Below are 72089 nucleotides of genomic sequence, written 5' to 3'. Positions count from 1 at the left end.
TATTGATATCTTTTCTGTAGGTAGGTGATCAGAACTGCACACAATACTCCAAATTTGGCCTCAACAACATCTTATACAACTCCTGTACTTAATACTTCAATTTATAAAGGCCAATGCACCAAAAACCCTATACACCTGTGAAATCACTTCCAAGGAATTATGGACCTCTATTCCCAGATGGCTTTGTTCTACCGCACTTTTCAGTGCCCTACCGTTCAATGTACAAGTCCTAGCCCATTTTGTCAAGGAACTCTTCTTCTGTAATCCAGATTCAGTCCATGACCTCACTACTGTTTTGCCTCAGTTCTATAGACTCAAGAATCCATCTCCCAAGTAAATACAGATGCAGAAGATCCTTTTAAGATCTTCCTCATCTCTTTCAGCTCCATATATAGATGACCACTCAATTTTGCCCCTTGTTATCCTTTTACTCTAATATCTGTGGAGGCCCTTGGGATTCTGACAATGGAAGCCCAATTTCTCTGCAACGATGTGATTTTATGTGCCATGGTATTGCAGCTTGGGACATTCTGGAATTTGGAGTCAATTCTAGCACCATCCATAAGGAGTTTCTATGTTCTCCCCATCAATCATGTGGGCTTTCTCCAGGAGCTCCAGTTTCCTCCCACAGTCCAAAGACATACTGGTTTGTACGTTTGTAGGTTAATTGATCACTGTAAATTGTCTTGTGATTAGGCTGGTGTTAAATTGGTGTGTTGCTGGGCATTGCGGCTCATTGGCCCATTAGGGATTGTTCTGCGCTGCGTCTCTACGTAAAAATAAAAAGTAAATAAAAAGCAGCTTATTTCAGAGAGTTGCTTGAAGTGAGAGTTTGTTGGAAAAAAAGTTTAAAAGAACTCCAAGCATAAGAAGCTTTCTGATGTCTTTATTTAAATAAAAGGCCTTGAATAAACTTTGAGCTATCAAGGAAAGTAGATCGATCTTCAAAAGGAGCATTGCAACTCTTTTTATCATCAGTGAGTTGTTCACCAAAATTATTTCAGCAATTTAAAACATAAAACAAGTCACATCATTTAAATGGTTAAAGTAAGTACTGTACCTACACAAATTCAAGCCCAACAGTTCTTGCATTCTCAATAGCAAAATCCTTCCAGGCCTCTATATTTGTGGATAGTAAGTGAGGGCGTATTTTCAGCCCCAACAACTCATTCAAGGACAAATGAAAATGTAACAACTAATGCGTAGAAAATGTACGTGTCAGTTTCAAGGTCTGCATTTCTTTGCTTTATAGCCATACTTGTACACCATTTATAATTTTATCATTCCTTTTACTATTTTATTATGCCCCAGTGTAATGATTTGCTGTATTTAAAAAGAACTATTGACCATGCTCCGAATGTCTTGTAATCATGACACACAGAAGAGTTACTACGTTTTTTTCACTAGGTGTTCTTAGATATTTTGGTCAGTCCAATTCACAGCTGCTGAAGTATGAAAACAGAAGTCCATTGTTCTTTTGCAATAAGAATAACTTACATGAAATTTTCCTAAATATTTTGTATATTGTCTGCTTAGCACTACTAAGACATTTTATTGTTTTATTGTGTAGATCTGAATTGTAAAAAATATTTCAGCTCATAAAAATTTATAAATCATTTGCCTTGCAGTACCATACATAACTGTTAGTAAAATTATAAGCCAAGTTCAAAAGAGAAGAATGTGTACCATACATGGGGGTGAAGCAAACCGTATTCCTGCCTTTGGTTAAAGAACATAATTACTATTTGTAATAATAAGTATTTTTAATGTTTTTATGGAAAATTATTGACCAAACACAGGCAAATAATGAAGTTTGGAATCATATGCATCTCGGAGTCAAAGGTTCCAGCAGATAACATTCAGTACATTGTATCTTAATAGCTGAAAGGTAATGCCAAATACTATTTAGGACAATTTTGCAAGCTGGCAATCATTCTGTATTTTTTTCATTTACAGTTTCACCAGGCAGCTATCATCATCAGATTTCATTTTAGATTTATCTGTTTAATGTCACAATTCCTAGAATATTACACAAGAGCAAGAAGCCATTTAGCTCATGATGCTTCTGCTAATCGAAAAAGACATAAGGCAATCCCACTGGCTGCATATTTTTGTCTACATTTAAAAAATTATCAACATTGCTTCTGGTAAGGAATTCCACGTCACACAAGATAATTATCATGAAGGGAGCTACTTGTCACTTCCAGAGAGATCCTAGGTTCTTCTATTGAAAAGGTAGATCACTCTTTATATAAAGTAGTAATTTCCTGCACAAGTCCTAACACTACCTCTTCTAAGGTTGTCCCCATGTACATCTTGCACAGGTTAGTCTCAAATAATATTATATATCAATTTTTCTTACAACCTTAAAATGCTTGTTTACCTTAATCAGTTTGCCTCTAAGATCCCAGACTGAAAAGATCATTTCTCTTTACCACATAAACCCAATCTATGGCTCTTCTCTATTCTAGATTTAGGTCAATGAACTTATAACAGAAAGAAGAAAAGTTAGAGAGGGTAAAAAATATGTGGAGTTGGGGTTGATATAGAGAGGATAAAGAACAGGTGTTTCTTCTGTACTGTTACATATTTGTTGAAACATGCTTCCTTTCATTATTTCTTTGTCTGGTGTACTGTTAAATTTCATAAGACTAAATGGCAACAAATAACCCCATTTTTTTTATATCAGAGCTTCTCAATGTTGAGCTCCTTACATTGCTCAGATGAACTCATCCTTTTTCCAGCAAGGTCAATAATTGCTTTTATGAACTTTCACTACATTAAAGGCTATATATAAATGCAAATTGTTAACATTATTTGTTTATTAGGGACACATTTTGTTAACTGAATCAAGGCTCTCTATTATGTTTTTTTATTTCAGTTGTCATTGTACATAAGCACAGATTGTCCCTACTGCTTCCACTTCTCCTTTTTATCTTCCTTTTTCTGACGTTTTGCTCAAGAGTAGTTTCCTCTGCATTATGTCAGAAAAGATGTTACATGACTGGCTTTTTTTTTCACATAAATGCTTTTGTTTGCTAACTCGCCCAGCCTTCTCTCAGAACACACAAGGCCTGTCCTAAGGCTCTGTTCTCTATCTGTCATTAGTGCTTCTTTCCTAAACATCTCTCTTTTAAACAATTTGCATTAAGCATCAATTTAAATTAACCAAAAATATTTTGAAGCCCACATACGTACTGAGGACAGGTGATCATGACATTAAATGCCTATGTGAGTATTAGCCACGGATTGTACTCACCTTCAGATATAGAGTTATGAACTAATGCTTCAACTATTCAAATATAGACTACGACAGAAGAACCGAAAGAACATAAGGGGAAATAGTGGAAGAAGTTTCTAAAGTGGGCTCAGCAAAACTTACAGCCATCCCTTGGTAACAAACAGGTCTCTTATTTTCTCAAACAGACGATTTGCAATTTTCCAGTTCTCCGGAACTGTGACAGAATTTGATGATTCTTGAAAGATCATCATCAATGCCTCCACAATTTCTTCAGCTACCTCTTTCAGAACCCTGCGGTTCAGTCCACCTCTAGGTGACGTATTGACCTTTAAACCTTCCAACTCCCCGAGAAACTTCTCCTTAGTAATAGCAACTACACTCACTTCTGCCCCCTGATACTGTCGAATTTCTGGCATACTGCTAGTGTCTTCCACAGTGTAGAATGATGAAAAGTACTTAAGTTCATTGACCATTTCTTTGTCCTGCATTAATACATCTCCAGTATCATTTTCCTGCAGTCCAATATCCACTCTGCCCTCTCTTTTGCTTTTCAAATATCTGAAAAAGCTTTGGTAGCCTCTTTTATATTATAATTGACCAGCTTTGCTGCATATTTCATCTTTTCTCTCCTTATGGCTTTTTTGTTGCCTTCTGTTGACTTTTAAAAGCTTCCCAATTCTTTAACTTCCCACTAATTTTTGCTATATTATATACCCTCTCTTTTGATTTTATGCTGTCTTTGTCTTCCCTTGTCATCCTCCCTTTAGAATATTTTTTCATCTTTGGCATATATCTGTCCTGCACCTTCCAAATTGCTCCCAGAAACCACAGCCATTGCTGTTCTGTCATCATCCCTGTTAGTGTCCCCTTCCAATCAACTTCGACCAGCTCCTCTTTCATGCCTGTGTAAATCCTTTTACTCCATTGTAATGATACATCTGACTTTAGATTCCCCCTCTCAAACTGCAAGGTGAATTCTATCATATTATAATTACTGCCTCCGAAGGGTTCCTTTACCTTAAGCTGCCTTAGCAAATTTGGTTCATTACACAATAGCCAATACAGAATTGCAGGTTTTCCCAATCTACCTGCATATTGAAATCCCCCATGACTATTGTAACATTGCCCTTTTTACATGCCTTTTCGAGCTCACATTGTAATTTGTATCCCACATCCTGGCCTGTAAATAACTCCCATTAGCATCATTTTACACTTGCAGTGCCTTAACTCTACCACAAGGATTCTACATCTTCCAATCCTATGTCACCTCTTTCCAAGGATTTGATTTCATTTTCTATCAATGGAGCCATACAACACCCTTAAACTACCTGCCTGTCCTTTTGATACAATGTGTATCCATGGATGTTAATCTCCCAACTATGATCTTCTTTCTGCCATGACTCAGGGGTGCCCACAATGTCATACATGACATCTCTAACTGTGCTACAAGGTCATCTACCTTATTCCATATACTGTGAACATTCAAATATAACACTTCCAATCTTGTATTCATCATCCTCTTTGATTTTGCCCCCATGTTACACTTCAATTCATCCAAATGACTGCAATTTTGCCGTATCATCTACCTATCCTTCCTCACAGTCTTACTACACACTACATCCATTTGTATACCAACTGCCCCATCCTCAGCCCTATCACCCCAAATACATCCCCCTGCCAAACTATTTTAACCTCTCCCCAATAGCTCTAGCAAACCTGCCCACAATGATATTGGAACCCTTGGGTTTAGGTGTAACCCATCCTTCTTGTACATGTCATATCTTACCCAGAAGAGATCCCAATGATCCAGAAATCTGAAATCCTGCCCTCTCTACTAATTCCTCAGCCATGGATTCATTTTAACTTCATTGGATTCTTAACTATACTTTACTTTTAGTTTCTTTATGTTCTCTAAAAATATTTAAAATATTGTAATAGTTTTAATATGGCCTTTGAACATATCAGAATGCTCTTCAAAGTCAGAAACACTTATTCGTTTTTCATCTGGAGCAGCCAGCAAAGCTGGAGGTATGGCATAGCCAGCCCTCAAAGTCTTGCTTTTTTTTGGTGATACATTTTCTGTTTTCCACCACATCTAGCAGCATATTAATCCATCTGATTTTTATTAACTAACTGAAATGCAAAGATTAAACATTTTTGGGTCAATTTGTCTGATTATAAATTCTTGATATTAATAAGTGATTTTGGAAAGATAGAACATATGGGACAAAAACAAAATCGAAGAAAATCAAAACATCAACCATGAGAAGAGCACAGGCAGATTATCCATTTGTTAGGTTTCATTTTTCACAACATGACAGAAATCATTCTTGGAACAAGAAGGTGAGAGAAGCAAAATCTGTGCAAGATGTTAGTTTCCATTTATGGATCATTAATCAACCTCCATAGCAAAAGTGCAGAAATGAAATAATCAACTAATCTATTTCTAAAGTTCTCCGTACATTCACAGATATTTAGTTTTAAGAAGCTAGAATTATAGAATCTGCTGTTTTGAGGAAAACCTGAAATACAGGAAAGTTTGATGCAATTCAAATACTTTATAAGAAGAATCTGGTAATGTTTTCTTAAATAATTTTAATACTTTTCTTTACAACTACTGATCTTTGATTATGTAAATGATAGAAACATGGAAACATGACACACTGATAGACATGACATGGGTAGCAAGTCACCGACAAACCTTCAGAGTGTGTGTTTATTTTGTCACTAAATTTTCACTTGGCAGAGTAAGCCACAATCCTGGTTAGAAATCACTGATCTGATTTCAGCTGTTACATTTATTTTGACTTCAATCATGTTCCTGTATCTCAGTAATATCAGACCCATCTACATCTATTCACACACTTCATTCATACAGTTTATTATGAATCCTTCATGCATCAAGTCCTTCGGCTTTTCTCTTTAAAATTCTTAATTCCTTCAGGGTTATTCTGTTGCTTACTGCTCATGATTTCTCCCCCTTTCACGTTTGCTTTTTCCTTCCTGTTTCCCCTTCCTCTGTCTCTCCCCATAGTATCCCATTCCCCTCCAATGTTAGTTTAAACTCCCCTGTCAATAGCACTAGCTAGAATAGGATATCCTTCTTGTTTAGGGGTTCCCCAGCTGGGGTCCACAGACCTCTCGGTTTATGGTAAGGCTCAATGGCACAAAAAAAGGTTAGGAACCCCTTTTCTAGGACATTGGTCCTGATCCTTCCCATAGACAGCCAAACCACCTCTCAGAACCAGTTCCAATGTCCCAGGAATTTTAATTCCTCCTTTTTGCATTTTAATTCCCCTAGCCACATATTTGTCTGATTTGTTCTCCTATGTCTACTTCAAAACACATGGTAATGGTAGTAAACTTGTAATCTAGTAGGCATTCCAATAATGTCCCAATTAGCAGTCAACAAAAAAAATCATTCCAGTGATTCAAAGTACATTTATTAACAAAGAATGTATGAATTATATAACCTTGAGATTTGTTTACTTATAGGTAGCTTCAAAGCAAGAAACCCAAAAGAAACAAATTTTAAAAATAACAAAAGATCAACACCCAATGTGCAAGAGAATACATTTCCTATTTGCATGTTTACAAACCATGCAAACAGTTGAAGTGAACAACAACATTCCGAACCAATTTGAGTCCTCAGATCCGAACCCCAGAGCAGCTCAAATTAGGCCCAAAGCCTCAGTTATCAGTTCATCATATTAATGGGAACGGAGCACAGCAACCTGGGAAGTCTTCACAGCCTCAGCGCCATGGAGAGAGGAGTAGCCATCATGGAGAGCAAGCAAAATCAGCTCTCACTTCCGATCTGGGCTGGTATATATATTATCTGAACAGCAGATTGTACCTTGCACCAGAACCCGACTACTGCAAAGGGCTCAGGGCCTAGACCAGGCCACCCAGTGACTCATTCCGGACCCAAATTTTGCAGTCTAGCCCTAAGCCTCTCTCAAGCTCTTCAAATCAGCTTGGCACCCAGAGCAATCCAACCTCACACCTGGGCCAGTTATAGAGGCATCAAATTTCCATGCCCTGACTTCTCCTCTCCCTCTGGCTCATTCCATCTACATTGATTCTGCAATACACCACCTTGGCTCATCCCCCAAACCCACCTCACCATCGCTTGCCCCCTCACTGTTTGCAACAATAATTTAACACAATTTACCTCAGAAAAGGTGTTTCAATGATTTTTTTAATGAATTTCTTGCCTTTCTAACTAACAGTGTGCTGTTGCACATGTTTAAGACCATAAGACAATATGATATAGGAGCAAAATTAGGCCATTTCATCATGACTGATCCAATTTTCCTCTCAGACCCAATTTTCTGCCTTCTCCCCATATCGCTTTATGCCCTGACCAATCTAGAATCCATCATCCTCCACCTGAAATATACAGTACATAAAGACCTGGCTTCCATAGCCACCTGTGGCAATGAATTCCACAGATTCACCATTCTCTGGCTAAAGAAATCCTCCTCATCTCCATTCTAAAAGGCTGCCCTTTATTCTGAGGCGGCGCCTTCTAGTCTTAAACCCTCCCACCATAGGAAACATCCTCTCCACATCCACTCTATCAAGGTTTTTCACCTTTCAATAGGTTTCAATGAGGTCACACCTCATTCTTCTAAGTTCCAGTGAATTCAGGCCCAGAGCCATCAAACACTCTACACATGACAAGCCATTCAATCCTGGAATCATTTTTGTAAACCTCCATTGAACCCTCTCCAGTTTCAGAATATCCTTTCTAAAATAAGGGGCCCAAAACTGCTCACGATATTCCAAGTGAAGCCTCACCAGTGATTTTTAAAAGTCTCAACATTACATCATTGCTTTTATATTCTAGTCCTCCTGAAATGAATGCTAACATTACATTTTCCCTCCTCACCACCGACTCAACCTGAAAATTAACCTTTAGGGAATCCTACACAAGGACTCCCAAGTCCCTTGCACCTCAGCTTTTTTTCTATTTTTTCTCCATTCAGAAAACAGTCAGCCCTTTCTTTTCTTCTACCAAAGTGAATGATCATATACATCCAAACACTGTATTCCATCTGCCATTTCTTTGCCCATTCTCCTAATCTGTCTAAGTCCTTCTGTAGCTTCTTTACTTCCTCAAAACCACCTGCCCCTCCACCTAGCTTCATATCATCTGTAAACTTTGCAACAAAGCCACAAATTCCATCATCCAAATCATTGACAGATAATGTCAAAAAAATAGTCCCAACACAGACCCCTGTGGAGCACTGCTAGTCACTGGCAGCTAGCCAGAAAAGGCTCCCTTTATTTCCACTCTTTGCCTCCTGCCAATCAGCCAGTACTCTATCCATGCTAGAATATTTCCTGTAATACCATGGCCATAACTTGTTAAGGCAGCTTGTCAAGACCTTCTGAAAATTCAAGCACACAATGTCAACCAATTCTTCTTTGTCTATCCTGCTTGTTATTTCTTCAAAAACTTCATACTGATTTGTCAGGAAAGAATTTCCTGTGAGGAAACCAAGCCAACTACAGCCTATTTTCTCATGAGCCTCCAAGTGCCCCAAGACCTCAATAATCGACTCCAACATCTTCTCAACCACCGAGATCAGACTAACTATCCGATAGTTACCTTTCTTCTGCCTCTCTCCCTTCTTGAAGAGTAAAGTGATAATTGTAATTTTCCATTCTTCCAGAACCATTCCAGAACCTAGTGATTCTTGAAAGATCATTACTAATGCCTCCACAATTTCTTCAGCCACCTCATTCAGAACGCTGGGGAGTATACCATCTGGTCCAGGTGACTTATGCACATTCAGACTTTTCAGTTTTCAAATAACCTTCTCTCTAGTTATGGTAACTTTCCTCACTTCATGTCCCTTGACACCTGGAACTTCCAAAATGCTGCTAGCCTCTTCCACAGTGAAAACTGATGCAAAATACTTATTCAGTTCATCCACTTATTGTTGTCCTCTATTACTACCTCTCCAGCATTGTTTTGCAGCAGTCCAATATACACTCTCACTTCTCTTTTACACTTTACGTATCTAAAGATACTTCTGGTATCCTCTTTAATACCATTGGTTAGCTTACTTTTGTATTCATTCTTTACCTTCTTAATGACTTTTTTAGTTGTCATCTGTTGGATTTTAAAAGCTTCCCAATCTAACTTTTCACTATTTTTTGCTCTATTATATGCCCTCTCTTTGACTCTGACTTCTCTTGTTAGTCATGGTTGTGTCAACTTGCCTTTAGAATACTTTTACCCCTTTGGAATGTATACAACCTGTGCATTCTGAATTGCTTCCAGAAATTGTAGCTCTGCCATCATCCCTGCCAGTGTTCTTCTCCAATCATTTCTGGACAACTCTTCTCTCATGCCTCTGTAATTCCCTTTAATCCACTGTAATACTGATGCATCTGACTTTAGCTTCTCCTTCTGAATGATGGTTCTTTTGCCTTAAGATCTCTAATCAATTCTGGTTCATTGCACAACACCCAGTTCGTAATATCTGATCCCCGAGTGGGGTCAACCATGAGCTGCTCTAAAAAGCTATTTCATAGGCATGCTAGAAAATTCCCCCTCCTGTAATCCAGCACCAACCCGATTTTCCACACAATAGGTAGGTCACTGCTCCATAGCCTTCTTTGCTTGTGTCTGTAAAGTGGTGTAAGTATGTAGCAGTAACTTCTCCAAAATCCAGGAGTTTCAAACATCTAACAACCTTGAAGTCTTCCAACTGGCAGAATTCTTCCAGCCAGCTTATCCACTCATGAGCAACTAATGTTGGTTTAGTGTCATCCCAGCCATGTCCTTTCTTACATAGATCTTGTAGAATTTTTTTAGCAGATAGCTCCACCAGACTCAAGATTCCTAAAGGATCACAGATGGAACTAACTGTGGAGAGGTCTCTTGTGAGTGCTCTAACTTGGTTCGTGATCTTAAACTTGAAAGTACCAGACTGAACACACCATTGCACACCCAGTACTCTCTCCACCGAAGGTATATTTTGATCCAAATCCAAATCATTCATGTCTTTTGCTCATTGCTCTTCTGCTATCACAGCTAGCACACTATGTCTGTTGTTTATCTACTTCGAGTTAAAAGCTGCCTCTAGCACAAATGGATACAAGGCCATACAAAGCGGGAAGAGGTCCCGCTTCTTCCTCAGAGGACACGGACACAAGGCAATCATCAGCATAGACGCAATGCAAAACCTTACCCACCGTCTCGCAGCTGAATTGTTTTACACTGACCTCTGCGCATTTCCCAAGAGTGAAGTTGGCACAGCTCAATGATGAAGCTGCTCCAAAGAGAAGGTCCACCATATCTTGGCTGAGGCCACCATCAGGCTACCAGAGAAACCTCAGCAGATCTGCATCTTCCATTGGTATTTTAATCTGATGAAACATTGATATCGTATATGCCATGATTATCATTGGTTCTTTTCAGAATCTGGTTATGACTCCAATCAGTGAGCTGGTAAGATCTGGTTCTTGTAAAAGCAGAGCACTAAGCTATATTCTCTGAAAAGTCACTCCACAGTCAAACACAGCACAAGGTTTCCCTTTTCTGGGGTGGTAAACACGATGATATTGAATATACCAGACTTTCACATCACTTTACCACACACAGACACCCTCCTCCTGCAGCAGTGAACAAGAGGCTGGTAGATGACACTGAACACTTGCTTGCCCTCCACACCTGCATCAATGATCTCAATTTCCTGGGCGCTTTAATTGGCGAGCGTTGGAATCCCCAGGCTTCCTGGCCTCCACACCGTACACTTTGCTCACAGCCTCGTGGAACCCTATCGGAGGCAACAAAGCAGATCACCGATCAGCCCAAAAATACACCACCATAATGTAGATCACAGGCTCCAACAGTAGCAGAACCACATCAGGAATAAAAAAAGAAAATGTGAAAGAAATGAAGGGAGTTGCTTTGTGAACTGTCTTGAGGATGTTACCCTTGATAGCATTGTTCACTGGCATCATCCTCTTCCAGTTAATGTCCCCATCAGCACCTTGAGCTGTTTGATATGACATAGGTTCAGAGTGACTCACCAGTGCAGCCTGAGAGTAAACGCCCTGAACTACCCCTTGGTGGTTTTGCTCATGTATCTCAAACACTTAAGGAACAAATGAATCAAAACTGGTATTGGGTGTTTTGGTTTTTCTTTGTGCCTTTTCAATATAAGAATTCACACCATAGAACTGTCCTGCTGGACCACTTTTCTTTCTTTTTCAATATTTTTATTAATTACTTGCATAGACGAATACAAAATACATTATGGAAACAGAAACAAGATTGAATTTCCCCATAACTATGTATTGTAAATTAACCATAATATTGAAAAGGTATATTTTATTCTAATCTAAGGCAAAAACAAAACCGCACAACAAAATAAGAAAAAAAAGGAAAAAAAAACAGAAAAAAAGCTGTTTGTTTAAAAGAAAAGAAAAAAAAACCTCTAACATATAGTCGTATATTCAAACATATAATAGCCTTCGTCATTGCTGACCAAATTGAAAATTGTGAAAGTAGTTCCAAAAAGGTCCCCATAATGTGAAAAAATCTTGTCCAGGTATAGAAATAGAACACCTAATCTTCTCTAGATTTAAACATGACATAACATCAATCAACCAATGGGCATGAGTAGGTGGAGCGGCATCTTTTAACACTTGCCACACTTAGCACACTAATTTTAGCTATACTGTATGTGCAGTAATTTCTTCCTCCAACTTCAGCTGTTCCTTCCGTTTCCATAGCTGTTCCTCTTGCTCTTCCAGTGTACGTCTGTCCTTCAATAATCGTTGAGGTCCTACTAATGCCGCTAAATCAGCCTCTGTTTTAAAGTGTTCAGAGGAGGTAGCAGATACAGGAGATATTCTTCCTGCAACAGATCTTTGAGTGCTGACATCAACCAAACCAAACAAACAGCCTTCAATTCAAATGGAATATTTCAGCACTTCAGTGAAATGAAGTGACGAACCTCAGGTAAACACCACACAATCGAGCAACAGTCCCCAATGGATGGGCAGCACTGACCATTCAAAACAGGTTTCAAACCACAAATCTTAGCGTTCAAATCAGTGTAACTACGCTTTCTAATTAGCAATATCAGAATTAGTGCTCCATACATATTTAAACAAAGTTAGCAGCCTAGTTAACCTTCCAATAACATCCCAATTAGTGGTCAACAAAAAATATATCATTCCCCAGCTGCCCCCAACTACCAGCTAAGACAACGCATGAATACGCAACTATACTCATTTGATTCTACCATGCCTCAACCCACGTGACAGGTTACCATGATAAACATACCGCAAGATACAAGACAGACAGAAAATAGATACATGGCTCCAACAGAAAGGAAATAGATACATGGCTCCTGTAGTGGTTAAATGATAAAAGTCACAGAATGGATATAAGTGGAAGGAGGACATTTAGCCAAGTCCTGTCAAGGCGATGCAGCTGTAATCAGCTGGTCTCATTCAACCTTCCTGTGTAAATTACCCTGCAAATGCTTTCCTTTTGTATACTTAGTTTGGTTTTGGGTTCGATGATTCAATTTTCCTCCGCCACTACTGCCATCAGAGCATTCCTGACCTTAACCACTGTGCAAAATATTTTTCCACCTTTCTCTTTGGGATATGAATGACAAGGAAGGAAATAGGAAGGCTCTGTGATGGAAGGCTCATTGGTGCCAAATGCCACTTTGATGCCAAGGGCAGTCATTCACTTTGCTCTTGGAGAGCAGTTCTTTAATCCATCTTATATCCGACTGTAATATGCAGAATGGCATTGGCAGCTGCAAAAATGAATAAGCTATTTAGAAAATGCCACAATAACACTATCGACAACAATTTCTATCACTTTGTTGACAGTCAGTAGTAATGCTACCAGGTCACTTCTGTGATAGATATTAAATTAACTTTAATTTGGCTCTTCTCAAAATTCTGTTACCAATCTCTGTCTACCTCTTGATGACAAATAATTTGTGATCTTCACTGGCAGACCCACCACAGACATAGAAACATAGAAACATAGAAAATAGGTGCAGGAGTAGGCCATTCGGCCCTTCGAGCCTGCACCGCCATTTATTATGATCATGGCTGATCATCCAACTCAGAACCCAGCCTTCCCTCCATACCCCCTGACCCCTGTAGCCACAAGGGCCATATCTAACTTCCTTTTAAACATAGCTAATGAACTGGCCTCAACAGTTTGCTGTGGCAGAGAATTCCACAGATTCACCACTCTCTGTGTGAAGAAGTTTTTCCTAACCTCGGTCCTAAAAGGCTTCCCCTCTATCCTCAAACTGTGACCCCTCGTTCTAGACCTCCCCAACATCGGGAACAATCTTCCCGCATCTAGCCTGTCCAATCCCTTTAGGATCTTATACGTTTCAATCAGATCCCCCCTCAATCTTCTAAATTCCAACGAGTACAAGCCCAGTTCATCCAGTCTTTCTTCATATGAAAGACCTGCCATCCCAGGAATCAATCTGGTGAACCTTCTTTGTACTCCCTCTATGGCAAAGATGTCTTTCCTCAGATTAGGGGACCAAAACTGCAGACCTAATTCCAATGCAAATTACTTTTTACTTTATTGTCGCCAAACTATTAATACTAGAGCGTACAATCATCACAGCGATATTTGATTCAAATTGGGGTCAAAACTATATCTTTGCACCAAACCTCTTCTCAATCTTCCTCATGGCAATGCTGAACCTCAGCACCAACAAACCACCTACTGAATGGAATTTATCATCAGTACAAGCAGGGTGGCTGGGTAGCCCTTGATCAGGATTACGTGAAGCCACGGGAGTAGGTGGTGGATGGTCATATGAGCACCTGGTACATATCACGTCCTGGTTATGTGACCACTGCCACCAGGCAGACAATCTCTGAAGAGTATTGATAATGGCTGGGGTCACCTATCTTGTAAAAATATTGCCCAGAAGAAGGCAACGGCAAACCACTTCTATAGAAATTTGCCAAGAACAATCACAGTCATGAGACCATGATCGCCCACGTCGTATGACATGGCACAGAATGATGATGATAACAATGACGACAAGCAGGAAGCTCTTCAGCCAAAAATCACTCCACTCTTTCTCACCATGCATGCAAATGACACTCACTTACGTACAGATTCAAAGGATGAACACAAAACCATTATTGATTTCTTTACTGAAGCACACAAAATTAAACATCCAATGACAAAAGATCCTTTAGTAATGCATTCTCATTATACAAGAGCATCCTAAACCACACTATAAAGAGACTCTGGTCAGCATACACCATTTCTGGACCTTAGGAGCTGCATCTTAGTGAGAACAGGTACAGTATTAATGACAAGATCCAACAGTCCCTCTGTAATGCCAGCACAGCCATGGGACCCCTGAGTGACAAGACCTCAAACCCAGCACTAAACTTCATTTACCTAACAAAATGAGCCCCACTCTCTTAGACACATCCGAAAATAATGGAAACGAGTATTCCATTCAATACTTCATCGTAACAGTGAATTCCAGGACAGTGAATACATTTCAAAGATATTCTTAAAGCCCGCTTTAACAAATGGCACCAACTTACAGGAAACTCTGGCCCGAGATAATTTAAACTGGGCCAAATGCTTGAATATTCCTCAGCGACAGCAGCCGAAGGCCAAAAACGAAACACAAAAGAAACACACAACATTCCAAACAAACCACCCAACTGTTCACAATATGAATTTGATCCACCTGTGACAGGATCTAAGATTGTGTGTAGAGCTCATTAATGATCTCAGAACCCAGTAACCACAGAACATATCACCAAAGCAAGGGAACTGTCTGACCGACTGGGCATTTCCAGCAGTTAAAGTTTTTAAAAATGTTTCCAGATTATTTTAGACACCTAACAGAGTAATGTTACTATTCTCAATGCTTTGCCTAATTAGTGTTCAGTAGAGAAGGGTTCATTAGTTGAAGGAAAATGGTTCATGGTGTCTTGCTAGTGTTTGACCCAATTCTGAGAGATGTCAGTCTTTTTCGAAGATTCCCTGAGCTTTTCCTTGCTGACGACATGCCACTAACTCTGGTGACCTGTGGACATCATACATTAACAGATGGAGATTAACGGATCAGAGACATTATGTGACCCACACAAATCATAGCTTTCATCCAATGTATAATGACAAGTTCTCTAATAACTAAGGGTTATTTGGCCCAGCTATTCACATTAAGCTAACACTTACAGACCATGCAAGGGATAAAGGACACTCAGTTGATATTTTGTATTATACATACACATAATTGTGGAATCATAACATAGAAAGTCATTCAATCCCTGTTAGAACATTACAGGAACAATTAATTAATCATTTAATTGAGGTTCACACAGCAAGTTAGAATTGTATACTCACTGTTCATTCAACTCCCTTCATCAGAAAATGTAGTCCCGACAGAAAGTGGCATATTTTAAAGTTCCATCACAATAATCCTGCAACACAAAACCGTTTTCCACTATGCATTATAACAACTATCCCACTAAAACAACCAATATTCAGGATCCAAAAGAGGCTAAAATAAAGACAGTGTTGAAAATATTCAGTCAATTTCTTCAAATTGAAAAGCTTCAGATCAAATACCAATCTCTCGTCGTGCCAGTCATGGTAGGGAGTGGGAGAGGCCGGATGTTCTTTTTGGAGAGCGTCAAAGGTGCATTGCGATGACTATTTGTGCAAACAAGTGAGATTTTTCTGAAGGCTATTTTAAACCCAATATCACCATTTTGAACATTTTCTTCCTCCTCCCCCAATTTAATTGACAGACATGGAGATACATTGAAACTTACATTTAGACTGGTATGAACATTTCAGAATCAGATTTATTAATCACTGTCATACAGTATGATCTGAAAAGTTGCCATTTTGTGGCAGCAGTACAGTGCAAAGAAATGACGTTACTATTACAAAATAAATAAATAGAGCAAAATAAAAGAATGAGGCAGTGTTCCTGGACTGTTCAGAAATCTGATAACAGAAGGAATGAAGCAGTTACAGAATGGCTGAGTGTGGGTCTTCAGGTTCCTGTACCTCCTCCCTGATGCTAGTAATGAGTAGGGGACATGTCCTGGATGATAAGGGTCATTAAAGATGGATGCCTTTCTTGAGCCACCACCTCTAGAAGATGCCCTCAGTAGTAGAGAGGGTTGTGCTTGTGATGGAGCTGGTTAAGTCTCTTCAGCTAAGTTTCTCTTGCGATCCTGTGCATTGGAGCCTCCATCCTAGGGCTACGATGCAACCAATCAGAATGCTGTCCACCATGCATCTATTGAAACTTGCAGAGTTTTTGGTGACATATCAAATCTCCTCAAACTCCTAATGAAGTACAGCGGGTGACTTGTCTTCTTTGTGATTACATCAATGTGTTAGATCCAAGGAAAATCCTTGGAGATGTTGATGCCCAGAAATGTAAAACTGCTTACACTTACCACCACTGTCCCTCAATGAGGACTGGAGTATTTTCTTGATTTCCTCTGTGGATCCAGGCAATCAATACATTGGTCTTGCAGACATCGAATAAAAGATTGTTGTTACGACACCACTCAACCACCTGATCTCACTCCTGTTGCCTCCTTGTTGCCATCTGAGTTTTTACTAACAGTGGCACCATCTGCAAATTTATGTAGAGCGTTTGAACTCTGTTGAGCCACACAACCATAAGTGTAGAGAGGGGAGAGTAGTGGGCCATGCACGCATCCTGGAGCAGATCTGTGTTGTTTGTCAGCAAGGAGGTGATGTTATTACTGACTCATACTGACTGGCATCTCCCACTGAGGAAGTCAAGGATCCAATTGCCGAGGAAGATACAGAAGCACAGATTTAGAGGCTTGATGATTATTATTGAGGGAATGAATATGTTGAATGCTAGGCTGCAGTCAGTAATTTTACTGTGGTCTAGATACAGTATTCCAAAGAGAGGAAGGAGGCAATAAGATTGCATCTACCGTAGACTTGTGTTTTCAACTTTTGTCAACACAATTACATTTATCTGTTAACAAAATTTAAGCCTTACAGTATTAGTTTTAAGTGGATTGATGCAGTTTTATTATAGTTGATACATCTCAGTTTAACTTGAATTAACACAGCAGATAGATAAAAAGATACTTTACTGATCCCAAACGAAATTAGTGTCACAGTGGTATTACAAATGTGCAGATACACAAATATAAGTAAAAAAGAATTTAAAAATGATGTGGAATTGGATAAAAATATATAAAATGGAGATGAACAGAGCTGGTTTTCTACAGTCTCCCCATAGTATGTTTCTAGGCAGACTTCCCATGAAAGACTTTTTATTATTATCGATACCAATTGGTGTACTAGATTAATCTACTAAGGAACTCTGTGCTGTCCCTTTAGATTCCTTGAATTAACATTAGCACTTAGAGAGTGAAGATGCAAGTGTAATAACAACAATACTCACAACCTTCTAAGATGTGCAGTAGAGAGCATCCAAATGTGCTGCATCACTGCATGGTACGGAAACTGCACTGCACAGGACAGAAAAGTTCTACAATGGGAGTCGAAACTGCCCAACACATTACTGGCAACAGCCTACACACCATCAAGGACATACACTGTGTACTGAGAAGTACTGGAAAAAGGCCTGCAGTATGATGAAGGATCACACCCACTTTGCTCATGGACTGTTGGTCCACTCCCATGTAGGCTATGTAGAACCACCAGACTCAAAAACAGTTCATTTCCCCCCAGCAGCACCACTACTACTTCATTTCCTGTCAGAATGTCCTTATGTGCAGACACTGCTGTATCTTGCATCACTTTATGGGCATATTATATATAGAAACTTTTTTATTTATTTATATTTGTTGTAATTTTAATTACTGTCCATTTTCTTGTATGATTTTGTGCTGCATCGGATCTGGAGTAACAATTGTTTTGTTCTCCTTTACACTTGTGTACTGGAAGTGACATCAAGCCATCTTGAAATCTTGAACATTTCGCGTTTAGCCGGAAACGGGCTTTTTGCAGAAGGTTGGTTGGTTTTATTGGTTGGCTGCCAGTGACTAGTGGTGTTCCACAGGGGTCAGTATAGGGTCCACTACTTTTCACATTATGTGTTAATGATCTAGATAACAGAATTGATGGCATTATGACCAAGTATGTGAATGATACAAGCATAGGTATAGGGGCAGGTAGTGTTGAGGAAGCAGTGAGTTTGTGCATGGACTTGGACAGATTAGGAGAATGGACAAGGTAGCAAGTAGAATACAGTTTCGGAAAGTGTATGGTCATGGTATGAAATACCTTCTAGCAATGATTTAGACTGTTTTCTAAATGGAGAGCAAATTCAGATATCAGAGTTGCAAAGGGTCATGGGAATCCTCATACAGGATTCCTTAAAGATTAACTTACATGTTGAGTTGATGGTAAAAGTGGCAAATGCCATATTAGCATTGAGAGGACTAGAATATAAAAGCAAGGATGTAATGTTGAGGTTTTATAAGACGTTGGTCAGACCACATTTGGAGTACTGAGAGTAGTTTTGGGCCAATGGCCGAATTCTGCTCTTGGGTCTTTACAGTCTTAAAAAACAAAAAACATCTGCACAGTAGCTGGATAAGAAAGGCGTAGGTGGGATATAGGTCAAATGGGACTAGCTCACATAAATATGTTAGTTAGCATGAACAAGTTGGGCCATAGGACCTGCTTCCATGCTCTCTGACTGTCATATGGTTTTACTGGAGCAGAAATCTAGACACCAGTCTGAAGTCTAGAATCTTGAATGTCCACCAAGTGGATAAGTACAAGTGGAAGAATTAGTATTCCCTTTATATCGGCAGAATGGGTAACAATAGCTGTCTCACCATCTTTTCTTCATACTTAAAATTCCACCTGCCCTACTATCTCCCCCTCCCACACACTTTTCGTACCTCAAATTTGCTTCTTTAATTATTCTTCCTTGCGATTTCAGATACTGGCTTAAAAATTGTAGCAGAAGTCCTCAAAAACCTTAGTCACATTATTGCTCCTCACATATTGACCAAGGGTGAGTTATATTAATGACTTAAGCAAATTCTGTTCTCACCAACATAATACAGAGTTACCGGTTTGCAACTCAAGTCTGGAGTCTTGGACATGTTTTCCTCCCAAGGATACTTGTTCCACTGCTAACTCCACGTAAGCAAGCAAAGCAGACTTCTTTGGTAAGAGTCCATTACCCACCACCTCACTCATCCAATCATGGAAACCAGAATCACTTTAACACCTTATATATGCAGTGAACTCTGTTTCAGAGTAATGTGTACTAAAGTGCATGAGCTTTGATCGCTCTTATCTCTACTTGACCCAGAAGTAATTGTGCGTTTTAGAATTAAAACTAAGTGCTAGCCTTCCATCAGAAATCTATTTGAGTACAGAAAGGTAATTTTGCACAGCCAAATGTCATGCCTACCCCCTCATGATTCATGTTTGTGCCTTTTTGCACTATTCAAGTTTGTTTGCCATTGAAATTTAGTCATCATAACGTAATTTGTTTTATTGTGACAATATACAACTTAATTATACAGCACAAAAATGAAATAGAGTGGATTACAGACATTTCCTGCCAGTGAAGATCAAGCTCCAGTTGCCCACTGTTACAAATCATACCCCTTTATACTTTTATTCAAAACCTTCAGACTCCTGAATTGTTCAATACTTAACCCTAGTATAGGTTTTTGAAAGATATCCGAATACAGTGGATTCCGGTTAATTGGGGTAGCCGCTTATTTGGAACAACACTTAAAGAACGAAAACTAATTAAGAAAATAGCCAAGATTCCCTTTTATTTGGGACACAGTGCTGCTTAATCATGACAGAGGACTGTTGCCAAACATTTACATGGTCATTGGACTTTGCTTAGAGCAAGCAGGTTTAAAATAGCATCACTTGTATTGCTTTGTTGCAAAGTTTGCAGACAAAACGAAGATAGATGGAGGGGTAGATAGTTTTGAGGGAGTAGATAGGCTACAGAAAGATTAGGAGAATGGGCAAAGAAGTGGCAGATGGAATAGTGTCAAAAAGTGTATAGTCATGCTCCTTGGTAGAAGAAATGAAAGAGTTGACTATTTTCTAAATGAAGAGAAAATACAAAAAAAAAGAGGCGCAAGGGGACTTGGAATTCCTTGTGAAGGATTCCCCAAAGGTTAATTTTCAGGTTGAGTCTGTGGTGAGGAGGGCAAAAGTGATGTTAGCATTCATTTCAAGAGGACTAAAATATAAAAGCAATGATGTAATGTTGAGACTTTATAAGGCACTGGTAAGGCCTCACTTGGGAGTATTGTGAGCAGGTTTAGGCCCCTTAGAAAGGATGTACTGAAACTGGCCAGGATTCAAAAGAATTTCACAAAAATTATTCCAGGATTGAATAGCTTGTCATATGAAGAACATTTGATGGCTCTAGGCCCGTATTCACCAGAACTCAGAAGAACGAGGGGTGGCCTCATTGAAACCTATCAAATGGTGAAAGGCCTTGATAGAATGGATGTGGAGAGGATGTTTCCTATGATGGGATAGTCTAAGACCAAAGGACATAGCCTCAGAATACAGAGGTGTCCTTTTAGAATGGAGATGGGGAGGAATTACTTCAGCCAGAGAGTGATGAATCTGTGGAATTCTTTGCCACAGGCAGCTGTGAAACAAGTCTTCATGTATATTTAAGGCAGAGGTTATTAAGCTCTTGGCTGGTCAGTACATGTGAGAAGACAAGAGGTTGGGACTGAGAGGAAAATTGGATCAGCCATGAGGAAAGGTTGAGGCAGACTCAATGAGCCTAATTCTCCTCCTGTATTTTATAGTCATTTTTTCATTTAGTCAAAAAGAACATGTCAGCATATACCGAATGAATTCCTCTATTGATAACCATTAGGAACTAATAGCTTATAGTGAAGAGAAGAAAGCCCTTAACTCAGAGTGGAGTCATTGGGACACTGTCATGACAGCATTTTTTTTTTTTAAGCAGACTTTCTTATTTTTATGAGTCCAAGTTGCTAGCTTGACGCTCAACCCAGCACAGCCGAAAAGCATGCAAGGGAGCCGGCTGGATTCGACCTCGGGAGCCAAGAAGTCCGGCACTGATGCCACTACACCACCAGCCAGCAGAATAGCTTATAGTACTGTAGTAATAGTAGAAGTGTTCTAATTTATTCTGTACTTTATTTAAATACATATTTGTTACTTAAACAGTAGTTCCTTTTTTAAAAAAAACACCCTTTTATCTATTTCCATGAAACTTCAGCCAACTGGAGCAGCCACTTAATTGAGTCAAAATTGTTCCAATTAATAGGAATCCACTGTATATAGAAAATTACAAAAACTAAGCTGCATTTTCTTAAATGTTAAGGTCAACAGGTGATCTTACAGAATTTCATGCTCTTAAATATAGAAGGTGGTGAGAAATAGCTTTTAGCCATTTGGGTTGGTTAGGATCAGGGTCAGTTTCAAAATAAGAGACATGAGTGAAGCTAGCACATTTGCAAATGATGGAAGTCTGAATTTTTCAGCAAAATTATCATTGGGTCAACTGCTATATTAAAGCCTGGCTTTCTACATTTATTTTTAATTAAAAATTCTTAAGGAGCAGAGCTGTATGTTGAAGTCACAAGCCAACCATAATTGGCAGAGCAGCTTTGTGCTCTACTCACATTTCCATCTTCTCATTTTGTAGCCCCACAGCCACAAAACAAATGGCCAATGAACGCTTGACTAGCCAGTGACGTCTACATTTTTTTTTACAAATAAAGAAATATCTAGGTTAAAATGAATTCTAATTATTTGTTTATTTTCATCACTTTACTATGTTTCATAAGTGAAAAGATATCTTAAGATGCATCTTTGTTCAGTTTGTAAAAGTCCATTTGAAATTACCAACTAAAAGTTAAAGACCAATCTTTAATGTATTTAGAAAAATTATGCTTTGATGGAAATAACAGGGTCTATGTTGCCTGCCTTTCCCTTTCTGCTAGCAGTCCAGTCTTCTTGGCTAAAATCATTTAATCACAAAGTCACAAAATACAACAACCATGGCTTACAAAGGAAGTCAAAGCTACTGTAAAAACAAAAGAGAAGCCATACTACAAAGCAAACACTATTGGAAAGATAGAGGATTGGGAAGCTTTTTTAAAAACCTACAGAGAATAACTAAAAGAATCATTAGAAGGGAAAAGTTGAAATATGAAAGAAAGCTGGCAAACAATATCATAGTGGATAGTAAAAGCTTTTTCAAGTATGTGAAGAAAAAAAAGAAACGAGAGTTGATATAGGACCACTAGAAAATGAGGCTGGTGAAATAATAGGGTACAAGGAGATGGCAGATGAACTAAATGAGTATTTTGCTTGTCTTCACTGTGGACGTCACTAGCAGTGTGCCAGATGTAGTATGTGAAGGAAGAGAAGTGAGTGCAGATACTATTACAAGGGAGAAGGTGCTCAAAAAGCTGAAAGACCTGAGGGTACACAAGTCATCCAGACCAGATGAATTGCACCCTACAGTTCTGAAAGAGGTAGTGGTGGAGTTTGTGGAGGCATTAGCAATGACCTTTCAAAAACTGTGCCAGAGGACTGGAAAATAGCAAATGTCAGTCCACTTTTTAGGAAAGGAGGAAAGCAGCAGAAAGGAAATTATAGACCAGTTAGCCTGACCCCAGTGATTGGGACAACGTTGGAGTCAATTGTTAAGGATGAGGTTATGGTGACACAGGACAAGATAGGACAAAGTCAGCATGGTTTCCTCAATGGAAAATCTTTCCTGACAAACCTTTTGGGAGTTTTTTTGAGCTTACAAGTAGGATAGATAAACAGGATGCAGTGGATGTTGGATATTTGGACTTTCAGAAGGCCTTTGACAAGATGCCACACATGAGGCTACTCACCAAGTTAACAGCCCATGGTTACCAACATGGTTAGAGCATTGGGCGATTGGTAGGAGGCAGCGAGTGGGAATAAAAGGATCCTTGTCTGGTTGGCTGAGAGTGACTCTAGCGATGTTCTGCAGGGATCGGTGTTGGGATTGCTTTTTTTATGCTGTACATCAATGATTTAGAATAGATGGCTTTGTTGCCTTACTTGAGAATGATACAAAGATTAGCGGCGGGGCAGATAGTGTTGAGGAAACAGATAGGCTGCAGAAGGACTTGGACAGATTAGTAGAATGGGCAAGGAAGTGGCAAATGAAATACAATGTTGGAAAATGCATGGTCATGCACTTTGGTAGTAGAAATAAATGTGCAGACTTTTTTTAATCAGGGAGAAAATCCAAAAATCTGAGATAAAAAGGGACTTGGGAGTCTTTGTGCAGAGCACCCTAAAGGTCAACTTGCAGGTAGTCAGTGGTGAGGAAGGCAAACTGGAGAGAGCCCAGAGGCAGTTCAGAAGGATGATTCAGTAATGAAAGGATTATCATATGAGGAACTGAGTCTATACACACTGGAATTTGGAAGGATGGGGTGGGGGGGGGTAATCTTATTGAAACCTTTCGAATGTTAAAAGGCCAAAGCAGAGTAAATGTGGAAAGGATGTTTCCCATGGCGGGGTGAGTCTAGAACAAGAGGGCATAGCCTCAGGATAGAGGGGTGTCTAGTTAAAAACAGATGCAGAGTAGTTTCTTCAGCCAGAGGGTCGTGAATTTGTGGAATTTGTTATCACAGCCGACTGTGGAGGCCAGGTCATTGGGTGTATTTAAGGCAGAGATTGATAGGTTCTTGATTGGACATGACATCAAAGGTTACACGGAGAAGGCCGGGGAAGTGGGGTTGAAGAGGGGAAAAAAGGATCAGCCATGATTGAATGGTGGCCTAATTCTGCTCCTATGTCATTTACAGATTAAGCCTAGCTCAACTCCATCCCATTTAAATCAGTTATTCCAATAAATTGAGCAGCAGTAGATATCACCTGATTCCACAAATTAATATACCTCAAAGTCCATAAGACTATAAGACAAAGGAGCAGAAGTCGGCCATTCGGCCCATCAAGTCTGCTCCGCCATTTTATCATGAGCTGATCCATTCTCCCATTTAGTCCCACTCCCCCACCTCCTCACCATATTCTTTGACGCCCTGGCTACTCAGATACCCATCAATCTCTGCCTTAAATACACCCAATGACTTGGCCCCCACTGCCGCCCGTGGCAACAAATTCCATAGATTCACCACCCTCTGGCTACAAAAATTTCTTCGCATCTCTGTTCTGAATGAGCGCCCTTCAATCCTCAAGTCATGCCCTCTCATATTAGACTCCCCCATCATGGGAAACAACTTCGTCACATCCACTCTGTCCATGCCTTTCAACATTCGAAATGTTTCTATGAGGTCTCCCCTCGTTCTTCTAAACTCCAAGGAATACGGTCCAAGAGCGGACAAACGTTCCTCATATGTTAACCCTCTCATTCCCAGAATCATTCTAGTGAATCTTCTCTGTACCCTCTCCAACGTCAGCACATCCTTTCTTAAAAAAGACCAAAACTGCCCACAGTACTCCGTGAGGTCTCACCAGCGCCTTATAGAGCCTCAACATCACATCCCTGCTCCTATACTCTATTCCTCTAGAAGTGAATGCGAACATTGCATTCGCCTTCTTCACCACCGACTCAACCTGGAGGTTAACCTTAAGGGTATCCTGCACGAGGACTCCCAAGTCCTGTTGCATCTCAGAACTTTGAATTCTCTCCCCATTTCAATAATAGTCTGCCTGTTTATTTCTTCTGCCAAAGTGCATAACCATACACTTTCCAACTTTGTATTTCATTTGCCACTTCTTTGCCTATTCTTCCAATCTATCTAAGTCTCTCTGCAGACTGTTTCCTCAGCACTACCGGCCCCTCCACCTATCTTCATATCATCAGCAAACTTAGACACAAAGCCATCTATTCCATAATCCAAATCGTTGATGTACAACGTAAAAAGAAGCAGCCCCAACACGGACCCCTGCAGTAACCGGCAGCCAACCAGAATAGAATCCCTTTATTCCCACTCTCTGTTTCCTGCCAATCAACCAACGCTCTATCCACACATGTAACTTTCCCGTAATTCCATGGGTTCTTATCTTGTTAAGTAAACTCATGTGTGGCACCTTGTCAAAGGCATTCTGAAAATCCAAATATACAACATCCACTGCATCTCCCTTGTCTAGCCTACCTGCAATTTCCTCAAAAAATTGTACTAGGTTTGTCAGGCAGGATTTTCCTTTAAGTCTCATCAAACCAAATTTTTGATTTGTATTTACACTCTTTCCTGATTGGTTTGATACACATTTTATGAATTCTATACCTTGGAGTGATCTCCGTACTGCTCAGATAATACTTCAAAAAGGCACTGAAACATTAAAATAATGGATTGGAAGAATTCACACACCCTCTTCCATCTATTCCACCCTATCGTTCCTAATGATTAGAGTTTTAAACAAATAGCGGTATTGCCAATCCACACCCAGTCAACATATCCACATTGAACTTTGGGCTTTTAATTTTTTTTTACATCTGGAGATAAATTATCTACCAAGTAATTTAATTAAATTCACACTTTAACCTCCATAATAATCAATATTAACATTTCTAAATATCAAATTGTAACAGTAGAAAGTTGAAAAGTCTTCTGGTAATTTAAAGTGAAATGATTTATTTGGTTTTGTCTCCAAAATTTTAAAAGGCAGTAAACATGAACTGCAGTTTTCCAAAAAAAAATTACATAGATCAGTTTTTGACAAGAGGTAAGTTTATAATGAAGTTGGGAGTTCATTTTGAAAAATTACAAAAACAGATAAAAACAGCAAAATTCTCCAGTTTTCAGGAATACGTCGTAATTGCAGGCAAGATAGGTACATTGAACTGTACCAGAATCACTGTTAGAATTAGGCTAGCAACAGCTCGAGATAAAACTATATTAATATTCAAACACAAATTGTGCTCAGTGATTTTTGTTTAAAGTAATGTGAAATTTGCACAAAGATAGAGTTGCAGATGAAAATATTTTATATATGATTATGTTCACCTATATTATTAGTCCATGCACACGTTTTACAATTTCATTTTCCAAATTTCCCAATTTTACTTACCTGAAATGCATCAAGCTCTGCAATCACAGCACAGATATCATATTAAAGACACGTGGAATGTAAAAGATCAAGCTTGTAATATTTGACTGTGGAACACTAACTCTAATACTTATGAGAAATTTTGTATTATTGATAGTTTATTGTAGAACAGAGAAAAAAGCATTCCCTTATCTTTTAATCCAAACCCCATGTCATTTGGCCCTTGGGTACAATCTGATTCCAAGGTGAACAATCCTAGTTGTCTTATTCCTGTTTGCCTGCAACATTCTCTAACATACATCTGTCAACTTCAATCAGTTTTTTTTAACATTACCTTTTACCAAGGAATTAAATCCATAGTAGCCTATTATCTTGCCAGCAAATCTTTAGGATGCTTGAGGAAACTTGCCTTGATCAAACATGGCATGAAAGCTGCACAGACATCAGCTCAATTTCAAACCAGGGTCCTTGGAGCTGTGAAGCGGTGACGTTAACTGCTGCAAAACCATGCAACACAAAGTAGCAACCTGGCATAATGCATCCCTTCTTGAAATTAATTTCAGCCAAACTTCAGTTCATAGAGGAAATTCATTTTTCAGAGTTCCAGAAGATTTATGCAAACACATAGCATTTCAACAGCAACTCTAAACTGTCTATCTAAATAATTTCAGCTCAAAATTTAGCTAAATTGATCATTTGTTATAAGAACACAAACATGCCATTGTCTCGACAAATAATGAAATTCCCCATGTATATGGCCTTTGCATGTATTTTGGAGTTTAAGTAACTATGAGTATTATGTTGGGGATACAAGTATCAATCTTTGACTACCACAAGAGCCATCAGCTTACAAACAGGATTACCACAATGTTACGAGTGGATTGAAAGATTATTGTTTATTATGGTTCTCATGGTCAGTTTCTTCAAAGCAACTCACGTATCCAAATCTAAAAATTGTGGGGCATATTTTTGGCAATTCAATTCCATAATCAGTGCAAATCTAGTAAATGTAATCACACATGATTAATCCCTTTTGTCAGTGACAAACCAAATCAGAACTGAAATGGCACTTGACTCACTTCTAAAGATCAGAAATTAATTATTTTTGTCAACTTGACAGCAAACTTCACTGCTGTCATTTAAATCCAGCTGTACCTTACCACAAGTCCCTATTTAAATATTACTTTTACATGAAGCTTCATACACATTTAAAATGGTTAAAATCAGATGAAACGAGAAATTCTGCTGATGCTGAAAATCCAATACACACACACACAAAATGCAGGTGGAACTCAGCAGGTCAGGCAGCATCAATGGAAATGAATAAACAGTTGACTCCTCAGGCCCCCTCAGTTTAGTGCAAAGTCTCAGTGATTTCAATATCAACAAGAACTAAAAAAGTTCCTTGAATTCTCGTTTTCCTCAAATGCAATGCTAAGAATGTGAATTAACCCTCTCACTTATAAACCCTTTCACAAATACCCCATAAATATTAATGTTGCTTAGATCCAGTATACTCTAACTCAGCAAACAAAAAGAACATTACCTCTGAAACCAGAACCTGCAATGGCTTCCTAATCAGGTTGTGTTTAGTAACTACAAACCATCTAGCATTATAACTAGATAACAATTGTGTAATCAATGAATAAAATTAATATTGTCATAGCAAAGTAAGTGGTCAGGTAGGAAACAAAAGTAATTTCCAGAGATGCATGTTAGTTTGAACTCATCCATAAAGATGATTGTATAATATGTAGATTATGCACAGAATATGAACAAAGCAAAACAAATTGAAGGACAAAGTATGGTAATACATTTAATAATGCAAAATAACTCCGTAAACCATTTGAAGATTTGAATGCAGTTGGTTCTTTGTATTCTATATGTTACATACCTTATGAAATTTTTTTTAGCTGCTTCCCTCCACATCAGGATTTTGGATCAACTTTTTAATTCATTACCACCAAAAGATTTGTACTAAACAGATACAATCAAAACTCAAGTCTGAACATATTTCCCCAACCCAAACACCCCCTTAGGTTGAAAAACAATGAATAGGATTGCTCCCCTCCAAAATATTAGCAGAAAATTCAAGCCAAAGTTTGTATTCAAGGAATACACTTCACTTGTCATCTGAAAACTCTCACCCTGTCACAAATCAGTAATGCACTTGTAAATTACCAGTACCTTACTTCAGTCCTGGTGTAATTAAACCTAGACACAACACATTTCAAACAATAGGTATTTTCCCCCAGCTGTAATCTTATTAGTATTAAACATGCGTATGCTCATTTGGCTTTGCTGAAAACCTAGTGAAAATTTACACACCTCTTCAATCTAGCCTCACTGCTTCATGGCAGTTAGCTTTTAGAACCTTAGTTTGAACATTTTCATGTGGACTAAAGCTCTTAAGTTACACATTACAAATGTTACTTCTGTAGGTGGCATTGTATTAAAATCCAAATGTACCATTACACAAAAAAAAACAGAAAAGGATGATCAAGAAACCACTACAAAAGTAATGAAACCAATTTAAAATGGCTGGGATTAGAATATCATTTACAACATTAAACTCAACAGGAGTTGTCATTAGCTCTCAAAATTCAGAGCAATCTTCAGAAAACAAAAATAGTAAAATTCAGTTTTTTTGTACTGCGTTTCATATTTAGGCTGACTCACTTGAATGTGTTGGTTTAAATCTACCACTGAAATTTCAATGCCAGATTAACAAAACTGCAGAGTTAAAGAGATTTTTTTACTAGCAAATGTTATATTTTCCTCATTTTTAAGGCAAAATATGATCCTCTTGTATGTAGAATTCTCATGTAGAAAATAACCCTTTTACAGACATTACACCCATTTCTGATGGCAATTGATATTATAAAAATATATCTGTATGACCAAAACTTAATAGCAGTTCCTCTACTTAGTCCTTCGAAAAGGGGACTAAGCAACCTAAGCAGAGTTGTGCATGGAACATAACAGTGGATTGTGTCCAAAGTTCCATTCAACAGAATCACTGGTAGGAAACAATTCCAAAAGTGAAACTAAAAGTTGACCACAGGGCACCAAGCTCAACAATGTTACAGTCCCCAAACTGTTTGCAAAGCACAGATGAACACACTAGTTTAGAAGTTTGACTCACAGGTTTGGTTTTCATTTTTCTGAAGAAAATCCACAGCATTTATTTGCATATATTTTTGTATATTTGCACAAGATGCTGGTCGAGAAGAAAGCAATTGCACACCATCCCAGACAAGCATTTGTACCATGAGATAAAATTACATAAGAGCATTAAAAACATTACCTACAATTATTAACTATAATCAACAGGATAGAAACAAGAATTAATAAAGATCATTCTGTATCGGAAACATTTGTGTTCTAATAATTTAAAGAAATACAGTAAATGCATTCTTGGAGTTTGCAAGGAGAAAATGTCACTATTTTGTAGCACACAAACTACCCATGCATAATACTAATTATTATGTTTAATACTCTGGCTTCATTTGGAGAATTTCCACAATATGACCTTCCCACCCACCCAAATCAAACCCAGTTTTATACACCAGCAGCTCTTTTGGTGAGAGCAGTGGATTTTGTAAATTGATGCAAAGTTTTTACATCAACCTATACAAAACTGCTTATATAAAAACATCTTAATTTCCCAAAATGCTACTGGCTTTATTAATAATTAAATACAATTTTTTGCTGACACAGTCAGTGATGGACTATCCACAATGCTTCTCAAAAAGCTGTGATAACAAGTTCAAGTAGTTTCTAGACAACGGTCCACAGTTTTGCTTTGGAATGTGCGATAAACAAATCAGAGCCGTGGAACAAGTTCAATATAGTTGCATTACCCACAGTTATTTCAGTTTAGTGCCAATTCCAGTTGACAATCCCAAAATTTGAAGTCAGTAAAGTACATCACTTTTCAAAATTAGAATGGCTAAGTTTACACAGCTGATTCATATTGTGTATCTTTGCTTTTTACTGCATTATTCCCCATCTCATTTTTTTCAGTCCTTGTAATGGGGTGTTCAGGAGATTCCCTAATAACCTCAAGAGAATGGGTAGATGGAGTTTCCAACTTTAAATCACCAGATGACTTTTCTCCATTGCCACAGCATTGTTTTAAGGCACACTGAGTCTTGCACGGCAGTTCACAAAGAGAAATACGTGATTCAGAGTTCACTGAAGCAAATTCTGGTTGGATGGTTGTAGCATGGATACCTTCATCATGGAAGAAGTCTTTAATACGTTTAGCTACATCCATATAAGCAGTCGGATCACGACATTTGATGTGAGCTGTTGCAATGATTCTGCTACCAGCTAACTGCCAAACGTGCAACTCATGTACAGCAAGGACACCTTCCAGGTTGCGCAGTTTTTCGTTTATCAACTCCATATCTATTTGCTTAGGAACCGTCTGCAGCAGAATAAGAGCAGATTCCTTCAAGAGTGGATAGGTTGTATAGAGCAAGATACAAACCATAATACAGCACAAAGTGGGATCCAAGAAAAGCACCCAGCAGGGTCCAGCTTCTGGAATGCCTTTGAGATTTTCAGAGATGTTTGACTGTGTGCCATTTAGAAGTCGATTTGCACATTGTTCATTGTGACATGTATTAATGCATGGACCATTTTCAGGACATGGGTTCCAAATAAAGTAAAATATCAGTGCATTAACAACAACTATGACTGAACCCAGGGCATCTCCCAACACATGGAGAAAAACACCACGCATGTTCAGCTGTGACGCAGAATCTTCTACAAATTCATCATGATGGTCATCAAGGACAGAAATCCCATTCATCTGCAGGCCTGTCATATTATTCTCCCTCAGTAAATCTATTTAAAGAAAAACAAAGATTAAAAAAATTAAAAGATTAAATTACAATTTTTTAAAAAGTTCATTTTGTTCCTTCTCCCCCACCCCAATTTTTAAAAATATTTCAGTAAACCATACCAGTAAAATATCAGATGAAAAGATGGACTACTTGCTGTAATGTTCACTGGCAGGAATATTCACCCCCACCTCCCGGATGTTTTCATTTTTTATTGTTTTACAACACTCAATCATAGTCGATTTAATTTAACTCTTTTTGACATTGATAAACAGAAAAAGACTCGTGTCAGAGTGGAATCTGATCTCTACAAAGTGCTCTCAATTCATTACAAATATAAAACACAAAATAATTGATTGCACAGTATTTATCCCCTTTAACATGTCACACCAAATCATCACTGGTGCAGCCAACTGGTTTTAAAAGTCACATAATTAGTTAAATGGAGATCACCATATGAAGTCAAAATTTTTCAATTAATTGTAGTAAAAATTCACTTGTCTCTGAAAGGTCCAACTGCTGATGAGTCAGTATCCTGGCAAAAACTACACCATGACGGCAAAAGAACACTCCAAGCAGCTCCATGAAAGGGTTATTGAAAAGCACAAGTCAGGAGATGGATACGAGAAAATTTCCAAGTCAGTGAATATCCCTTAATGTACAGTTAAGTCAATTATCAAGAAATAGAAAGAATATGGCACAGCTGTAAATCTGCCTAGAGCAGAAAGTCCTCAAAAACTGAGTGGCTGTGCAAGAAGGGGACTAGTGAGGGAGGCCACCAAGGGACCTATGACAACTCTGGAGAAGTTACAAACTTCAGTGGCTGAGATGGGACAGACTATGCATACTACCGTTGCCCGGGTCCTACAGTAGTCGCAGCTTTATGGGAGAGCGGCAAAAAGAAAGCCACTGTTGAAAAAACTCACATGAAATCTTGGCTAGAATTTGCAAGAAGGCATGTGGGAGATATCTATCCTCTATCCATATTTCACTCTACCCCTCCCCCTCCCCCAGCTCCCTCATGGTTCCACCTCCTTCTTCTACCACCCATTGTTTTCAGGGCTATGACGTCAATGCTTCCCCTCCCCCACCCCTTCGTCTTTCAAATTACTGGTCTATCAACTGACGCTACAAGCATTCTTCAAATCCTTCCCCATCTTTCATTCTTCAGTACTGATGAAGGGTTCTGGCCCGAAACGTTTCTGACTGATGCTGCCTGACCTGCTGAGTTCATCCAGCGTACTGAAAGTGTTGCGTAGTTCTATGGCCTGATGAAACCAAAATAGAGCTTTTTGACTATCAGACTAAACGTTATGTTTGGTGTAAGCCAAACACCGCACATCAAAAACACCATCCGTAGCATGAAGCATGGTGGTGGCTGCATCATATTGTGGGGATGCTTCACTACAGCAGGTATTGGAAGGTTTGTGAAGGTAGAGGGTAAAATGAATGCAGCAAAACACAAGGAAATCCTGGAGGAAAACCTGATGCAGTCTGCAAGGGAACTGTGCACAGATTTGATTTCCAGCAAGACAAAATATAAAGCCAAAGCTACACAGGAATGGCTTAAAAAAAAAACAAAGTTAGTGTCCTGGAGTGGCCAAGTCAGAGTCCAGACCTCAATCCAATTGAGAATTTGAGGCTGGACCTGTAAAGGGTTGTTCACTCATGATCCCCATGTAATCTGACAGAGCTTGAGCAGTTTTGTTAAGTATAGGGGAAAGTTGCAGTGTCCAGATGTACAGAGCTAATAAGAGACCCATTCCCACTGACTCAAAGCTGCAATTGCTGCCAAAGGTGAATCTAATAAATACTGATTTGAAGGAGGTGAGTAGTTATGCAATCAATTATTTTGTGTTTTATATTTGCAATTGATTTAGATCACTTTGTAGATTATCTGTTTTCACTTGGACACAAGTCTTTTTCTGTTTATCAGTGTCAAAAAAGCCAAATGAAATCCACTGTGATTCAATATTGTTAAACAATAAAACATGAAAACTTCTGGGGGGGGGAGGGGGGAGGGGATTGCTTTTTATCTGTTACTGAGTGTTCAACATCGGGATGATCACTTTGAGCAATATATCTTAAGAGGAAGTCAAAACCACAGTACAGAAAAGACTAGTTTAGTTTAGGAACTATAGACTGTTCTAAGATAATTGCTGGACCGTATACTTCATCAGAAAGCTGTATAACAATGCTCTCAAAATATTCATACGCAAAGCAAACCATTAACATGCTGGAAAGCTAAAACAGACAGCCAGTAAAAGAATGTGACAAAAGTAACTCAGGAGGTTCTACCACAGTGGGAGCAAGAGCTTCAACTTTTCTTTCAGATACCTCTGTAGACAGAACACAGAAGGAATTCCATTTTTCCTTCAAATTACATACTTGCACCTCAAGTATCATGATAACCCAATTAAAAGCAAAATGCAATACTTCCTCAATTTTACAAAATATTGCTCAAATAATCACATTGTTAACTTAAACAATCCTGTTATTACCATTAACCTCAAAATGAAGTTAGAAAAGAATTTAAACATATCTAAGGCTACGTCCACACTACACTGGATAATTTTGAAAAAGCCAGTTTCGAGTAAAAATGACAGGCGTCCACACTAAGCGTTTTGCAAAATATCTCCGTCCACATTAGGCGGATATTTGGGCAAATCTCCTCCTACTGAGGCACGCGCAGGACACACAGAAAACAAGCGAAGAGGAAACGATATACTTAGTGCGCGTTTGTCCAGTTACAGAGTAGAAAAACTTCAAAGGAATTGCTCTTGGCTCTCGCGCAGGAGGACTTAAAACTTAAAAAAAATACTGGAGCATATGGAGGCAACCGACAGGGAGTTCATGGACAGTATGACCCAGTTGACGACGAACAGTGAAAAACTGACTAACTCTGTTGCATTAATAAAGCACCTTGTTAAATGTATAAAACGTCTGCATCAGCGTTATCTTGTATTTCCATACAATGTTACATTAGGCTGTTACACATCTATTGTCAGAGAAGAACTTGCATAAATAGGTAAACCACCTTCGTACAAGCAAGGACAGAAAACAGGACAAAGTGAGTATACTTATTTATTCAGTAAGCTATGGGTCAAAGTATTTGGTGAGCACATTTCTACCCCTTCTGGCTTCAGTCTCGTCCGTCTGTTCTGAAATTGTTAGATAGTGGCGTTCAAGAAAACAACAAACATCTGTTCCGGCACGTCATGACAGCATTTTTAAATAGTCGAAAAAGCTCACTTTACAATTTAACTCTCACGCCATTCACACCAACTGCGCGTTCTAACAGCTTGCGCAGTTCCAAGCGGAAGCAGAAAAAAGCTTTGTTGTTGTGGTGTTGTCATGACAACGTTTTTAATCTCTCCGTTTACCCCGTACACATTACGCCGGATATTAAGCGTTTTCAGATTTATTCACTCTGGAGAGTTTTCGAAAATCTCCGTTTTCAGGGGCTGAAAACGCCGGCTCAGTGTGGACGGGAGGGCAAAACGAAGAGATAAAGCTTTATTTTCAAAATTATCCAGCGTAGTGTGGACGTACCCTTAAGCTTTAGGACCCCAAATTTCATTACTCAGGTCACCCAGTTCAGAAAAGTGGGAGCGACAGCAAGAAGAATGCAACAGTACTGCACACAAGGTGACGAAGGAAGCACATAGAGGGATCGGCTCATGAACAGAGAATGGGAAAAGTAGTGGGTATACAAAACTCAGGGGGCTGACCTAGCCTGCTGATAATGTGCTCCAAAACTGCATCTGTCTCACTACTATCCCAGGTGCAAAGGGAAAGATGGTAACACCCATGCAGTCCCATTGGCCATCCACATTGCATGCTCCCCAGTTGACCATCTCATTGTCAGAGCAATGCAAGGTGATGGCTGATAATGGGCATCTGTTAGAGCTGAACAGGAAATCTTTTTTAAAAACGGCAACTATAAATGAATGTAAAAGTATACAAGCATTTACAGAAATTAAGCTGTTCCCACACCAGAAAAAGAATCTCATCTTATACACACTGGATTTATAATTCTCAAGTTGAAATAAAAAAAAGAAACAAACATTTCTCAAGATTAGTAGTCAGGGCTTCTGGATTCTTCATATGTAATGAGCTTCCCAATCGCAAAGGTACTCTTTCCCATTGAACAGTGATGAAAGTTAATTCTGTGGACAGCAGAGGAAATATGTTCATTTCAAATGGCTACACCAAAGAGATGCTGTAGCATAGTGGTCGCCAACTGATCTTTGAGACTTCCCCAGTAGATCCCAAAAAAAATGAAAAATAAATACACAAATACTGTTGTAATGTGAGCATTATAAAAATAAGCAATACTAATTAGGATCATGGTAATATAGCAATACTTCCGCTACTGAAAGCTGTTTGTAAAGAGAGATTGTTTCCGGGTTGTGGGATTTTAGTTCCGTTCTTTCTGCCCAGTGCGCATGCGTGTAGCCCCCCCCACCATGCACCGTGGTTTCAGCGGAGCCTGTGCTGCATAAAGTGACCAATTAGATTAGATAAGAGTACAGACTGTCGCAAACATCAATATACGCCACTCGCTCAGGATATCCTGATAGCATGGCGGAGGCGCCACAAAGGAAGGCGAAAACGTACAAATTCTATCCAGAATGGGAAGAGGAATTTCTGTTTACCTTAGTGAAAGACAAGTGAGTATGTATGCTGTGCCACCAAACACAAGCACTGACTAAAAGAGGGAACCTAGAGCGGCACCACGACACCAACCACCAGAAATTTAAAGACACCTACCCCCCCCCCCACCACAATACATAATATACTGCTTGGCCCTGCAACAGTGACAAGGAGGGTAGAGTCACTGTCAGAGGACGTGGATCAACAAGTGTTAAAGGACTTGTCACTATGTGAATATTTTTCACTACAGTTCGATGAATCCCTGGATGTAATGCAAACAGCTCAGCTTGTTGTATTTGTCAGAATGGCTTTCCAGGATTTCACAACAAAGGAGGACTTCCTCACTCTTTTGCAATTAAAGGAGAGAACGAGAGGTGAGGACATTTACAATGAGTTTAAAAAATGCCTGTGAAAATGACATCCTCATTCATAAACTGGTGGCAATTACTACTGATGGGGCCCCAGCAATGCACGATGTGCACGTTGGTTTTATAGCACTGTGCCGTAATGACCCTGATTTTCCCAACTCCCTGGATTATCACTGTGTGATTCATCAGCAGGCCTTGGCTGGGAAGGTCGTGGACTCTTCTCATGTAATGACACTGGTGGTCAGACTGATAAACTTGATTCGAGCAAAAGCACTTCAGCACCACTTATTGAAGGTATTATTGGATGAGCTCGATACCGCTTACATACTTCTTCATGCTGATGTTCGGTGGTTGAGTCGCGGCAAAGTGCTGCAACAATTTGTTGAGTTGCTGCCTGAGGTAAAGACTTTCCTGTCGACAAGAAACAAGAAGCCCGAGGAACTGTCAGATGATGCGTGGCTACTGGATTTAGGGTTTCTGACAGACATAATGGCTAAATTAAACGCACTTAACAACAAGCTCATGGGAAAAGACCGACACCTAACCCACATGATAAGCGCAGTAAATGTGTTTAAGGCCAAGCTCGGTGCTTGGATTTCAAATTTCAAGAATGGGAGGCTGACACACTTTCCCAACTTGGAATAATTGTTACAGGCCATCAAGGAAAAAAAAATGCTTTTCGCCCTGAGAAGTACTGTGCTTACCTAGACAAACTGGCAATAGAGTTCAATCGGCGTTTTGGGGAGTTAAACATCATGAAAGATATTGTTACATTTATTTCAAACCCACTTCTGCCGATCGATATAGAACAGATAGCAGCCAAATTCCAGCAAGTACTTGGTGTGCCAAGTGATACTGAAATGGAAATAATTGATTTGCAAAATGACATCGAGCTTAAAGCAAGATCAAGGGACGGTGACTTTTGGGGGCTTGTCAGCAGGGAGAAGTTTCCTCATCTCACCGCATGTGCACTAAAAGTTAGTGCCTACTTCGGGTCAACCTATCTATGTGAAATTGCATTTTCACATATGAAAATTACGAAATCTAAGTACAAGAGCTGTCTTACTGACAGACACCTCACAGACTGTCTCAGACTGGCTGGCTGTAGTTATGAGCCAAATTTCAGGGAACTAGGAGAAAGTATTCGGCCCCAGTCATCACACTGAGTGTATGTCAATTTTTATTCATTTATTTTTCATGTTGAAATAAAATTAAATAATGAAACTTAGAATTAAAGGTGTGAAGTATTGTAATATTCTTAGAGAAAGACAGCTGTGGCCTGTTTGATATGCTAGTTACAGTGTTTTCTTGTTTGAATTAATTTGAAAGTTTGACAAAAGTATTGCGCAATTCAAATACAATTAGCCCAAATAAAAGGCCTCAAATTGGAAGTACAATCTGAGCTGTTTTTTCTCTAATTGATTTAGTAGGTAGATCTTGTCTTTCACTAAGGTCGAGGTAGGGGATCTTGGGCTTAAAAAAGTTGGCGACCACTACTGTAGCGGCTTTGCAATTTTAAAAAAAAACCCATGATCCTCTACTATCATGGGTGTAATGGAAACATGCCACTTTCTTGAATAAACATGCAGAGAAATTCATGTACAATTCAAATAAACAACAGAATCACTCAACAATACAGCTTAGTATCAATTAACTATAAAGTAAGAATATGACATTCAGCAGACAAAAAGTAAAAAAGAATTCTAAAGGATTGTACTGGTAATTCTATTTCTGCACGAAAGCGAGTTCATTGAGAAAAGCAACGCATCCAAAGAGCTCTTTGTGGAAACCTGAGAATGATAGGCACAAAATAGGGCATTTTCTCACAACATGCCTGAATCAACACTTGAAATAACTGTTCAACTACTCATGCCACTACCTTCGCAATGGATCTGTGCACAATTATATGTCTGGAATTATTTTTAAAAGTATCAATTGAAGTCACAATTACAACATTTACAAGCCAGGAAATCCAAAAACAAATCTGGAAATGTTTGCGAGGTGTTGCAAAACAGAATACAATGCTTTGTTACTCAGTTACTTCAGGATCTTTTTCAACTCAGTTTAAATTATTCAATATAAATAATGAGTAAACTCATTTTTAAAAATCTATAAATTTGTCTTGCACTTTATTGTACAGATGTCCCCCACTTTTCGAATGTTCGCTTTACGAAACCTCACTGTTACAAAAGACCGTTTAGATCCGTTTTCGCTTTCAGAAGGTGTTTTCACTGTTACGAAAAAAGTCAGTGTGCGATAAAAGGCAGCACGCCCCGAGCAGCCACTCTCCCCCGGATTCGGAACAGCATTCTCGCTGGCATTTTGCTTTAACACATGCCTGTGAGCAGGCGTTTGCAAGATGAGTTCTAAGGTGTTGGAAAAGCCTGAAAGAGCTCGTAGGAGTGTTACACTTAGCGTAAAACTAGACATAATTAAGCGTTTCGATCGTGGTGAATGAAGTAAGGACAGCATGAGTTTGGCTTGTGGAAGTTGACAAAGATGATATTGAAGAGGTTTTGGCATCCCATGACCAAGAACTGATAGATGAAGAGCTGATGCAATTGGAAGAGGAAAGGATAACAATTGAAACCGAATCCAGTAGCGAAATGAACGTGAAGCAACTGCGTGAGATTTTTACTGCAATGATAAAGTACGACTTTAATTTTGAAAGGGTACGTAGGTCTAGGGGATATTTGCAGGATGGTTTGAGTGCTTACAAAGAGATGTATGGTAGAAAAATGCGCGAGGCTCAGCAATCAAGCAAGCGTTCCACATCAGCCACAGCAGACGACGAACCTCGACCTTCAACATCGTGGCAGGCAGTCATAGACGATGAGCCGCCTGCTCTAATGGAAACAGAGGATGACGAGATGACACCCCAGTGTCCCACCACCCCAACACCCAAGGCCCGGACAGATACCGATTCGCGGAGAATGCAGCGGTAGCCAGGACGCACCCAGCGCACCTTTAAGAAAAAAGCCGAAATAAACAAGTTAATTAATTAGGTGCTGCCCGACACATAAATGTCGGCCCAGATCAGAGGCGATGCAACTGGCAATCGGCACTGATCTGGACTGACAATTACATGTCGGGCGGCACCTAATTAATTAGCATGTTTATTTCGGCTTTTTTCTTGAAGATGTGCTGTGTGCCTTCTGGCTATCGCTGTATGCTTCGCGACAATGTATTGGTCAGCGGCCTGGAGGGTGGGGGCCACTGCACCACCCCAACCTGCGACGACTCAGTCTAACACACCATCATCAGTGTGCTCTGCACTGTCTTCCCAATTCCAGTAAGTGATACTAGACTGTCCATACATTATTTCAACTTTATATAGGCTGTGTATTTTTACGTGTTATTTGGTATGATTTGGCAGCTTCATAGCTTAAAGGTTACTGGAGAGAGTGTTTTTGCCAAGAGCGCTTGCGTAAGATTTTCTGCCGAGAGCGCATGCGTGAGATTTTCGCTACGGAGAACAGTGCCGGCAATGATTGTGGAAAAGTATTTCTACTTTATATAGGCTGTGTAATTATCATATCATTCCTGCTTTTAGTATATGTTACTGTTATTTTAGGTTTTGTGTCATTTGGCATGATTTGGTAGGTTATTTTTGGGTCTGCGAACGCCCACAAAATTTTTCCATATAAATAAATGGTAATTGCCTCTTCACTTTACAACATTCCGGCTTACGAACTGTTTCATAGGAATGCTCTGCCTTCGGATGGCAGGGGAAACCTGTATTTAGAATATCAAGTCACCCATTTTTCATTTGAAGTTTTATCAGACAAATTATCAAAGCAGAGTTACCATATTCTTCAAATAACTACATTAATACTAGATACACACAGCTCATTAAGAGGTGGATAAATAGTAGACAATACAAGTAAATGGACTACAAATCTCATTAATTTAGAGCTAACCTGCTCTAGAGAAGGTGAATTCTGGCAGTAATTTGGCAACCTCCACAAATAAGATTCCAAAATAGTAACATAGAAAACCTACAGCACAATACAGGCCCTTCAGCCCACAATGCTGTGCTGAACATGTACTTAATTTAGAAATTACCTAGGGTTACCCACAGTCCTCTATTTTCCTGAGCTCCATGTACCTATCCAGGAGTCCCTTAAAAGACCCTATCCCCGGCAGCCCATCCCACGCACTCACCACTCTGCGTAAAAAACTTACCCAACATCTCCTCTGTACCTGCTTCTACGCACCTTAAAACTGTGTCCTCTCATGTTAGCCACTTCAGCCCTAGGAAAAGGCCTCTGACCAGCCACATGATCAATGCCTCTCATCATCTTATACACTTCTATCAGGTCACCTCTTATCATCTGTCGCTCCAAGGAGAAAAGACACTCAACCTATTCTCATAAGGCATTCTCCCCAATCCAGGAAACATAGTTTTGTTTAAATGTTAAAAAGCACTACGCAGGGTATACACAGATAACTAAAAAAAAGTTAAACATCAGAAGACGTTTTGATTTTACATTCTAGCCTGCCAGAAAATCTTTTCTTACAGAACAACCATCTAGTACAACCAAATTTTTGGTTAACATTTCTGTAAGTATTCAATCACATGTTAAACTACTCAAGCAAATTAAGAGGAATGCCAAGGAATAAATAAATTAATTGCCCTTGTTTTCAAGAAAAAGATATAGCACCTATGAAGTAAAAATACTGTACAGCTATAAAGTGTAAATATTGTGTAGGAGCATTATCAAAAAAGCTTGATAATAAAGCACACAAGGAAATATTAAGGTGAAGAGCCAAAACAAGAGATACAATTTCAAGACTTTTTGGAGAGAATACAATTGATGGTCTTAGCAAATGAAAAAGTCACCAACAACAGAGCAATTAATTTGGGAGATGCTGAGGAAATTAATTAGAGAAGCAAAGGTATCTCAATATTGTAGAAGATTGTCCAAAGCCATGGATGTTAAACACAGAGATGAGTTAGTGACATGAAGACTTGTGCATTGACTGCATTTCGCTGTAAAACAAATGATGTGCTTTTTAAGAAAACATCAATGGATACTATGGATGAGAAACAGAGGGCATTGAGACAAATCTTGGGGGAAATCATTGCAGGTTGTTCTCTGGTTATGACTGGATACACAAAAGGTGAAACCAAGTATACCTATCCAACTGGGCAATAACAGAAAGTCAAAATTTCTTATGCACAGAATCGAGGGGGTTTCAGGGAGTGAATAAAAATACCAATATTAATCCCTCCATTGCTCTTAAGCTACTGGAGATGAGCTGTATTCTTAAAATTTTTTAAAATTCAAGTGGAAGAATATTAACTTTTCCCAGGCACATGACTTGGGGATTAGGGGACTAAGGACAGGGGACAACCGTATAAAAAGCCTTGGAAAGCTGCCCACATTAAGTCTTGCAAATGGTACTTGCATGAGCCAGGAAAGAGTGGATCAAGTTTATTATCACTAACAAACGTCATGAAATTTGTGTGGATAAAATACAGTACCATGCCTTGCTTTGGATGGCACTCAGTATTTCATGAAAAATCAATAGCTTTTGAGGCGTTAGCAAGTGTAGCACTACAACAGCAATTTCCATAACACAAAGTACCAGCCATCTGTTAGGACAGGTCCAACTAAGTTTCTGGTCAATAACTTAAAAAAAAACCTCCCATAAATGTTTTAAAGAATTAGAGCAGGTCTTGTCATTAACCATCACAGGCAGACGGTTAGTCATTGTTTGACATTTCATTACATTTATGCCATAAATTCTCAATATTGCCTAAATCTTGCTATATATGGTAACAAGCTCCTTTATTGCTTGGAGCTGTAAATGGAACTGAACAATCAGCAGCAAACATCCCCATTTCTGATGCTGCAGCTGAACAAAGGTCATTTATGAACTGAAGATTAGATCACAGATTCATGATAGCTCAGGAGGTGGCTGAGTTCCATCGAGTCTGTACTTGCTTTTCCCATGGTCTCCTCTATAGCCCGCTATCAAACAATTTTTCAAGTAGCAGCTTCCAGATCACAACCACAAAAGAATTCCTATACACCCTCTACTTTCCACCTAAACTTCAGCTGAGCTCCTTCGGGCTGAACCATTCACTAGCCAGCAAGAGTTCCTGCTGCAACAAGTCACAACCATTTTTCTTTGTGCTAAGAATCATTCTGCAATTAGATTTGTAAAACTTTCATTTGCACTCCTTGTGTCACATTCAGATGTCAACTTAATGTGAAGGAGAGTCAGTGTTTCAGTGAATTAGAAAAGAGCTGCTGAAGGAATTGAGTGGGTCAGGCAGAACCTGTGCAGGAAAATGGACAGTCGATGCCTTGGACTGAGACCCTTCACTTAGGCTGAGTGAAGTGAGGAGAGATAACTCGTATTAAGAGGTGAGGAGAGGAATGAGGCTGGAACTGACAACCAAGTCCGCAAGATGGCAAAAGGCTGCGGATGTTGAGTGTCCATCTGTCCAACACCAAGAGGGACCGGTCCAGTGGTAGGAGTGTACAGGTGATCTGCAGGTGGAGTAGGTGGGGGGGAAGGTGAAAGAAGCGCGTGTCTGAGGGAGCTTGGTTAGATCGGGAAAGGGATAGAGGAGGAGCAAGTTAGCCTTGCTGCTCTGATCATTTCTGTTTGGCCTTGCGCTGGCAAGGAGGAAAGCAAAGATAGGCCAACGTGGAAATGGGGAGGGGAAATTAAAAAGACTTCCAAACCAGAACCTCTAGATGGCCATGGCAGACAGTACAGTTGTTTGGTAAAGCACTGACCTAGTCTGCATTTGATCACACCAGCAGAGATCACATTAAGAATTCTAAATCCAACAAACAAGTCTGGAGGAGGTGCATGCAAAGCTGTCTCACCTGGAACAACTGTTTTGGTCCCTGAATGAGGAAGATTTAGTGACAGATGTTACATCTATGGATGCGAGGGAAGTGCCAGGGAAGGGAGGAGTGAGTGAATCAGTAAAGCCTAGATTTATAGATACAGTGGTTTCTATAGAAAGCTGTAAGGAAGACGTCTCCAGTCTCAGATGAAAAAGTACCAACTACATGCAAAGAAACTGAATTTACCTGTTCCCTGAATCATTCTATGCTTAAGCTGCTGCTACTCCCAAGCAACAGTTTCTTTAAAAAATAAGTCATAACTGAGAGTCTGTTTTATTGCCAATTCCTGGACAGCTTTAGCCAATAAAAGGAATTCATTTTTATGTAAAGTATGGTGCTCCTATTGATTGAAGAATTGAACAAAGGACCAAATAGTTAAATGAGGACAGAAATGTATGTTCCTGAAAGGAAGCACAAGAGTAGTGCACAATATTGCTGCAGTACAATGGAAAAAAAAGATTTTGAAGACATACTGGCTGGTAGTTTGCACATGACATCTTGCACGTACATTGTCTTTGAACATGTTATCCATCTACAGTGTTTTGTTAGGATCACACTACATAATGTCTTCTCAATTTCCCACTTATTTTGGAATATAACTGGAAAACATGCCAAGTTTCTCTAATCAAGCAAATTCTTGCAAACATCACATGATCAGGGCAGACCATTTCCTACATTCAAAAATATAGTATCAGTAATTCAAAAGGGGAAGGAAAAAACATTTAAAAATACTTAAAACTGAAATTTAACATAAACAAGCCCGTCCACTAAAAAGTTGATAATTTATTATCAGAGTACATATATGTCACCATATACTGCACTGTAATTCTTGTGGGCATTCTTCATTCACAACAAAAAAGAAAAAATAAAAGGAAATAATTCCCCATGAACGCTAATGCGCTACCAGCTATTTATTCCAAAAGGTATGGATAGAAGCAGGTGCTTAATTGGGGTTAAGAAAAAGCACCAGGTTATCCCTGTGGAGGTATAACAGGATTAGAATCCAGACTGGCAGGTACATTCCTAGTTACTTCATTTCTGTGATTTTTCATTTTACTGCAAGTTTTCTACAATAAATCAGAAAATCTTGTACTTTGGGTTCTAAATTGCAAGTAACTTAAAAATAAATTTTCCTCCCCATCCTCAAATGCACCTTTTTAAAAAAAAAGCCTTCATATCTTTAAGTTTCAAATAATAAGTTGTAATCCCCATTGAAGTGCTGATTAAATCAATGTTCTGACACTTCAAAATTTGGTGATCATATGTCATCTTTCTTGTAAAATAACCTTCTAATGCAATGCATGTTTGATCAGTTTAAGTGCATGATGTTCCATTTTAGTGCAAGATGTCAACTTGAATACTGGATTATATTCTGAGTAAAGTGACATAATATTTTTTGATTCAGGTGTGTAAAGGAGGTGAAACAAATGAGAACGTTGATTGAGAGTCAATGAAAAATAAGACATGAAGAAAGATTCTCAAAAAAAACACATACAAGAACAAACAGCAAGAAACACATCAAAGCATACAAGATTTTTAAAGTATCATGATTCAACCATGACCAGTGTTTGTTCAATTTTGGCTCCACTCTATAAGGACTACATCAAGGCCTTAAGGTGCAAAGTCTACCACTAGAGTATACTTTGAATGCAAGAATTCTGTTACATGAAACAATGGAAAAACAAGGATTGTTCTCATAGAGAAAAAAGATGATTAAGAGGAGGCTGCATAGGCTTGTTCGAAATTGAGCTGTTTTCAGATCATAACTAGCAAAGGCAACAAACAAAAATATTTGTTAAAAATGAGTCATAAAATGTCTTGGAGACTCAAGAGAAAGGTGATGCTGGAATTTGAAGCAACAATCTGCTGGTGGGACTCAGTGGATCATCATCTGCGAAAGATAGACAATTGTTAACATTTTCAGGTCAGAACACTGCATCACGATTAAGGACAAGGAGGGAAGATATCCCAGTATAATGAAAGGTGAGGGTGACTGGTGGACTGAGAAGGAATGAAGGATGCCAGGCAGATGGAGCCAGGTAGGATAGCAGAGTGGAGGAGTTGAGAGACAGAGCCAGGTGGTGGCAGGGGAAAAAAAATCAATGACTTTTTTTGAAGGAATGATAAAAATACATTTCTAAACAGGAAAAAACTCAGGTAAACAATTTTGCAGAACTACATAGAAAATGTTTGAGTGCAAGGCTAAATAGGTAACCTCTTTCAAAGAGCTACAGCGGTGCAAGAGTTAGAAATCGTGGCCCTTTGCATTTGGTCTTGTGATACACTGTTAAAAGAAATCATCCACACCTTAATGACATCGAACTGCAAAATTAATTCATACCACCTAGAAAGTTCAATGAGAGATGACAGGACAGTCAAAAATGAAGTTACACAAATTCAAGAATCAGTCAAAAGACTATCTGGACAAGTTTCTTTACTCAAACTGGTGAGAGTTAACTTCAATAGAAGTGATTAAAGTGAGCAGCTTTAACGCATTTAGGGGAAAAGATTAAAAAGTAAAAGGAATAGTAAAATATATTAGGATCAAATGAAAGCCTGTATAGCATAAAGAGCTGGTGTAACATTTACTTAGCTGAGTAACTCTGTAAAAATTATGTACAACCGCTACTAAACCATCTTCTGGCCAGGCATCCTCTGAAATAACACCCATTAATAAATGTTGTACACACAAGCTTTTGTATAAAAATATATATACACACATTATTTAAACTGCACACATCGATTCCCCTTTCGACCAACAGGAACCCACGTCATTTAAACTAGATAATCAATTCAGGACAGAATAAATTTACGCACTATACTTAACGGTTAATATTATATCAACTACCGATTTTTAAGAAAATTTTGATAAAGTTATCGCAACCTAACTGGAAAAAAAACGGAATACACTATTGAACTATTGGAAGTATCTGAAAAATGTGGGTAACGAGTTGCGTTGGTCCAGTCAACTGCTAAAAGCAGACTGCATCACTCAGAACTAGCATTCGCCATCGAATACCGTGCCGCCTACAGCAATACAAAGGGGCATTAATTCAAAACCAGAAACAGCACAAATCTTTGATTAAACCCGAGGACCTACTCGACGCAATGCAGCTTAAAATCTTTTAAGACTTTCAATAGTTTTATGGGGATTCCACAAATTATTATCCATAATATGGAACAGGGCATTATTCCAGTGCTGTAAATAAAGCCCAGTGTTGTCTACGGCAAATATTGGAATTCTCATAATGGCTCGTTATTTCACAGAAACAAGTTCCCCTTTAACGATCATTTTAACTCTAAATATATTTCCTACTGCTAATTAAGACGTAGACGGCTCATTGTATGGGGACATACTGTGAATTTGCCCTGTAATTTTAATATCAGGCGTAGCAGCCAATCGAAAAGATCATAAATTATGAGCGTTTTCCAGTAAAAGAAATCTCAGTGAATAAAGGGACATTAAAAATATAGTTCCTTCGCCCGGCGCTTAACTCGGGCGAATCGGAACCGGGACTCCAGCCCGAAGATTTCCGATCACTGACAGACAATGCCGATTGAAAGGGGGGGGGTCTACCGTTAACAAGCCGGGGGTCGCCGCTTCTGCGAGTGCTCAACACGTCCTGCTTCTCGGGATTCAGGCCGTTGATGGCGCTGCCGCGGTTCACCAGCACGTTGACCTCCTGTTCGCGGAGGCTGTCGCTGTTCCCGGTGTCGCTCCTCTTCTTCCTGCGGAGCCAGTGGCCGTTCTCCGCGGCGGAGGCGTGCGTGTGTGAGTGGCCGTGGGCTGAGCCCGGCCCGGAGCTGGACCCGCCGCCGTGGAACATGCAGAGCCCCAGCAGGTTGACCAGGAGCCCGGCCGTGCCCACCCCGATCACCATCAACGCGTTCTGAATCTCACGCGGCTCGCTGAAACGCTCGATGGCCTCCAACACGATGGTGAAGCAGAGGGCGGTGAGGAAGACAGCGTTGACCAGAGCGCCCATCACCTCGGCCCGGATCCAGCCGAACGTGTTCTTGGCCGTCGACTGGGTCTTGGCAGCGAAGCGCACAGCGATGAGGGCGACCACCAGCGCGATGACATCCGACAGCATGTGGAAGGAGTCGGAGAGCATGGACAGCGAGTTGGTCAGCCGGCTCACCACCACCTCCAACACGAAGAAGCCGAATGTCAGCCACAGCATGCACATCAGGCGCGCCCGGTTCGGCTCGCAATCCATCTTCATTCAAAGGGCTGGTACCAAGGTGGATGTAGAGGGCACCCTCCCCGGGCAGAACAAAGGACCGTTTAACGTCCGCGAGTAACGGCCACGATTCAAAACACAGCCGGACAGCGGGAGACCGACACCGAAAGTTCCAGAGAATCAGGAAACAGCTCTCTCATTCTTTCGCCCGGCCCGTAACTACGCAGATGGTTACGAAAAAAACTTTTGCACCCGGCAAGTTTTTTTCTGCGCACGGTCTTTTTTCAGCACGGGCCCATTTCTTTCCTCTCTCCAATCAAACCCTGTCTCTAGGCCAGGCCGATTGGGTGAGTCGGCAGACAGACGTAATGCTTATTCGTTTATTTGTGTGTCAATCAATCATTTTCAGCCCGCCCTGTGCATCCGCCCTAGTGCCCCCTCTTTTTTTAAAAGGCCAGCTTGTCGGGCAGTTTACTGCGTTTTGCCCTGTCTCGCCGTTCAAGTAATTGTGATGCCATCAGCTGTCCAGTTGTCCCGAAAGCAATCAAGTAGTAGTGAAGTCGTGATTATTGTGGAAATATGTGTAAATAAAACTCATTCCAAAACAAAAAAAGAAAGCAATCAATGACCGCTGCCGGCTGTATGCACACCCTACCTTCAGGCTGGATTGGCCATTATTTTCAACTTTTCTTTTTAATTAGCTGATAGTGATGACAATTCACTTCCGTGAAGTGGAGATCGTACGATTTTATTTCCTTGGCCTTTCTAGTCATGAGAATTGTTCCCTACTCTTGACCGACACAGTTTCGCAATTCTCCAAGTATCTTTTAGATATTGTGTAAGGTGTCTTAGTGTGACTCAGCATTGCAGGTAAGTAATATTCCAATAGTTTAAACCCTGGGGAAAACACTTAAATGAACAATATAAACACAGGAGACTCTGTAAATGCTGGACATCTTGAGCAACCCACAGAAAATGCTGGAGGAACTCAGCAAGTCGGACAGCATCTGTGGAAATGAATGAACAGTCGACCCTTCATCAGGACTGGAAAGGAAAGAAATAGACGCCAGAATAAGAATGGGATGGGGACAATAAAGGAACAGTATGCCTATTCCCAATAACTGTAATTGCTTTTTTTGAAGTTTCTTTTGCTTTATATTACTTATTAAGTTCGGCTTATAGTGAACGAAAGGGGGGTGGGGAACTGTGAAAAACAAATATAAAATAGTTCTCATATAATTCACATGGGCAGATCGGCCACACACATGTCCATTCATCTATGAAATCCAGACGCAAGCGACTGCAGATACCGAAAATCGGAGGCAAAAGACAAGGTGGCAGGGTCGCCACCAAGAATATGACTAGTCCTTTGCCTCCACAGATGTAACTTGACCCGCTGGTTTCTTCCAACAGTATTTAAATATGTATTTGTGACCTCTTGTCCGAAGTAAAATTGCCCATGATCCACCACCAAGTACGGCTGGATAAACAGCAACTAACTTTATTCTGTTTACAACGCGATACGCTAACTTTCTGTATCTTCATTTTTCTCCCTCAGTGACTCAAAATTATGAACTTCAGTCTTGCAGGTTATTCATCGTGTTCCCCTTATAAGTACTGCACGCCTTCAAATTAGTTCAAGCGGACTGTGTACTGTACGTCATTTTCAAACCTCGCTTGTATGGCTGTCTTTGCTATCGTCCATACAGTATAATGTGTTTCTACAGTCGTGGTGGCCACCTCAGTAAACATTTAAAGAATTTGCATTAATGTCATGCCGGTGATAGATTACACCCCAAGAAAACATTATGCCGAGAATCGAAATATACTAAATTTCGAAGTCGCGCAAACGATAAAACAAAGCATTCAAAGTGTAGTCGTTCATATCTGGAAGTTATAGAACAGAATACGCAGCGTAATATCGTTCAGCAATATGATCATATTCATCCATATGTGCTTGGTCCAGTGCCCCAAAGATTGGCTTTGGGTAAATAGTGTATATTGGCATCAAATACAAAATGGATCCTCGCACTGCTGATTATAGTTAGTAGTCAACGAAAAAAAACCTTGCCGACAAATAATGAATTTGTTTTTTTATATGGCGCCTTTGGGTTTACTGTTATTCATACACAAGCTACGGAAATGCAGTATAAGTTTGTAGCATGCAAGATTTAGACGGCTGTCTCGCTCAGGATATTTTCAAATAGGAAACAAATCCCTCCAGGTAGCCTACTCTGCAGTTCATGGCTGATAAACGTCAACTCCGCGATCCCGTCCATTAGTGCCAATCCTTTGTCGCTTACTTTATCAAATCCCTATGTAAATTTTCCTATAAAAGATTCACATATTCTGCTGCCACGGTCATTTGAGTTCCAAGAAAAATCAAGAAGGCTCATGACCTTCCCAAAGGAAAAAAAAATCTGCCTTACATTTGTCTAAATTCAGTGCCCACCCCTTATTTTTAAATGGGCATTCCGTAATTGTGAATTCTCCCACAAAAGGAAAATCCTCTTCAATACACCCTATCAAACTCCTCAGAATCTTTTAAGTTCCAATCAAATCACTTTTCACTCTTCTAACATTCAGCCTAGCACTCTAGCTGTAGAGAAAGCAATGTAACTGAAGCATACCTTTCTATTTTTGTGCTTAATTCTCCTTTCAAAAGCATTCTATTAACTTTGTTAATTGTTGTTGTATTTGCACATTAGCCTTCTGAGATTAGGGCATACAGATCCTCCTGCAATCTCTTCCCCTTTGGATAATATGAATCTTATGTTTTACAATTTCAAGTGAGGTAGAACTTAAAAATAAGAAAACTGCAATCACTCTGAAGAGATTATATCGACCTTCCTCTCCTTAATAATAACCAGGTCATTGAGAAACATATGCAGGCAGATTGGAGAAAGATGCAAAAATATCAGAATTGTCATAGTGGGTGACTTCAACTTCCTCAGTATAAACTGTGACCTCCTTGGTGCAACAGGTTTTGGAGTAGAATTCATTTGGTGCATCCAAAATGGTATGTGGATTGTTTAAACACAAGAGATTCTGCAGATGCTGGAATGCTAGAACAACACACACAAATTGCTGGAGAAACTTAGCAAGTCAGGCAGCATCTATGGAGGAAAATAAACAGTCAACATTTCAGGCTGACACCCTTCATCAGGATTGGAAACCAAGGGGCAGAAGCCAGAATAAGAAGGTGGAGGGAAGGGAAGGAGTAAAAGCTGGAAGGTAATAGGTGAGAACACGTGAGGGGCAAGGTGTGTGAGTGAGCGTAAACCTACTAGAGAAGGGGTTTACCAGAGTGGGGGAACATTCAGGAAACAGTGATCACAACTCATTAAAATCTTAAGATAGTTATGAAAAAGGAACTTGCAGTAAAGTATTACAGTTAGGCAAGTCTATCTACATCTAAGATGTGGAGGGTGCATAAAGACCAACTGCACACAGTACAGGACCGTTTTATTCCAATAAAAAGGTAGAACAGTGATGGCAGCATAAGGATGATGAAAGAGGTAGTGAATTTAGTCAAGAAGAAAGAGGTAGCAGCTGCTTAGCACCCCCATCCCCCTGATCTGAGTCATGTGAAGCCATGGGAGCAGCTGGTGCATATCACAAGTCTTGGCTATGCAACCACTGAGGTGAGGCAGACAATCTCTGGAGCAATTGATAATGGCTGGATAAATCTGTCTTGTAAAGACACTGCCCAGAAGAAAGCAAAGGCAAACCATTTCTGTAGCAAAATTTGCCAAGAACAATCATGGTCAAAGACCATGATCACCCACGTCATATGACATGACTCCCTGTTCATGGATTATTTGTCCCACTCCCATTAGGGAGGAAGCTACATAGCATCCACACCAGGACCACCAAACTCAAAAACAGTTACTTTCCCCAAGCAGTAAGGCTGATCAATACCTCCACCCACTAACCCAATCCTCCTTACCACTAACCACCACAACTTTATCATTTCCTATCAATCATCTTAAGGACAGACACTCCTATGCCTCGTGTCACTTTATGGACAAACGGTCAATCTATGTATATAAACTATTTTATATATTTTACTGTGTTTAATTATGATTGTGGTTTCTATGTTATTGTGTTTTTTGTGCTTCATCAGATCCGGAGTAACAATTATTTTGTTCCGTACTGGAAATGACATTAAATAATATTGAATCCTGAATCTTAACCCACTACTTTACTCTGTCTAGGCCATGACTGTGTGGCTAGGCACAGCTCAAACACCATCTATAAATTTGCCGATGACACAATTATTGATGGCAGGGTTTCAGATGTTAATGAGGAGGCATACAGTAATGAAGTAGATCAGCTGGCTGGGTGGTTTGCAACAACAACCTTGCACTCAACATCAGTAAGAACAAGGAATTGATTGTGGACTTCAGGAAAGGGAAATCGAGGGAACGCACACCAGTCTTCATCAAGGGGTCAGCAGTGGAAAGGGTGAGCAGTTTCAAGTTCCTGGATTTCAACATCTCTGAAGATCTATCCTGGGTCCAACATATTGATATAATTACAAAGGATCATGAAAGCATCTATATTTCATTAGGAGTTTGAGGAGAATGGTATGTCACCAAAGAGTCTCGCAAATTTTGACAATGTACTGTGGAAAGCATTCTAATTTGTTGTGTCACCATTTTGTATGGAGGGGTCACTGCACAGGATTGGAAAAAGCTGCAGACAGTTGTAAACTTAGCCAGCTCCATCATGGGCACTAGACTGCCCAGCATCCAAGAAACCTCCAAAAGGCGAAGCCCCTAAAAGGCATCCAGGACATGCCTTTTTCTCATTGCTACTATCAAGGAGAAGGCACATGAGCCTGAAGGCACACGCTCAATGTTTCAGGGATGACTTCTTCCCCTCCGCCATCACATTTCTGAATTTGACAACGAACCATGTACACTACTTCACTATTTTTTTCCTCTTTTTTGCACTGCTTATTTAATTATATATATCTTATTGTAATTTATAGTTTTTTATTATTATGTATTACAATGTACTGCTACTGCAAAACAACAATATACCAGTGATATTAAACTGGATTCTGATTAATTATTTAGTGAGTCTCACATCAGATATTGGAGAAGATTTTTAGGGATAAGATTTGTGACTATTTGGAAAAGCATCAGCTAATTAGGGGCAGTTAGGGTTTTGTTCAGGGAAAGTTATGTCATACTCTTTGAGTATTTTTTTTAAGGAAATGTACTCATAACAGGCAGGGGCAGAAAATTAAGATGTATGGGATCCATTTTGACTTGTCTGTTTGGATTCAGAAATGGCTTGCTGACAGAAGACAGATGTGTCTTACTCTGGTTAGAGGTATGCGATGGATTGTTTACCATGGGAATCCATATTGGGACCTTTGTTTGTGATGCAGATAAATTACTTGGATGATGGGTGAATTAGTAATCATAAAAATCATACAAAGGTTGTTGGTGTTGTGGATAGTGTTGGAGATTATTGCCAAATGATATAATGGCAGATATGGGGTGGGGGTGTGGGGAGAAATAGTAGATGGAGCTTAGTCCAGGCAAATGTAAGTTATAGCACTTCAGGAGATCAACTGTAATGGGAAGTATGTATTACATTCCATTATACAGTTTCTGTCAAAGCTCTTAACAACATTGATGTCAAAAGCAATCTTAAAGTACAAATCCATACTTCCTGAAAGTAGCTGCACATATTGATGGTAAAGAAGGTACATGGCATGCTTGCTTTCATTAGTTGAAGTACTGAGTTACAGAGTCAGGAGGTTAAAGTCTGGTCAGGCCATAGCCGGAGTACTGTACTGCATTCAATTCTGGTTACCTCATTACAGAAGGATGCAGAGGCTTTGGAAAGGGTGCATCTGAGATTTACCATGATGGCTTAGAGGGCTTGTTCTATAAGGAGAGGTTGAATAGACTAGGGATTGTTTTCTCTGGATGGCAGAGGCCGAAAGGAGACCTAATAGAGGTATATGAAATTACAAAAGGCATAGATAGGGTAGAGAGCTGGTATGTTTTTTTCCCAGGGTCCAAATGTCTAATACTGGAGTGCATAGATTTAAGGTAAGAGAGTTTTTTTTGGCATAGAGAGTGGTTGGTGCCTGGACAATGCTGTCAAGGATAGTGGTGGTGGAAACAGGTATAATAGAGGTGTTTAGGAGGCTCTCAGATAGGCATATGAATATGCAGAGAAAGGGCCATATGCAGACAGATGGAACTAGTGTAGTTAACCATTAACAGCCCAATTTTTGATCAAAATAAACTTAATTCCTAATAAAATATTATTTATAAAAGTAAATTGTACAATGCCTTTTTATTTTTACGTTCATAGTCAATGCTTTCAGTAGTGTTCTATTATATTTCTTAAAACTAATTGGACTGTTACCACACATATGCGCCCCTCGGGTGGTTTGGTACAACGTTGTTGATTAAAGGCCTGGCCCTGTGCTGTTCTATGTTCTACTTCACATCCTACTCCATTTTGCAGATTTTTATCTACTCACCTAAACAATCTATCCTCCTTTGTAGTCTTCCTCTAGCTTCTCCACAAATTATTTTACTACATATCTTTCTTGTCATCCAAGTCATTTAAGTTATTTAGGCCTCTGCACAAATCCCACTGGCCCAACACTCATTGCAACTGCTGTCCAAAGAAGAAAAAAAGCATTTGTGTCCACCTTAAGTGAGTTTGGGGAGGAATATGTTGATAATCTGGAGCGTGTTACTATTAAGAAGGAGTATTAGACATCATCATGGAAAATATAAGGGTTGTTGAATCCATAGGCTGGGGATCTAATTCAGACTGCAGTGGGAAACAAGGGAAAGTATAACTGGACGTCTGACATACCTTTACGTCTTTTTTTTAAGCCGCAGGTGAGGTGCCAGAAAATGTCGTTCTTTTATTTTAAAAAGGCAGCAGGTAACTACAAACTAATGAACCTCACATCAGTGGTAGACAACACGTTGGAAAATATTCTAAAGGACGTAATTTAAGTAATGCACATATGAGAAAGCAGGTGCTAATCAGGCATAGCAAACATGGCTTGTGTGGAAGATGCCATGTCTCACTAATTTAGTTGACGTCTTTGAGAAGGTAACTAAGATAATTGATGAATACGGGGTATTAGACAGCAACAAATATTCAACTGGAGGAACTCTGTGGGAGGAATGGGACTGTCAAGGTTTCAGGTCAAAACCCCGCATAGGGTATGAGTCGAGTTTTTCTTTCTTCACACAGATACTGCTCAACCACCCCCACCCCCCCCCCACCGAGTTTGTTGCTCCAGATTCCAGCATCTGCCATCTCTTGTATCTCCACAGGATATTAAGCATTATATGGGCTTCAGTAAGGCTTTTGACTGGGTCCACATGGTAGGCTTGACCAGAAGGTTAAGGCACAAGGGATCTAATGTGAGCTGACTAATGGATACAAAATTGGCTTGCTGATAGGAGACAATGAGCGATGGTGGAAGATGCTTTATTGATTGGAAGTCTGTGACCAGTGGTATACCACAAGGATCAGTACTAAGTCTTTTGTTAGAGATATAATTAATTACTTGCATTTGAGTGCAGGAGGTATGATTAGTCACTTTGTCAATTAGCTGAAAGGTGGTGTTTGGGGATGGCAAGGGAGGTAATCTAAAGCTAGAGCAGGATGCAGGTCCTCCCCAAGTTATGGCTCAGTTCCATTCCTGAGAAATGCTCAAAACTTGGACAGTTCACAAGTCAGAAATATAGCCCCATTGGTGGAGTTCCCATACTGAAGGATCCTAAAACCCGTAGTTGCTGACAAATCCATTGCACCAGTCTCCCAAACACTAGTTCATATGCATGGATTGTAAAGGTCTGGAATTTATAAGCTGGTGTGGACCTGTATAAATAAGTTGGAAAGATGGACAGAGCATTGGCAGATCTCATTTAACCAACAAGTACTACTTATGCTCTTTTATGAAGTAAAATAAAAATAAGATGTATACAGTTAACAGTAAGGAGTTTTGCTGAACAGAAAGACCTTGTCCAGGTAGATCAAATAGTGAAGAAAGCATATTGCATGCTTGCCTTCATAGCTCAGGGCATAACATTTCTGATGATATGTTTCAACTTTACAAAACAGTGGTTAGATCACACATGGAGTATTGTGTGCAGTTCTAGTCACACACTGTGCTTGTGCTTTCAAGAGTGTAGAGGAAATTCTCCAGAAAGCTGCCTGGATTGGAGGACTTCAGTTATGGGGAGAGATTGGATAGGCTGGACTTGTTTTCATGGAGAGAAGAGGTCAGAGGGGTGACCTGATAAAGGTATAGAAGATTTTAAGATGCAAATATAGGGTAGATAGTCAGAATCTATTCTCCCTGGTAGGAGTATCAAACACAAAAAAAAAACACAGAATTAAAGTGAGAAGGAAGAGTTTTACAAGAAATCTGAGGGTAATATATTTTTCTGCACAGAGTGGTTGATAATTGGAGAAGGAGGTAGAATCAGATAAAATGAGTTATGTTGAAGAGACATTTACATAGATATTTGAATGGGCGAGGCATGGAAGGGTGTGGCTGTAATGCAGGGAAACTGGATTAGTGCAGATGGCGGAAATGGCTGACATAGACATAGCCCATTTCTGTGTTGTTCAGTTCTATGATTGTATGACTCTGTGACTAATCTTATTGACTCTGATTACCTTGCACCCTTCTAAGTACCCTGCTATTATGACTTTAATAATAGTTCTAACATTTTTCCTGATGACAGATGTTAAACTATTTGCCCCACTTTCATGTTTTCTGCTCTCTGTTTCTTTCACCTTCCAACACCACCTACTCCCACACTCTTGAATAAAGGACTTCATTATTTTTAGGAAAGAGTTCCAGCATGAATGAACACAGATCTGAATTCAGCTTTCTCCAGCTTCCTGTCACATTGTGACGATCACCAACTGTTCCAGTTGACGATATTCTACATGGACCGATTGGAGCAGGCGATTGAAGAGGGTGTGGAGGGTCTCAGCCTCGTGTTAGTAGGCGAGGATCACTTCACTGGGCAAGAGTATCACGTGACAGCCAGTTCACCTACATGGATGCTCAGCAGGTTTTATCTGAAGTGCCCACTCACCTGAACGGTAAGCGATGGAACGGAAATCTCAAAGTCTTGATTTCACTCTGAGAGTCTGAATACCTGTCTTTAGAAACTGTCAGAGTTTGGGAGGAGGTCTTTTTTTTTCAGCTGTATCTGGAGGACAGGAAACCATTTGCATTTGTCACAACACCTGGCACCTTCCGGGTCTCGGACTGTGCACCCAGAGGCCTCAATGAGTTTTATAAGCAGACATTTCCGTCAGTCAGAGAGGAAGCCTTGGCGTTCCACTTTTCCTAGCGGCGAATATCCTGAGATTTGACATAACTGAAGCCAAACCATTCCAATTGGAACATCCGCCACTACTATGGGAAGTCTCACACTTCGGATCCACAGATTGATGTTTTCCTTTTATGGAAACTTGTATGGCGTATAGCTCCAGGGTTGTGCTCCCAATGGGTTTTTTTTTCTCATTTTTTTTTGTTAGTCGGGTTTTTTTTGTTTTAGTTAGTAGGGGTTCTTTTTTCCTTCTTTCTTTTTTCCAAAAAAAATAGTTTTAACATTTTATTCTTTTTTATTATCACTGATATATTGTTTAGCTTTGTTAATCAGTTATTTGATAATTTAATTTCTCATTGTACATATTGACATGTTGATTTGATTAATGTGTTTTTTTTGTTGATCTTCAGTAATAATTAATAAAAAAGATTTAAAAATGAAATGAAAACAAATCTCCAGGTAGTGTATAGTGACAGAAGTGTACTTTGATGATAAATTTACTTTGACATTTTGATTTGTTGTCGGGGTGTCGAGGAAGGAGTTGGGGTTGTTCGGGGAGGATGGGGGAAGGGAGGGAGGGGGCCAGCTGTTCTGTGAGTCCTCCAGTGACCCGTGCAAACAGCAGGGCGGTATCTCCTGGGAGGGTGAGTGAGGCAGAGTCGGTGGGAGGGGAGATGTCTGTGAAGGGCAGAGACGAGGGTCTGGAGGGTGAGAGAGTACAGAGAAGATTTACTAGGATGTTACCTGGGTCTCACCACCTAAGTTACAGAGAAAGGTTGAACAAGGTTGAGGGGGGACTTGATAGAGGTATTTAAAATTGTGAGGGGGATAGATAGAGTTGACGTGGATAGGCTTTTTCCATTGAGAGTGGGGGAGATTCGAACACGAGGACATTAGTTGAGAGTTAAAGGGCAAAAGTTTAGAGGTAACATGAGGGGGAACTTCTTTACTCAGAGAGTGGTAGCTGTGTGGAACAAGCTTCCGAGGCAGGTTCGATATTGCAATTTAAAGTTAAATTGGATAGCTATATGGACAGGAAAGGAATGGAGCGTTATGGGCTGAGTGCCAGGTTGGTGGGACTAGGTGAGAGTAAGAGTTCGGCACGGACTAGAAGGGCCGAGATGGCCTGTTTCCGTGCTGTAATTGTTATATGGTTATATGAATTACTGAGGTTTAAATGGGATGTACTGTATTGAAATCAAAGTGGTTGGGGAGGGGCAAGAATAAAATGAAAATGGTAGGCCATTGACATCAGATAACAAGTTAACTCCAAAGACGCCGCAAAAGTGTGAAAGTTGTCTGAATTGCTATAAAATTATTTGATATTAATATGAGTGGACTAATTACCTTGTAATTTTCTAACTCAAGGTATTAACGGAGGAGCACAAAGGGCCAAGGAAAATATGACTTTACATAATAGTCTGCGTTGTTTGCTTCATAATGCACCTTTGCAATAGTATACACTGTCAAAGCTTTCTGGAATTTCTACTACTATATCATGAAATTCTGGTGACAAAAATCAGAAAAATCAGAGCCTGGAAACCTACAGTCAGTGGCCACTTTACACCTGCTTATTGGTGCAAATATCGAACCATCCAATCATGAGGCAGTAACTCAATGCATTAAAGCAAGCAAACATGATCAAGAGGTTCGGTTGTTGTTCAGATCAAACATCAGAGTGGGGAAGAAATATGACCTGGGTGACTTGACCATGGAACGATTGTTGGTGCCAGGCAGAGTGGTTTGAGTATCTCAAAAACAGCTGATTTCCTGGGATCTTCAGATACAATAGTCTCCGGAGCAGGGGTTTCAACCAAGTTCCATGGGCCCCTTGGTTAATGATAAGGGTCCATGGCATAAAAAAGTTGGGAATCCCTGCTCTAGAGTTTATAGAGAATGGTGTGCAAAAGCAAACAAAAACACCTAGTGAGAGGCAGTTCTGTGGGCAAAAACACCTTGTTAATGAGAGAGGTCCGAGGAATGGCCAAACTGGTTCAAGCTAACAGGAAGGTGACAGTAAATCAAATAACGACACATTACGATGGTGGTGTGCAGAAGAACATCTCTGAATGCACAACGAATCAAACCTTGAAGTGTATGGGCAGCAGCCTCAGAAGACCATGAACATTCACTCAGTGGTCACTGTATTAGGTACAGCAGATACATTATAAAGTGCCCACTGAGTTTATGTGGCATTCTTATAGTAGCTCATTTAATTCACAGCACAATGCAAATAATAATGGTCTTGGGAAACATAAATTAGCATTTTTTACTCATTCAAATATAGTTAGAAATGATTGAATGCAATTTTAAACAGTTAACCTCATTTTCTGATCAATACTATTTCAATACCAATCTAACTCTTTTAGTTTAAACATGTATTTGTTAATGTGCATTCAAAATGGAAGGTTGTGAGACTGAATTTAATAAGCCTGGTTATGTATGGGCTGTCAGATAAAATGACTTTGGAAGCAGACAGATTGTCATTTTTTAAAAAAAAATCACTACTTACGCTTCTTTAGGAAAAACAACACACTTGTTTTGATGTAAGATCATTAACTGAAATCTACGTTTGACCCCAGACCCAGTATGGTCAACTTCGTGACCTTAAGTAGATGGAGAATAATTGCAATCTTTTCATATTTCTATACATTACACATATATATCTTCATTTTCAATCATTTACTAATTCTTCCTTTATCAACACCACTTTGATAACGACTGGGTGGTAAAACTATAAACAAGGATTTTAGCTTTGATATTCTGCTGAATAACCCTGATAGGGCCATATGGGAAAACACATGTAATGTCCTGCCTTAGGAGATGATACATTCCTATTTTTGTTAAATTTTGCCTTTTTTCCAAACCTTTAGTCCAAAAATGTTATTTTCATTGTAGATAAAATAAAAAGAATGCTGATGCAATGAGTGGTGCTATGTAATGCATTATCAACGAACAATCCTTAACCCTGCCTGTTTATTACTTGGACATACCCAGGGCTGTTTTCCAGACCTTGTACCTTACTAATATGTTTTGTTAGTGAAAAATACCATGAGAACATGGCTGATATTATGTTCAAGAGAAAATCTGCAGATGCCAAAAATCAAAGTAATAGATACAAAAAGCAGGTCAGGCAGCATCTATGGAAAAAATTAAACAGTCGATGTTTCAGGCAGAGAACCTACATCAGAAATTGTGGTAATATGGTGTTTATTTTATCTTACCCACCCATTACAATTTTGGGCAAAATAACTCATAATCATCCTATCTTGCTTTAAATATTTTCCCATATCAATGGCAGTAACCACATAACTGTTTGCTCTGTTATCAAAGGTAGCATCTCAATGTCAGTAGAGTCAAATTCATTTGATAGGGACATTTTATAAAGGTTTTCTGGTTATTTTGTTCATTTTATGAGAATGGGTATTCCCTAATTGTGATATTAGAGGTAATACAGGCAAAAAAAATTCAATCAATATATATAATTTATTATGTACCTGTTAATAAATGGAGAAGTGCCAATCAATGTTGATCAAAGTCCATGCTAATGACTGTGATTTTAATCTTCATCTATTATTCTTGACCCTTCAGTTCTTGATTAATGGAAGTATCAGCTGTGATTAGTGAATCTGTTCACTTGTGAATAACAGCCTGAGACTTTGCTCAACCCCAAGATAAGGATTAGCAAAATTAAAATGCAAGGTTATATTTATTTAAAAAGCGTAGAGGCAGAAGCCTTATCCAAGTTGGGATGGTTTTGCTCTGAAAAGTCAGAGATATTAGATTCTAATATCAATTTAAAATTTCTGATGCATAAGTTTTTTTTACTGTTATAATGACTGAAGTTACATATTGATAGTCCTATAAAGAACTGGTACAAAGTTGTGAGCCTAAGTCCTTCATAGCAAGCTGAATAAGGGAAAACGTTGCTTCAATTATGGACTGAAAGTGATTTACTGTAAAAAAAAGCCATTAATTGATGTTTGTGTAGGATTGTAATATGAAGTAAATATATCAGAAAATTACATTTTTGACAAGCCTAGAACCACATGATTATAAACATAGAATAAGACCAATAGCCCCATATGGTTCACTTCAGGTTTAATAATCCATATTTCCTGTTTCTCAATTACTTGTAACCGCTATTAGCATAAATACCTATGCTTCTCTTTCTTATTCATTTAACTATTTACCTCTGGACCTAGTTACATCTGCTAAATATGATAACAAAATTCTACATTATAAAAAAAAGTCTCCTGAACTCCTCCTTGTTTGCATTTGCGTCTAAAGTTTATGAGTTTTACTATAAAGGTTTGTGGCAGCAATAAAGTGATAAATGGCCTGCAACCTGACAGGAATGAAATTTTCATACTCTTTGCTGGGGGCTGCACGATAGAACAAATGCTATGTTTAGCACACTGATTCCATCTAGTGGTCATTATGTGTGAAATAATACATTCATATTTCTATCTAAAATGGTGCACTACCTCTGAACACTGCAAAGAAACAGATTAACGGATTAACACAAAGGCTACTGTAAACCTATTAACCTTATCCTAATGTGTTTTTCTTCATGGCATTATCTTTCAGTGTATGTCATTTCTTTATAATGTTGTCACTAAAAACACACGCTGCTCTAATTTTGATCTAACCAATTAAATCTTTGTAAACGATTCTGTGGAGTTGAATACAATCAGTTGTTGATATTTTTGCATACTTCTGACTCTAGTAACCACAGAAGAATTTCGCCATTTACATCTTTTGAAAAAAAGAAGGGGGAGTGCTATGAATAAGGATAAGAATAAATTAGTAATTAAGATCCAATGTTGGATAAAGCTTATTTCAATACAGAGCTAATAATAACCAGGAAGTAATAGCCTGAGAGTAACAGTTAAAACCTATAGATGTCCTATGGCCTCAGTCCATTCCTATGGCCTCCGTCCATACTAACTCTTTAAGCTCGCCATTTTTCCTCTTTTCCGAGGTACCAGACAAGGTTGTCTTCTTAGTCCTTTATTATTTGATATTGCATTAGAACCTCTTGCAATTGCCATTCGAGAATCTCCAAATATTATTGGAATAACTCGGGATTTAAAGTCCCATAAAGTATCACTCTATGCTGATGACTTACTTTTATATATTTCTAATCCTCAAAAATCTATCCCTGCTGCTTTAGATTTATTAGCACAATTTAGTCTTTTTTCAGGTTATAAGTTAAATCTCGGTAAGAGTGAACTTTTTCCGATTAATAAGCAAGTTCCCTTATATCAGAATCTTCGGTTTAAATTGGTTAATAATTATTTTTCATATCTTGGGATTAAAGTTACCTGTAAACATAAAGTTTTATTTAAGACTAATTTTCTACCCTTAATCGATCACATTACTCAACTCTCATTTAAATGGTCTCCATTTTATTTAACTTTGATTGGTCGTATTAATGCTGTTAAGATGTTTATTCTTCCAAAATTTTTATATGTATTTCAGGCACTACCAATTTTTGTTCCCAAATCCATTTTTGATAAAGTTGACTCTAAAATCTCTTCATTTATTTGGCAAAATAAAAACCCGAGATTGGGTAAAATACATCTACAGAAAACTAAGAGAGATGGAGGTTTCGCATTACCTAACTTTAGATTCTATTATTGGGTAATTAATATTCAACATATGAAATTTTGGTTACTTGACCAAGATGCACTATCCATTCCTAAATGGGTAGTATTGGAATTACAATCTGCTCAAGGTTATGCACTTGGCTCCATTTTAGGCTCTTCTCTTCCTTGATTTGAAACGCTGTAAACTGGTTTGTAACCCGATAGTTAAATATACCTTACGTATTTGGTTTCAATTCCGAAAATTTTTTGATCTTAATCAATTTGGGCTTGCGATTCCTATTTTAGGTAATATATTCTTCCCTCCCTCTCCCACTGACCGTGTGTTTCAAATTTGGAAGACTAATGGTATTTCACGGTTTTTGGATTTATTTTTTAGATGGTTCCCTTATGTCTTTCGAGCAATTATCTAACAAACATAACTTACCAAGAATACATTTTTTTAGATATCTCCAAGTTAGAAATTTCCTAAGTACTATACTCTCTTCCTTTCCAACGCTACCTCCTACATAAATTTTAGACATTATAATTAACCTTAATCCATGTCAGAAAGGTGTAACGGCTATTATTTATAAAACTATTATGAAACTTAGGAAAGCTCCATTTGATAAGATTAGGTCAGATTGGGAAAAGGAATTGGGTCTTATTATTCCGGTGGAGGACTGGGTGCATATTTTACAACTAGTTAATACTTCCTCTATCTGTTCTAAACATTCCCTAATTCAATTTAAAGTTGTCCATAGAGCACATATGTCTAAAGATAAATTAGCTCGTTTTTACTCTCATATTAACCCTTTGTGTGACAGATGTCATGGGGAGATAGCTTCCTTAACTCATATGTTTTGGGCCTGTCCTACTCTGGAAACTCTTTGGAAAGATATTTTTAATATTATTTCAAAGGTATTGAGTATAGATATTTCTCCCCATCCTATTACTGCTATCTTCGGATTGCCTAAAATTTCCAGTAATCTTTCCTCTTCAGCCCGTAGATTGATTGCATTTCTTACCTTAATGGCAAAAAGATGTATTTTACAACATTGGAAGGAGATTAATGCTCCAACTACATTCTTTTGGTTTTCCCAGATGATACTATGTTTAAATCTGGAGAAAATTAGAAGTAATCTTTATGATTCTTCAGTTAAATTTGAACAGACTTGGAGATCTTTTATTCAACATTTTCATTTAATGTAACTTTTTTTCTTTCTCTGGCCATATCTACATTCCGTTCTTGTTTTTTAACGGTTTTTAATGGAGGTCGGGTTTGAGGATGTGATTGTTTTAAATCGTTTAACTCTACTTGATACCTAGTTAGCCCATTGCTTTGCTTTGCTTTTTAGTTTAGTTGCACGGTGGGGGTTTTTTTCCTTATTGACATGTTTGAAAATTAGTATACTATTATATTACCTGGTTATTTTATATCTAAACTGCACTGTTTGTACTAACTTTTTTTTTGTGTATTAATATCTCTTGTAAAGTTATATTGCAACTGTGTATCAGTGCTTATATGGTTTACCCTTTGTGTACTAATTCAATAAAAAGATTTAAAAAGAAAGAAAGAAAACCTACAGATGACCAATGGGAGGCATTCATAAATAAAATACGAGTTCAGGAGCAAAGTTGTTCCCACCATGGTGAAAGATACAATTAGGGAACCACTGATATGTATGGGCTCTGAGGGCTGGAACAATAGAGGTGTTTTCTCATAGAATGTTTAAAGGAATGCAGGACAGCTGAGACACCAATTATAGAAAGTGTGGTGAGAGTATTAAAAAAGGCAATTGAAGGCAGAGAGAGGATGTGAAGTGATACTAGCAGGTAAGAGTCTGGTAAATTCCAAAGCTTTTTGTAAGTATATTAAAAGCTAAATGATAAGAAGATAAAGAGCAGGGCCCATGAGGGACAAAAGAGGGAATTTTTGCCTGGGGTGCTAGAATAAGTCAGGTTTATGTCCTCGGATGATCAGAGGATGAGAGGTGGAGGGGGTCAACAACTTTAAATTCCTTGGTGTTATTCTTTCTGAGGACCATTCCTGAGCACAGCATGTAAGTGCAATTATGAAGAAAACACCCTACTTCTTCATGAGAATGCAAAGATTCAGCATGACATCCAAAACCTCGATAAACTTCTGTAGCAGTGTAGTAGAGAGTATATTGACAGGTTACATCACAGCCCTTGAATGGAAACCCTATAAAAAGTAGTAGTAGATACAGCCCAGTCCCTCACGGGTAAAGTCCTCCACACCGTTCAGCACATCCACTTGAAGCATTGTCACAGGAAAGCAGCATCCATCACGAAGGATCCCCACCACCCAGGACATGCTCTCTTCTCATTGCCGCCATCAGGAAGAACATACAGGAGCTTCAGGACTCACATCACCAGATTCAGGAAGTTATTACCCCTCAACCATCAGGTTATTGAACCAAAGGAGATAACTTCACTTGCCCCATCATAGAAATGTTCCCATAATCTAGTTTCCTAATAACCTGTTATTATTCTGTTATGGATTTGTTGAGTATGCCCAGAAGAAAATGAATCTCAGGGTTGTATATCGTGATATATATGTATTTTGATAACAAACTTACTTTGAATTGAATACTATATTTACTACGGGAGGAGACCAGCGCAATTGAAGAGTACAGGAAGAGGGGCAGTTAGATTTGAGATCAAAAGTTTTTCAATACTTAGTACACATATACCAGGTGCCAGATGACTTGTTAACAATGAATTTAGTATCTTTATTCCAGACAAGCAGAAGGGGATTATGCCAGCTAACAAATAAATGAGTCCGTCATTGGTTGGAGAGAAATTATGTACAAACGTAGAATATATAGTGAGGTGCAGGACTAATCAAGTGTACTAATGAATGGCAAGGTCCTAGCAGTGATCTGTGTGGTTCAGCACTCAACACAGTCTTCCAACTGAGAAGCAACATTTTATTTTTACCATCTGCAACCTATCACCAAGGCAATTTCAGATCTATTTTGCCAAAGACCTTATTAAAGTTTGTGTTGCTTACATCAATTGCACTACTTGCATTAACACACTTAGTCACCACCTCAAAAAGATTAAATTAGTCAGACAAGACCTATGTATGGGTATATGGCCACAATGACAATTACTGATCAAATATAATTTGGGAAATGTAATGTCATCTATTTTTAAAGAATAAAATAATATTTTAATTAGTGAGGCAATGTTGTAGTACAACAGGATTTCATCATCAGAGCACATATAAAAATGTTACTATGCAAGTATAACAAGTGGGTAGGCCTTGATTGGAGTATTTAAGGAAGCTTTGATGCTAATTTACAAATGTATTGTGTAAAACATTGAATCTCATTAAAGAGGAATGTGTTTACACTGGAGACAATGCAGAGGTTTACGCCATTGATCCCTGAGATACAGAAGTTGATAAAGGAAAACAAGATTGAGCCTCTTTCATTGGAGTTTCCTATGGCTGAGTATTTCAAAGTAGGGGGATTATTTAAAATAAAGTGTCAACTATTTTAAATGGAAGTCAAGTGGAATTTATTTTCCCAGATGTCCGCAATTCTTTGAAATTACCTTCTTTAAAGAACTGGTGAGGTAGAATTATTGAATATATCCTAGATATTGATAGATACCAGGGTGTCAAGTGATCTGGAGGTAGAGTATGGGAAAGTGATGTTGACAACAATAGTGGGTCAACCATAATTTTATGCAATAGAAGTGCATGCTTCAGAGAGTGATTGGCCTACTTGAGCCTGTTCTTAGAAATTTAAACTGTTGCATTCAAGAACGGAAAGTCAGCTAACAGCTTTTCATTATCCAAAGAAGTGGGCAACTTTCAACTTTGTTGGGTAAATAAGAACCATAATAACTATACTTTATATATCCAGACAAGTATTCTTTTCTCCAGAAAGGAATTGATTACATATCTTCCTGCCCCACTGAAGTGGAGTTACTGTCTCAGATTACAGATACTAATGTTTTAATACAGAAACACAGACAGTGCAATTCGGTCACCAAATAGTTTATACATAAAAATGGTAAAATAATTCCTTAAAAGATATATAAGGTTGAAACAAAACTCTAAACAAAAATTTCTAAAAATATTCTACAACTTATTTGATCACATTAAATGTAACAGTAGTGCTAGTGCAAAGATTTGAAAGATGTAATGTGACGACCATTTCAGTGTGGTTTGTGATTTATGCTGCAAGAGGTTCAAAAGCAAAATTCCAAAAGTGTGAAGAATAATTGTGTAGTAGGGAAATCAGAGGAGAATGAGCATGCCACAAGTCAAAGTGAGCAATGCTGCTAGATAAAGCAAATGGATGTTCTTTCTTACACCTGATAGTCAGATGGTATTTCCAGTTCGGGATATGGGATTAAAACCCTAAAACGTTCAGTCATCAGGCATTTGCAGGTCACTTTCATAAGCCAACGATAGTTAGCTTTATGACAATCTTTCAAAGAATCTGTTCTTCCCCCCCCAATGTCAATGACAAAAATAAGTTAGCGCATCCCCAAAAGTTGTCTGCTCTTTAGCTGATAACTTTTTTCCATTTCATATAATGTTCTAGCTCGGAGGTTGGCAGCTTGCAGTCTTTTCTTCAGATCCAAGTTCTTCGGTTTATTCAGAAGTTGTTTTGTTGCACCAATTTCCTTAAAATGAATGTTCTCTTTACCTTCTCCTGCAAAATGAACTTTCTTCTTCCCTGGAGAGGATTCTGTGCCAAAGCAGTCATCTAATAGAAGAGTCAGGACAAAAAAAAATTGAGATATTTTGTAACATCATTTTGCAGCTTCTAAATATGTTAATTAATTACCTATGCACAGTATGAACTGGGAATGAATTTGTTTATATTTTTCCTGGAATGCGTACAAAGAAAAAAGGTGACTGTGAAGACAGTAATTATAAATTTACAGTAGTCACCAGTGACACTGTTTTATTTGTATTAAAAAATAGCATGAAATGGTCCATGGTTTCAAAGATTACACTGTAACTACAGTAAGTCACCTATCAGAAGTGCAATTTTATTCACAAGTATTAATCTCATGTTTTCATAATTTTAATTTAGCAGCATGACCACATCTACAAATTAATCATTTAAAAAGTTTTTAAAAATTAGCAGCTTCTTAGAAATGCATTGATTTTCCTTATGCAGATTTACGAGATCTAACAAAAAAATTATGCAATTTAAGCACAAATCCATTGTATATTGATTTTAATCTCAAATATCGACTGTGAAATATTGGGGACATATAAGGGAGGGGTTTCTACAGGTAAAACTAATCAGTATATTTTCACTCCAATGGGGAGTGTCATTATGTCACTTGATTCTCAGAATGAGCCAGGTTAAGTAAAATTAAATACTGCTGGTGATATATTACAGAGTTCAAAAGAAATCAAAGCTCAGAGAGCTCTTAAGGTGAATACGTCCCAGATGTACAAATTCCTGAAACCAGAAAGATGGAGGATAAATCAGACCAAAAGAGTAAACGACAGATGCCACTTGAGAGACCGGTTGATACAGGAAGTTCAGAAGATAAGAGCAGAGTGTTTGGATACTTATGGTAAATACAGCTGGTGAAGACCAGAAAACCATAAACTGTCAAAGTAACAGAGGATAGAGTACATCAAAGGTGCCAAGAATTTAAGGCAGCAAATGGAGTAGCTGCAATGAACAAGCCTTCTTCATCCTCTTACAGCCATATGTGTCAATCACCATCTCCACAGGGGCATATTTGTTGGCTCCTTCTTCCCATTTCTAATGAAAGATCATCTATCTGAAACATCAACTTCTTCAGATAACAAACGAGCATTTCTAACATTTTGTTGTTCATTTCAGGGTTCCTGCATCTGCAGTATTTTGCTTTTCAAATCAGTTTTGATTCAGCAAACCTGTTTCCAACAGCTTTTGATAACAAAGTTTAGGGAATAAAATGTTACAGTACACACTTACTTTGGATAAACTTTAGGAAACCCATCTGAAAAAAAGCTACAGCATTTATGTTTCATTAAAAATTAGAATACAAATTTCATGCACATAATTTTTAAAGTTTGACTACCGTGAATGCTGAGAATTTTTGATAATACCACCTACCTAACCTACCAACAGGCATTTTCGGTTTTTCCTGTTGCTTCAAAAAAGTGTAGTTCTTTAGTAAGCTCTCTGCTCTGTTCACAAAAGACAAAAGATTTTTTTTGTTTTACTAGTCATAGAAAAGGAACGCTTGGAAAATAATATTCTGCTTAAGGAAACTTAATAAAACAAACACAGAAAATATACTCAGGTTAAGAAAGCAACAACTAACAGTCTTTGATATGATTTGTCTGTTTAACATTGTGACTTTAAAAAAATGTATAGTTTACAGATACCCCAAAATTGTTTTAATTTGCCTAGTGCACCAATTTACAGTATTGTCCACAATAAACTTAATTGAACAGAATTTAAGCTTAGTTCTACTATAAGTTGGAAATCTTATGCATAGTAAGTTCCAAGTGTGTTTAAAATGCTATAGCAATCCATAAATACTCAAACAAATTTAAATAACGTTTTAATGAATATTCTATATTATAAATTTTACAATTTATAAAACTGCTTTCCAGTTTCACATCAACAAGAATTCTGTGATTCACTATTCATGCAACTAATAATTTCGTAGTTGCTGATCAAGAGATCCCATTGAACCCTCACAAGACAGCAAAATTGTCAGAAAAAGGGAAATTTCTACCAACAGAGAACTTACATTTTTATGACGTTTTGCCCTGCTCCGTCCCACCCACATTACATTGTCAGGAAATACCGTGGCTTCATTAATGACTACAAATTATGGACAAAAAGTCTTTATGAAATTAACACAAACAAAAAAAAGGTAAAATACTTGAATTCTAATTTTACAGTAATATTCTGATATTTCACAATCTTCAAGAAAATGAAAAATGGATTTATATTTGATGCATATAATTGCATCATTGCTGCCTTGCAAGGGGAGGGTGGAAAGGTATGGTTTGTGTTAAAAGGGTTTCATGGCAATGGAATAAGTTTTGCAACAAACTTGATCATTTTGCAGAGGAAGGGAAATGTCAGGCATTATTAAGCAGGCATCCATTACCTAGAAAATTTTTCTTCTACCAGTCTCTCTCGGATGCAAAGCTCTCGTTCACGTTCTGGAAAAAAATATCAATCGAATGCAACATTAACAATATTTGTACAATTGCTACACCTTTTAGCAATTTTATGAATGCATGACAGTAATGTGATGTGATTTTTGTGAACCATTTGTTAGCTTTACTCCTGATAGTCAGTAACGCCAAATATTTACTTTCAATACAGATACTTCCTAACCCAATACTTCCAACATTATATCTCTCTCACTCCCTGCAAATTTCCAGCATCTGTACTACTTTTCTTAATTTAGTGAGAAATAGGAATCAAGGAGAGAATGCATCATACATCATATTGTTTTAGATTGAAACTCACTTGGTCAATATTTCCTGTCTTCCACCAAAAATATACTTACAGATCAGTTAACATGAGTCATAATTAATCTAGGTGGCTATTCCATATTTTCATGCAATGCTATCGAGTAGAGGGAAAAAACCTAAAAGTCTTTAAACAGATATACAGTCAAGAATCATACAGCATGGAACAAGTGCTTTGCTGTACTGAATCCACAATGACAATCAGGCACCCAGTTATATCAATCATACACAATTTTCTTCTCAAATTCTACCACTCAATCACAAAACAGGAGCAATGTAGAAGCTAAATAACCTACCAACCCTGGCTTTGGAATGTGGGAAGAAGGTTGAATACTTGGAAGAAAACACATGAGTTTAGTTAAATACCATGAAAACAATAACAGAGGTCAGTTTTGAACCTGGATTGCGGGAGCTGTGAGACAACAACACCAATAGCTACACCACTATGAGAATTTATGTTTAGCAGAGCATTTGAACCTGCCGAATGCAGGGAACATGCCTCCAACTCATGTTAGCGTACTCTTTCCATTTATTTAATATATTTGAAAAAAAATTGTAATTACGTTCAAGAAGCACTTCTCTTTCTTTCAAAGCCTTCTCCCTATTGTGAAGCTGATCCTCTTTGAGTTTCAACTCAGCCATCAGTGGGTTACTATCCTGGAAATTATCGTTCTCCAGAGATTTACTACTTCTTCTTTCAGCTGAAACTTTGCGCTGTTCTTCAGCCACCAAATTTGCAATCAAGAAATGCTGCATTAGTTCCTCAACAGAAGGTCTCAAATAATCCTGGTTTACAAAAAGATAAGTCAACTTAAATTGAAAGAATAAAATCATAGATCTAAATTATCTGTTAATTTTTCCCAGTTGTAAAACTTTTGAACAAGGCGATGGGATCACAAAATTACATCTTGCATGTAGAATCCAAAAATGTCCCTTAAAATTACTCTATCCCTTTCAAGCAAGACTTAGTACATGGGAACAATTATTAGTTTACTTAGTTATAGGCAGAAGATCCTTCATTACCAGCATATTACATCTCCGCCAATTTGTGAACAGGCAATGGAAAATGAAATTTGTTGATTGAACCCATTAGTTCATCTGCACCTTACAGAAGAGAGACTCAACATCCCTCACACTTCAACCTACCAATAATTTTAGTAGGTTCAAAGTAGCTTCAGAGTGGTAGAAAGTGAAAACTTACTACATGCCAATGTCACCAAAATCTCAACAATTTTTGCAATCCAAATTAATGGACTGGTGTGGCTATGGAAATAACTAATGACCCCATTTTTTTTTTGAAAAAATATTCTTGATAACATTAAATGCAGCATCTGTCAAACAACTGTCAATGAACATCCACTACGCTCAGTGATGCTGCAACTCACCCAAAACATTAGCTGGACTCCCCATAATGTTCCCTGTAGTAACCAGATATGCGAGAAAATGGGCAATATCATGTGTAAACTAGGTCAGACTTTTTGTATTTGCACCTGTGCTCACTAAAATGATTTTCAGACTTCTTTCAAAAAGAGTAGAGGACATGCTGCGTTGAAGTAAGTGAGATTACAGCAGCTGACGTACGAATCACACAGTTTCTGTTCAAGGATCCATAATTCATGATATTGTTTTACCAGCACAGAATAGTACAAAGTACATTCTCATTCCTAATTAACAACAGGCTGGGTTATTGTTATTGGGACACATGCCTTATATATGCCTTCTGCAAGATTTCTTTTTGTTTGTCGGAAAGCTTTGTAACTACTTCCAAATACCTCTGATGATCAGAAATAAACCATACATTCTTAATGAATGTCAGTTACCTTGTTCAAATGCATGGCATTGTCACTTTCTCACAGGTGAAACACAAATACAGGGGTTAAAAAGACTACAGAAGACCTAATTTATTTAATTCCAACTTCATGCGGATTCTCTCAGATTCTGCACTCAAATACAATACTCAAATCTCTTCACCTGAAAACAATGAAGAGATGATCACCTACAAAAAAATCCTATGCCTTTGCCAAATTCTCCTTCAGGCAATATCAGAGTAAGAAACACCTCATTAGAAAACTTCTTGTATTAAACTGACTGGCAGATTATGCTCCCTCTCCCACCTCCTTCATTCCATCTACGCTACATTCATACAAACAATTGTCACTTTTATTGCTGATAGCAACTCCCACCACCTTGGCTGATCTTACCCAGCCTATTCTTTGCAAATCAGACCACAATGGCTGTCAAGGCTAAAGGTTTCACGTTATTGGTTTGGGGTAAATTGCTTAAATGTAATTCAGGGAATATTCAGTTGATGGACAGTTCTCAGGAACAGAGCCTAAAGTAATTCGAGGACCTCCCTGTAAGATACACTGAGATCCCAATTGCACTGACGTATCTGTTGCAGTAAACTGACATTCCAA

At 38.7% G+C, this 72089-nt stretch overlaps 2 protein-coding genes across 3 annotated transcripts in view; both read right to left on the bottom strand.

Moving 5' to 3' along the window:
• Positions 1 to 25908: 25908 nt before the first annotated feature.
• Positions 25909 to 48443, bottom strand: slc30a1a (solute carrier family 30 member 1a). The gene is made up of 2 exons (XM_063055829.1): positions 46633 to 48443; positions 25909 to 31163 (listed from the first exon to the last, which is right to left on the bottom strand). Exons 1-2 carry the CDS (start codon positions 47279 to 47281, stop codon positions 30268 to 30270), a joined length of 1545 nt encoding a protein of 514 aa, XP_062911899.1. The 5' UTR covers positions 47282 to 48443; the 3' UTR covers positions 25909 to 30267.
• A 16371-nt stretch (positions 48444 to 64814) lies between these two features.
• Positions 64815 to 72089, bottom strand: part of nek2 (NIMA-related kinase 2) — a 16475-nt gene continuing 9200 nt past the window's right edge. For both annotated transcript variants that reach the window (XM_063055824.1, XM_063055825.1), the window contains exons 6-9: positions 70236 to 70458; positions 69303 to 69357; positions 68291 to 68364; positions 64815 to 66931 (exon numbers count right to left, since the gene is read on the bottom strand). In XM_063055824.1, coding sequence (XP_062911894.1) covers positions 66699 to 66931; positions 68291 to 68364; positions 69303 to 69357; positions 70236 to 70458 — 585 coding nt within the window. In that variant the 3' untranslated portion in view covers positions 64815 to 66698. The remainder of the gene's footprint in view (positions 66932 to 68290; positions 68365 to 69302; positions 69358 to 70235; positions 70459 to 72089) is intronic.

Source organism: Mobula hypostoma, chromosome 8 (assembly GCF_963921235.1).
Source record: "Mobula hypostoma chromosome 8, sMobHyp1.1, whole genome shotgun sequence".
NCBI classification, from domain to species: Eukaryota; Metazoa; Chordata; class Chondrichthyes; order Myliobatiformes; family Myliobatidae; genus Mobula; species Mobula hypostoma.
This window is presented reverse-complemented; position numbering and strand designations above follow the sequence as displayed.

Excerpts from the sequence above, each read along its gene's own strand:
- slc30a1a (XM_063055829.1), bottom strand. The coding sequence starts at position 47,281 with ATGAAGATGGATTGCGAGCCGAACCGGGCGCGCCTGATGTGCATGCTG. Across the intron at positions 31,164-46,632 it reads CGACCCCCGGCTTGTTAACG|ATTTACTGAGGGAGAATAAT; the intron begins GTAGACCCCCCC and ends TTCTTTAAATAG.